Below are 72,089 nucleotides of genomic sequence, written 5' to 3' on the forward strand. Positions count from 1 at the left end.
GCCTTGACTTTCTAAAAATGTCCATTATACTTTTGGAAAGCAATAATTTTCCTTTCCTTTGCACCGTTAGTTTGACTGAGGTTATCTTTGTTAATTTGCTTCGTTGATGGACTTAGCTTCGTTAAAGGACTTAGCTTCTTTGATGGACTTAGCTTCGTTGAAGAACTTAGCTTCGTTGATGGACTTAGCTTCGTTGATGGACTTAGCTTCGTAATTCTCATGTTCAGCGGAGGTAAATGTATCGGAGGTGGGGTGTAAACTTTCATACTTAAACGCAACAACAATAATAAGAACTTGAATCACAACTAATAACAGTACTCAATCAATAAATCGAATCTGTAAACACAAGAGTATCACAATCAATAAAGAATCACAATAATCTGATCACAAGTAGATGATCAGAAAAACGAATTAGGGTTTTGAGAATGAGAGAATGCAGAGAGAATGAGAATGTCGAATGAGATGAATCGAATGTGTTGATTCAGCTGTAACCCTAATCACCAAAGCTTTATACTGACTTCTAAATGTTCATCTTTAGTCCCTCAACTATCAGCAAAGAGTCATTAGCATCTACAACTATAATCAGCAATCTTTAAGTTCTAAAAAGTGCATAAATGGTCCTTGTACTTCTTGAAACACAAAAGTGCTAAAAAAACACCACAAATTAGACAAGTACAAGATATAATTCAAAAATAAGTTTGTTAAACTTGTAATTTTAACAGCTTTCACATGTTTGGTTTAGGCTCCGGCTTTAAACGCAATATGTACCAATGCGTTATTAACTCATTTGTATGAAGCTCTAGTTTTGAGCTAAATATTTACGTGTTTTCATGGTCTATTAGACCATTTTTAACAATGATGAGCGTGATGGCGTATTGTTGAGTAGGTGTGGGGTACTTGACGGACGTGCTAGTAAACTGGTTAATAATGGGGTGACGTGTTGAGTGGCATGTTAGGTGATGTGTTAAAATTTGATTGAAAGTAGGGTGAAAAAAAGGATAAAAAATAATTAAAGTTGGATTTCACAAAGATAGAAAAGAAGAAAGGAAGAAAGTTGGATTGGCTTACGTGGTTGAGTGATCCTAGTTAGGGATGGCAATGGATGTTCCATCCATGGATATTCACCCGATTTGATCCATTTATAATGGATATGGATGATGTAAATGGACGATTAATGGATATGGATATGGATGATCTAAATATTTCGTGGATCGGATATGGATGACAATATGTCATCCATGGATATATCCATTAACACCCGAAATACATTTATATATTGATATGAACGTACTAACATATATTTATAAACATCTACATATCGATATACATATACATATAACATTCAAATTCTTAATTTATTAACAAAAATAAGGGTTATGATCGACACAATTATTAATTTGTTAATAACAACATTAAAGTAACACACTTATATTAGTTTAAACGTATATTTACTTATATTATAACGCATTTTGCTCAATTAAGTCAAAATCGGAGACAAATTACATCCAAACCTTAGTAAGAAACCAATAATATTAAGATTAAATATTTACATTTGTTATGCTCTATATAAAATTGTCAAAATTTTCGTTAGATTAACGTTTCATTTAATATCCAACGGATATCCATTAACCCACTTAATCCAACGGATATGGATATGGATGGTTGAACAAAAATTAAATGAATATTGATAGTGCTCCAAACGAACATATATTTAGTCGCAATATCATCCCAATATGTAAAGTTTTTAGTTGTAATTGTTCTATTTTAAGTTGTAATCGTTTATATTAAATAAGTGCGAAGACAAAAGGCGAAAACGAAGATTTAAAGACGTAAACGTCCAAAAAGCTCAAATGTACAAGATACAATCCAAGTGGTTCAATTTATTGATAAGAAAAATCTAAAAATGACAAGAGTACAAGTTGCGAAACGCAAAGTACAAGATATTAAATTATACGAAAGGACGTTCGAAAATCCGGAACCGGGACCTGAGCCAACTATCAACGCCCGACTCAACGGACCAAAAATTACAAGTCTACTATGCACAAGAATATAATATAATATATATATAATTATATAAATTATATATATATATTATATATATTTATTAATTATGTCGACAAGCAAGTGGCCAAACAAATGTGAGCTGGATCCAGTGGCCATGCGATCGCATGGCCTGGATGCCTATAACTCATGCGATCGCATGGCCTGAAAAGTCAGGCCAGATCCTATAAATAGCCAGCTTATTCGACGAGTTAAACACAAAAAAAAAAATATATCACTCCCTTTGTTTAAGTATTATATATATATATATATATATATATATATATATATATATATATATATATATATATATATATATATATATATATATATATATAGTATAGGTTAGTTTTATATTAGATTAGTTTGGGTTATGTAAAGGTTATTTTACGGGTTTTGAAGTCGAAGCTCTATCCATGTAACATTACGCGATAAATAATCAATGTAAGCTATGTTCTCCTTTTTAAATTAATGTCTCGTACTTAAGTTATTATTATGCTTATTTGAGCCAAAGTAATCGTGATGTTGGGCTAAATATTAAGATGGGGTAATTGGGTTTTGTACCATAATTGGGGTTTGGACAAAAGAACGACACTTGTGGAAATTAGACTATGGGCTATTAATGGGCTTTATATTAAATTAACGATACCTCGTTAATTTAATATAAAGGTTATAATTTGACGTATCTATATATAACCACATACGCTTAATCGGATACGATGGGCGGGATATTTATAAATACGAATTATTGTTCATTTGACCGGACACGGGGATGGATTAATAGTCAATGGACTCATTAAAATAGGGGTGGATTACATTCAAGGGTAATTGGTGTAATTGTTAACAAAGTATTAAAACCTTGGATTACACACAGTCGATAGCCTGGTATATTCATTAAACAAAGTATTAAGACCTTGTTACAGTTCGAATCCCCAATTAGTTGGAATATTTGACTTCGGGTATAAGGTTAAATTTGCCAAGCATTTTATAATTATGACCGATGAACTATTATGGACAAAAACCAGATAGGTTTCAATTACATCCAGGACAAAAGACAAATAACCCAGGGTAATAAATTAAAATCAAAACGTCAAAAATCATGATTACGGAAGTTTAAATAAGCATAATTATTTTATTTTATATTATATCGTACCTTTAATTATCGTCATTTATATTTTGCATTAGGTTTTAATTGTGACTTAAGATATAAAACCGACAAACCAGTCATTAAACGGTAAACCCCCTTTTATAATAATAAATATTATTATATATAATTATATATATTTGTACAAATATAGTTATATAAAAATATAGTGTAACCGTCTACCTGTGGAACGAACCGGACTTACTAAAAACTATACTACTCTACGATTAGGTACACTGCCTATAGTGTTGTAGCAAGATTTAGGTATATCCCATCTGTAAATAAATAATTAAAACTTGTGTAGTTTTTAATAGTATTTTGCAATAAAAATATAACTATTTTGTATACACCTCTACGCACATCAAATATGGATGTGAATATGGCATCACCCGATCCATATCCGATCCATATTGGATCCATTGCCACCTAGTGTCTATTTACATATTTTGTAGCTTCGCTCTCTTGTATTTTGATCGGTTTGCCTTCCTCGCAAACTGCAGAATCGTGTTTTTAGTGTGATATTCATTTGACTTTGGGCTTATTCTGTGGCCCATGATACATTCAGTAAAAATATTGTTGATGATTAATAATAGTTGCCTTTCTTTTCAAAATTATAAAATAATTTAATTTTTTTTAACCAATTAGAAAACTGCACCCTATATTTTGTTTCCGTGCTCCTTACACGCTAGCACGCCAGCTAGCACAGTAGCACACCATGATTACTAGATCTCTCTCTATGGTCTCACCATCGTTCGTTATCAGCCCACCTGACATTCATTATAATCTTAACACTATAAACACCAACTCATTATAGGGTTCATTATACATCCTTCACCATCAATTTAACGAACCCATTATGCAAATATTGGTTCCCACCTGCTCCCCACTCCTCTTTTTAATCAAAAACCCCTCAAGCCTAATGTACAAATTTTGATCAATGATGTACAACACCCTTTATTGGTAGTCTGATGTGTAATATATATATATATATATATATATATATATATATATATATATATATATATATATATATATATATATATATATATAATACTCGTAATTAATTTGTGTTAGTTAAAATAAATAAAAAAGAAAATAATTACTGACGTGACAGTTAAGAGGAAGATGATTTTAGTCATGATATGCAGTGTTTAGTTCTATGATATTATGGGTTAGTTATAGGATATTATTGTTGATGTGATGGTGATGTAGAAGGTTAAGAGGATGAATAGTTTAGTTACGATAAGGAGTGACTTTAAGCGTATGCGTGTTAGTTAGCACGGAGCACGCCATAATTAATACGGAGTAATATCTTTTTTTATTTATTTTTTTTTTTTTTCAGTTGACAGTTCACACTCACTCAAATTCTATGTCTAGAAACACCTACAAGCAGACGAAGAGAGAAAGAAAATGGGGGATGGAAAAGGTTCATCGCTAGTTCATCTACTTGTTATCATCTTATGTTTGATTGCTTTTGGTTTCGCCGTTGCTGCTGAACGACGTCGTAGTACTGTACTTACTCACTTTCTCTCCATTCTATTTAATATCTTTAATTACCTTTGTTGTTAGTTAGGGTTTATTGTTTGATTCTGTTTCTCACATGTTATATATTCAATATACCTCTATATCTATATCTATATTTATTACATTACAGTATATATTATTTTATATCATTCAATTAAGTATGTTAGAAATATACATTATTCGTGTTTATACAAATGATATACTCTAGATTTATGTTATTTTTCATTTGCTCATTGATTAAATTACTGAGCATTATTAACTTCAACAAATACTTGTGTTCACTTAACTAATTTTAATATTAACTTAGCTGATTTTTCTCCTATGCAATAATAAGATCCGTTTCAAAAAATCAGTTTATATTTAGATATTTAGATGCATATGGCGTCTACTCAAATCAAGTGCATTTGGAATTGATTGCTCCAAATTAGCTCTTACAGTTTTTATTTATACTTGAGTTGTTATATAGTCCTTCATCAATGACTAATTTCACAATTTTGCATGCTGCAAGTTCATCTGGTTGGGATACAAACCTAGTGCCATTATAGTTGAATACTTGTGTGTTTTCCCTAATGAAATTTTTGTGTTTGAGGACAGGGAACTGTTCGTACAGATGACAAAACAAATGCTACTTACTGTGTATATGATTCTGATGTTGCAACTGGATACGGAGTTGGTGCCTTTTTATTTCTGCTTACGGGTGAATCGTTGGTAATGGGTGTCACCAAGTGCATGTGTTTTGGAAGGCCTTTAGCACCTGGCGGGAATCGAGCGTGGACCATCATTTATTTCATATTTTCAGTGTAAGATTTTCAATTTACGTTAGTTCCTTTAAACTGAAACAATACAAATTCATGATCAAAATCTTTATGTTCTCTTTCAAATGGTATTTCCACACTATAACATATCTGGTTTTGGTTTCAATAAGTAAAAGAAAGATAGCTTCCAACATCATTATTGCAAGTTTTTTCTATAATGTGTTATCAAGTTGAACTGAAATATGTGTTCATGTGACCTCAAATGTTTCACTTAGAAAGAGGTACACCTAATCTATAACGACCGAGGGAAAAATGATTTATAAATTATGCAGTTATTTTTTTGTTAATTAGTATACAAGGCTATATGCATCTTCGTTGTGGATCATATTACTTGATATAGAATAGAAAGAAGATATAACTCACGGAATGTCGATTGCCTAGAAATTAGTTTCTATTTAGTGGAACAATTATTCTTGGCTTTTCATTACAATGTAATAGTATAGTTTGCAGAAGTGTATGGTTTCAAGATAGATATGGTACATTTGGTGGGCTGGAAAGGTTGTGTGTACTTGGGTAGTGGGTTGAAAATACGTATTCGATAACTGGTTATAATTTGTAAGTTTTTAGTAGCTCCTGGTGGGCCTGCAAACATACATTATGTTTCTTTTTTCATTTCATTTTGCTATTTTTCTTGTCAAAACAATAAAGGCAATATCATAAGGAAAAAGTTCATATTACTACCACCATCATATAATTCTTTGAATGGACTGATTTAGGATGTTGTATGCACACACAATTCTCTTTAGGTGACTGTTAACTCATTTAACCTCTCACATTGTCAAAGATGAATCGTGTCAGGTGAAACACATTTTTTACATTGCCTAATGTAATTAGTTAAAATTGCAACTTCATGTTTTGTACAAGTTACAGGAAACATAGTTTGACATTCGTTATATCTGAAGCATTTTTATACATTTTTGCTACAAGTTCTATGATGGTTCAATACTAATTATCATTTTTTAATATGCAGGCTGAGTTTTCTGGTTGCAGAAGCTTGTTTAATTGCAGGCGCAAAGAAGAACGCGTATCATACAAAATACAAGGGTATGACTGAAAGCTTTTCATGTGACACTATAAGGAAAGGTGTTTTTGTTGCAGGGGCAGTGTTTGTCGTGTTGACCATGGTTCTGAACATGTATTACTACATGTACTTCACCAAGGCTACAACCCAACCCGCTCACAAAACCAATCGTTCTTCTTCCACTATTGGTATGACTGGTTACGTATAGACCTTATTTTATAAGGCGAGTTGAGTTTTCAGTACTTTTAAAAGATGTACATTTTTTAGTATATGTGGTTGCAAATGATTTATCCTATATGAAATTTGGTTCTAAAGTGAACAGAATTTGGACCCATGTTATGATCACAGAACCTAATGAAGGGGTGCAAACTGTTATATTCAAAAGTTTGAAACTTTGTTGCAAGTAATATATATGTGATCTTGTTCGTCGACATCAACACTACATGTTGGACAAATGATAGTATCAATGTCAATACCATGAAGAGATAAGATGGTTCGGTATGCAGTACAAGAGAAGCCTCCAGAAAAAAATGTCTATTTTGATCGGCAAAGCTTTAGACCATGTAGTTCCAATCAAGAGACATGGCAATAACCGGTGTTGCAAAAGTCGGCCGACTAGGCCGACGCGTCGTTTTTTAGGCATGGCCGATGCGTCGTTGCTAAAAAGTCAGTCAAAGGTAAAAAGTCGGTCAAAGTCGGAAAAAGTCGGTCAAAGTCGGCCAAAGTCGGTCAAAGTCAGTCAAAGTCGGTCAATTTTTTATATTTTTTTGTAATATTGTTAATAATTGTTAATTTTTCATGTTTATTGTAAATATAAAATATATTTTAAGATTCGATCTATATAATATTATATATGAATATATATATATATTTATTTAATAAAACTATTTTAAAAAGTCAATATTAGTCAACGCCCGTTGCGTCCTCGTTGCATCCGACGCATCGTTTTTTAGGCATAGCCGATGCGTCCCTGACTCACGTCTTTTACAACCTTGATAATAACACTTCACCAAAATTAGATCTGTTTTTATTTTTTTTAAACGATCTGGTACCCTTGACTGTGAACCGATCGCTATCTTCAACCTCCCATCTCCAAGAATCGGGTTGATCAGTGAACAAAGTGTGTCGAACTAAGTCTTTGAGAACAGGAAGATTAGACATTTACACAAAACCGAAGGTGGTCTGACCCATGCCCATAATAATTTCAACCCGTTAAATCGGTTCCGAATGCAACAATTAGGACTAGATTCTACTCGAAACAATCTGTTAAAAGTTGAGGCTAAGGGTGAAGAGCCAATCTAAGCATTATTCTAAAACTGTGTATTGTAACCATCACCTATTGTTTTTCGAATAGCATTCTGAGGTAATTCACCATTTGACTTTGAGAGAAGAAACATTAATAATATTACATCCGAGCAAATATTGTTACTATTTATCAATAGTAACTTCTTTGTCTTTTTGTAGTTTTTTTCTTTTTTTTTGCATTTTGCTTTTCCATCCCAAGCTATTTTCGTCTTTGTTCCAACAACTCTAACCGCCATACATCCGACAACACAGCTTTTAGAACCTACGTAAATAACTTTTATACCTAAAAAAACCTCATAAACCCACCCCAAACTTTGAACGCAAATACTTTCATTTTTCTAGCGAAATAAAAAGACATCACCTACACAAATTAACTCGCAGCATATTTTGAACGTACAATTTTTACCAGCAATCGGTCTGAAGCGCACTGCCACACGCCACACACATAGGTCATCGGAAATTTCTCCCGCCACTATTTCTGAGTTTTTCCAGGTAGTATAGATGTGTTCTTCAGTGGGAACAAAAGATATCAGCGACGGAAAAAGGAAAGAAAGAAGAAAAGTCCGGACGTTCGGAGGATACCAGAAGCCGGAACGACGCCGAAAAATCAGGTTTTAGCGAGACACATGAGAGAAGGCACAGTCAACAAAAATGTAGAGACTCATAGAAACAAATATTCAGAAGATATTGTAAATGGTTACCTGAGAAGAAGACCGGAGACCAGAGAATCAAATGGAAAAGGCAAAATGAGATGGGTAGATTTTCAAGTAACAGAGGAATAGAGAAGGGAGCACGTGATGACTTTTTTTTAATACTAGCTACATAGATATAGTCCTTACTCCAATTAAAGACTTGGAGTCATTAATAAAATATTCCTTTAATGTGTAACACAAATTACATTACAATTACAATTATAAATTACATCAAAATTGGGTCATTCTTTTCTAACTTGAATTTTCAAACCTTATTAAATCATTCTTCTAATTTATACGGAGTAATTTTTATTACGTGTATTAAAATTTACTTACGTGTTATATAGTAATTATTTATAACAATTAATTTGATACATCTAAAAAAATATTACACAACATAATTTGGACAGCTCAGAATAATTAATTTGTTACAACTCATATAGTAATATGTGACAATATGTTTCTTTTCAATTTTATTAGATGTTTAATATGTTAAAACGAATTATTGTCTTATAGATTACGTTAACTGCTTTGCTTTAATATATCATTATTACAATATATAATTGAATGCTACAAAAAAGTTTTACGTAAATGAGGGGTGGCCGCCGCAACGCGCGGCTGACCACCCTGCTTGTTATATACAATGGCACACCAAATTCCTTTTGTATTGCATCTACTGTTATCAAATACCCATATCTTCACCATCTATAGACTCGATATTTTGAACCCATGTTGCATTAGAAGAATTGATAGCTCGCCAATACCACTTAGTGAGTTGCAAGGTTAAAGAATCTAGGCTCTCAATACCTAGCTCTCCTTTATCATGCGAAGCAGGAATGTACCATTTCAACCAACCTAATTTACAATTATTCTCATCACTACCTAAAAAAAAATTAGTACTCATCCTTTCCGGTGAGTTAATGACAGTCTTAGGTGTACGACATAATGAGAAGAAATAAATAACCATACTTCCGAGCAGGGGCGGAGCCATGAATCTTAATGAATGCGGTCACAAAATATAACCCAAATGAGTCACAAAAAATTTATAAAGTAGGGATTAAATTAAAGTTTAATTACAAAGGGTCATTGATCTAGCGATATCGAGGTGATCCTTTGACTTAGAGGTCATGAGTTCAAGTCCTGGGATGAACATTATGTATATATTCGTGTTAAAAATCGTGTTCGGTGTGTGCATTTGCATGTCAACAAAATATATAATCATAATAAAGCAACCTCCATTCTAACAAAATATCCAGTATGATATTTATTTCATCAATAAATAACCATTGTAAATCACAGCTCACATGATCTGACTTATAGAAAACAATTTTTGAGCCATTGGGCTTCAGAAACAAAAGTATGGGGTCACATATAAAAAATACATGGGTCACATAGGGGTCAAATATCTAAAAATCAAAAAATTTACATTATATCAATGCTGGGATTTTGAGTTATTGGCCTAGTGAGTGGGGTCACAGGCCCCCACTGTCCAACATATGCCTCCGCCCCTGCTTCCGAGGACGAACTTAATGAGAGTTAGTCTACCTCAGATGGATAAAAGTTTAATGTTCCAGTTCGACTTTTTAGACTTGAACTTGTCGATCAAAGGGGTCCAGCTAGCAATACGATTCATATTCGCACCTATAGAAAACCCAAGAAAATTAAAAGGAAGAGATCCCTGTGCACATCCACTCGACAAGGCCATTTGCGCAACATGTGTGCTCAACACCAAAATGATTAGATTTTGAGAGATTGATCTTTAATTCCGAGTTAGAAAAAAATGTTTACGAAACGCAAATAACATGGCTAAGATCGTTTGTTTGCCTCTTAATTATCTCAATAAGGTTGCGCAACATGAATGATTCAACATTTTATACTAAATTGTTCAACATTCAGTTTAAATGATGTTGAAACCGTTCAACAATCTGTGCCAAACCATTTAAAGTTGAAATAATGTCTTAATCATTCATCACCTCCATTTCCTTTAATATTCATCTTACATTACATTCAAAATACTTGTTAAACAACTACATTCTTTTATTTATTCATTTAAAATGTTAATACATTAAATTAAATTTACTAACATTCATAGAATTTATTAAATAGATACCGTCATTCACTTTTACGTTTGATCAAAACCTTTGAATTATTCCTACTTTGAATCATGTCATATCATCATTCTATATTATTATAACGCATCATAAGACCACAACCAATGGTGGTATCTTTGTACCGTCATTTTTCAATATAAAATGGAGTTGTAATCACTTGCATCCATAAATTTGCTTGAAAACAAAGGGACCAATGAGAACGCGACATGTGGCGCGAAAATCACATGTGATTGGAAAAAAAAAAATCGAAAAAAAAAAATTTTTTTAATTTTTTTTCGAAAATTTTTTTTTTCAAATTTTTTTCCCCGAAATTTTTTTTTTTCGAAATTTTAAAAAAAAAATCATATGTGATTACGCATGTCAATCACATGTGATTGTAAACCCAATCACATGTGATTGTAAACTCAATCACATGTGATTATGCATGGCAAATCTAATCACATGTGATTGTACAATTCAATCACATGTGATTGTGCAGGTAAATCACATGTGATTGTAAAAAAAAAAATTAAAATTTTTTTTTTAAAAATTTCGAAAAAAATTTAAAATTTTTTTTTTCAAAAATTTTTTTTTTTAATTTTTTTTCAATTACATGTGATTTTCACGACACGTGTCGCGCTCTCATTGGTCCTTAAATCTCAACTTAATTTATGGACTCAAATGTAGGCATTTAAACGTCATTCACGTCTTTTTTAAAACAAAACTCCACTTCAGTCGTTCTACCAACAATGAGAGAAGGTGTATAAGTGGATTGTGGGGCCAAGAGTGTCAGGTCAACATCTATTACCATATTATCTAATAGACAAAACTAGTTATGGAGCCCTCGCTTCGCGCCGGGGTCTCCGTTTTGAATGCGAATTAAAAAAAAAAGTCTTAATATATTTTGTAAAAAAAATTTTTTTTTTCTCGACATCAAACATTGAAGTGTTGTTCCATTTGTGAAAGGTTTAGCGTTAAAGTTAGTTGATCTATTTTATAAAATATAATGTTTTTCGAAATCTTTTGATAGCATTGAAGGGTTGTTCCTTTTAAGAAAGTTGCTTCTTTTATCGTTGGAGGCAAAAAAAAAAAGTAGCACAGTAGTGGCCTATGTGGGTCCTACTGTTTGACCGTAGTCTACAAGTCGGTAAAGCATGGTGGGTGTTATTATTTAGTATTTTTGCTGTTAGTGATGAGATAAATAATAATTTAGAATATAAGTATAAAGTGGGGGGTTCGATTTGTATTTTAATGGAACTTAGGGGGTTAGATTTGTAAAACGTAAAAAATTAAATAGGACTATTCATAACAAGTAAGACAAATTTTGTCTATTAGTTATATTGGTAATTTATGAATAGTCACTAGGGGTATTTTCGTCTTTTCTATCTTTTTTTTTTTACTTTTACCTAAATTTCATTACACCAACAAAGGGCCCCACACTTTTTTCACAAATTCAAATCGACCCCCCAAACAGGGGGTAAAGTGTCAAATAACCATTTTCATAAAAAAAATCTTAAATAAACTCCACTCAAATATTCAACGAGTCATATCTTCTCGCTCGCAACGAGTTAAATTTTTCCGACACCATCGTTAAACTCGAAATAATTTTAGGAACACAATGTCACCAACTATACGCAAAACAGACGCTTTTTAAAAAACGCTAAATATTTGGGGTACTTTTCATACACGTTGATTTTGCGTTAAAATTTAAAAGTCGACAATTTCATAGCGAAACACGGAGATGCATATATATTGTTAATTTAAAATAACATTTAAATCTTTCATGGGTTATACCTTTTAGTTCGATTCGAGTTGCGCTTCAACGGCATCATCGTTAGCCACGAAATAATTTTACAAACTAAACGCAATAAAATACATTGAAAACCGAACCTCCGGCGCGAAGCGAGGGTTCGAAAACTAGTTATATCTATTAAATTGGAGTTTATGCTGAGATCATGTTGTGCTTTTAAAGGTTGTAACTTATGCACGTAAAGGTTGTAATATGTCTTTGGATGATGTCATACAATTGTGTTAATTTAGATTAAATTAATACTGATTAAAAATATTTTAATTTTTTAAGTAAAATTTGTTAAAACTGTATTCTTGGAATTAAAAAAGCCCATGTCTCATCAATATCACGCGTGCTCTCAATATCTATGCAATTTCTCACTTATCATATCCTCTCAATTCAAATCATATTCATCTTTTTCCTTTGCCCATTACATCCAGTTGATTTCAAAATCACATATGGCACTACTTACTCTAACTAGACGATTTCTAGCAGAAACAATTCACCTTTTTCATCTACTTTTTTAAATTATCGATCTTCTTAGTTTCGTTATTCGTATATGAAGTTCAATCTTCTTATATTTGAATTTTTTGTTTGTATTTGTTAGATTTGTGCTTACCTTTGCTTTTTTGCTTCAAAAATACCAAAGGCGAAATTCGAAGCAAATAAGATGTTGATAATCGAAGGCAATTGGACAATGGAAATTTACGGTATTATACATGTACATACTCTTATTATTTTCTCCTTTTATTTCTGTTCCAGTGTTTATTATCCTATTATTGTTATTCGTTAAGGTAGTATAATACTCCGTATTTTGGTTTGGTGTTACTGCATTTTATTTTTGGTAATTATTTACTTCTTCTTTTACTTTTGAGATGTCATTCGGAAAATAGAAATTTGAAGAAATATAAAACCACCATTTTGATGAACTTCTATAGTTTGCCTTAGAGTTTTTAAGGTGGAAGAAATACAAGTACCACTTTGATGAAGTTATGCTTAGATTTGAATGTCCTCCAAGTGTTTGTTAAATTGTCATTGTTGATGTTTTTAGCTTATTGTATGTTTCGTCATTGATAATGGTTATATGTTGCTAATTTTCATCTATAATTATATAGAAATTTGAAGAAATACAACCACCATTATGATGAACTTCTATAGTTTTCCTTAGAGTTTTTAAGGTGGAAGAAATTCAAGTACCGCCTTGATGAAGTTATGCTTAGGTTTGAATGTCCTCCAAGTATTTGTTAAATTGTCATTATTAATGCTTTTAGCTTATTGTATGTTTCGTCATTGATAATGGTTATATGTTTGATGTTGCTAACTTTCATATGCAATTTTATAGGGATTTATGTACGATACTTTGGTTATAGAGGTTCTAGAGCTTTTTTTTTTAGTGCGAACATGTTTTTGGATGAGGTATCCTTTTTACTTAATAACTGAAACAACCACAATAACAGAAACCACCACATATGATCACTCTCATGTGAAAGAATCTCAATTATCAGATACATGTTTCTCTTTTTATTTATTGTATAGAATATTAGTAGTAACTTTTATTATAAAAAGTGTTCAATAATTCTTTTTGAAATCATGACGTTTTAGATGGATGTTTTCTATTTTTACATTTGTGATATTTTTAGATGGTTTTGCATGAACCTGTATGACTTTGTATAAGCTTTTTAGAAAAGCTTATAGTATTTCATTTAAGGAGGTGCTCATTCTCATGGTAACAATTATAAAGTATTTAGCATGATTAGTTGTTCGTTGTGAACCATATAAATGAAATTGTATATGTTTTGTCAGTGCAAAATTTTACTATGCTTTTGTTGCAGTTGAAACAAACGCAAAATTATGTTAAGGTAAGAAGGATTGACTTTTGCTAGATGTAAATTACTGTTTTGTGACAAGTTTCATTTATGATCAGTTGATCACCATGTGTTTTATTCAATGCTAAAAACAAGAAGGAGGATTTATATGTTTTTCTTAAGAAAACCCGTAATTTCACGGGTCACTAAACTAGTAAATATATTATTTGAGAGTCTTTTAATATTAGAGTTTATAATATTGATTTATTACTATTGGTATTTAATAATTTAGAATAAAAAATGAGTGGGTTCAATCTTTTTAAAGAATTATATGTTATTGTTGGTAGCATTTAGTCTTTTTTTCTTATAAAAAATGTTGATGTAGCGTTAACGTCGTCCAATATTTCTTAAGAAGCATTTAATGGTTGGGAGCAAGGTTGTAAAAGTCGCGAGTCGGGGACGCATCGGTCGAGATTTAAAAAGGACGCGTCGGCCGAGTCGGGGACGCATTGGGGACGCATCGGTCATTGACCAACGTTGACTTTATTGATAATTTCTTAAATATATATTTATATATGTATAAAATAGTTGACTCTGTACCATAAATTTCTTAAATAAGAACTTGAATTTAAATACAATCAAACTTCAAACTTAATTAATGTTACCGAGTACATAATCAGTAAGGACGCAGAGAAAAGAGCGGCCCAAAAAATGAAAACAAACCCTAATTTTAAAATATATCACATCTTGACGAAAATTTGAATGATTTTGACCGTTTTTGACCAACTTTGATCGTCTTTGACCGAACTTTTAACTTTGACCGTCTTTTGAGTCGTTTTCAGAAAAAACGGGACGGAGAACCCAAAAAAACGACGCATAGGCCGATGCGTCGGCCAAGTAGGCCGATGCGTCGGCCAAGTAGGCCGATGCGTCGGCCAAGTAGGCCAACTTTTACAACACTGGTTGGGAGTGATCTAAAATAGTTAAATATTAAATTATCAATATTTAAAGATTAATGCATATAAATCAAAGTACATACAAAATTGAAATAAAATGATATTATATATTCATGTATGTGAATATATGACATATATATATGACATGGAGCATAAATCATGCAAATAATTTGAATTTAACTATAAAGATAAATTCTATATATATTCATTTAAATAATTTATGAACAGTAGCAATCAAAATTGGCTGTCAATTTTGACTACTTTAAAAACCGAAATTATTATTGGATAAGTAATAAATGTGGTGACAACTTACTAAGGGTAATATTGGCGTAGTGGTTATTGGATTGTCTGTTAAACTAAAGGTCTGGGTTCAATACCCAACAACACCCTCTCTTTTTCTTTTTACTTTTAAAACCCAAATAACAAATGTGTTTTCTTTTTACTTTTAAAACCCAAATAACAAATGTGGTAATAGTAGAACAAAAGCAATATTAGGGGAGTCATCACGGGGTGATTATATCCTGTAAGACGTCATTAGAAAACTCAAAAAACAACTCATGATTAGTTAACCGCGCTTCGACCGCAGCGAAGCGTGACTAACCACAAAACTTGTTGTTATCATTTTGGTTTTGTATGTCAACAATACTACTTAATGACATAAGTATGTTGGAGTAGTAATTTACGACGGCTATGAAAATCGTTGGTATATTATAAGTGTACAAATATCAAGTACAACTCATTAAGTTTTTGTTAATGATGTCACCAGCGAATTCGCGATAATGGCACATATATTTTATATATGCGACATGCCCACTATATTTTTCGGTACCTGTTGGGTTCTTATAAAAAAAGAAAGGTTTAAAAGACCTAATTGACAAGTTTACATATATGCTTGCAACTCGCAGCCCGCAAATTTCACGACCCCCAGATGTAACATCCCGTCTTTTTCCGTTACCTTCCGTTATATAATTATAACATCTTCCGTTAATACGCGTTTTAAAATATCTCGTTTAGGTAATTCACGCACCCGCTTTTAAACTTGAGGGACTAAACTTTGCAAGATGCCAAATCCTTGACTAGGTCAACTAGTCAACCATGGCATCTCCACCATTCATTATCCACCTCCTTTTTCATTTTTCTTAATACTTTCACAATTTTCTCTCATACACCAATACAAAGAATCATCATGTATTTCCGATCTAGCAAGTGTTTCACAAAACAAATTACATATTGGGAATCCTTGCATCTTCCTCTTCGATTCCATACCGATTTCATCGCATTTGAGTAACTTTCTAAAAACACTAGATTTTGTGTTGTTGATAATTTTGACTTATAAAAGTGTTAATTAGTGTCTATGGCTCAAGTCTAACATGAATATATGATTTATATGCTTGTTCTCGTCATTTTGATGTAACTAGCTTAAACTTGAAATAGGGTGTTTGATTTTGAGATTCGATTCCTTAAATGTTGTTAGATGTTAAAAGTGCATGTATTAAATGTGTTCCTAGCATCACTAGCTTCAATTTGGTATGTAGGTTGGCATGGATTAGCTTCATAAACATAATTGTTAAATTTGTGATTTTGAGTTAGGGTTTGATAGAAGTAAAATGGAATTTAAACGCATTGAATGCTTTGCAAGGTTAGTTGTAAGTGCATATTAGCATTGTATGCATGATTACCTACGAAACGGCGTATTATATGTATGCATTTAATTCCCGAATCATAAATGTGCATTTATGAACTTAAAAGCATTAATGGTGAACATTTAATGAGCTTTCAACTTGGTTTTGTATATTGTAAATGATGTTTTGATTGATGAAATGTGCTTAGTTGTACTCCTCGTTAAATTACTTTTCCAACGATGTATGGCATGCGTTTTGAATGTTTTCGGTCCATGAGTTATGTTAAATTGAGTTTTGGTTCGAGACTTAACAAAAATACTGCAACCAGCATTTTTCCAGGAATGCGCGCCGCGCACCCTTTTGCACGCCGCGCAAATGTGAAGCTTCAGATGCTTACCCCTTTAGACAAATTCCTGACCTGATTCCACGATTTATTGCGCGCCGCGTATACCTGCGCGCGCCGCGCACATTCCCTGGCCAAACTTTCTTTTTGTTTTATTTTTCATAAATTCTTTTCTCGCTTAACCGCAACTCCGATCATGCTCATATATGATTTCTCATCATGGAAAAATTGTCGGACACCCGACCCGACCCCGTTTACTTTGACTTTGACCAAGTTTGACATTTAGTCAAACTTAACCAAATACTTATGCAATCATCCTAACATGCTTTTACATTTGGATCATGCATGAAACTTGGCAACGTGATTCACATGCTATATGTAATCGAGTCGTAACGAGCCATATGACTAATTGAACAACTTTGACCCATCGTGTTTATCGTTATTGATGCAACCTACTTCTTTAGGTCAAGACTAGCAATTGTCATTGCACACGTTTACTTGTGAAGTACTTTATTACTCGTGCACTCAAGGTGAGCTCATAGTCCCACCTTTACTCTTTTAAACTTACATTTGGGATGAGAAAACATAAACGTTTCATTTTACAAAGTGAACACAAGTACGAAAACAAACATTCTACATACGAGTTAGAACAAAATCCTCAATTCGATTATCATTAATTACACTTGCCGGGTGTAAGCGAGAACTTATGTTCTATGGCCGTATGGGTTTGACAAACCCTCATTCGGACGGTTCGCTACCGTTATTCGGATGAAATATATTTTCGAGAAACAGTGTATGTTCTAACACTATTGTGATGGGGTTCTATGGATGGAAAGTTAAGCCTTGATAATTGGGTGCTCGTGATAACAAATTTTAGAATGGTTTACTATTACTTCGATGTTATAAATCTTGTGGTTCATTTGTACTTACTTACTTACTTACATAAACCTATAATTTCACCAATGTTTTCGTTGACAGATTTCTATGTTTTTCTCAGGGCCTTGAACGTTTTGTGATTCATGCTTCCGCTCATTATTTTTGATACTTGCATTGGATGTCGAATATATATGCATACATGGAGCATCTTTTGGCTACTTTTAAATTGTGTCGCATATGTTTCATTTGTACTTATAACGTTATAACGTAACTTGTGGTTGAACTATTCTTGTAAACCTGAAACAATCTTTACATTTGAAATGAATGTGACATATTTTTGGTCAAACGTTATTTTAAAGACTTATGACCACGTAACGGGACCTAAGTAGATGGCGTCGTCAATGACGATTTTGTCGGGTCGCTACAGATGGTATCAGAGCGTTGGTTATAGTGATTTAGAGTTCCTTGGTGTCAACCCAGAGTCATAGGGTACATTAGTGAGTCTAGACTACAACCGGCATATAGACTTGAAGTAGGAATTACTTGACTACTTGTACATTTATACTCGAACTCTTCTATTCATATCTAACTTTTATTCCATCTTAATCTCACGTTGTCTAATTTGATTGACACGCCACCTTGACTTAGTGAAATAATGTCGAATGCACATATGAATTAGGGTAATATAATTGCCGGGATTATATTACGGTGACTCATATGAACGTTCCGACATTATGACATAAGGAATTTAAGGCGAGTCAAGAAAAATTTTCTCTTTATCCTCATTCCATATCACGGTTAGTATTATTGAGAATACTAATCAACGATATTCTTGTGTTTTGAAGGAACAATGCCTCCTCGCCGTGTACCACGCCATGAAACACCCAAACAAGCTCTACAACGAATGATAGCCACCGTCGTTGATGCGGCCATGGCCGGTCACTCATCCAACAACAATAACAATAACAACAACCACAACAACAACAACAACAACAACAACAACAACAACAACAATGGAGCCGGTAATTCAAACGAGGGATGCTCCTATAAAGCTTTCATGGGGTGCAAAGCTCACACCTTCGATGGAACCGGGGGACCGGTTGTGCTCACCCGATGGTTTGAGCAAACGGAAGCCGTCTTTAGCATAAGCGGTTGTCGGGACCAAGACAAGGTCAAGTACTCCACTCACACTTTCGCCGGTGTCGCGCTCACTTGGTGGAACACCTATGTACAATCGGTGGGTACCGATGAAGCCCACGCCCTCTCTTGGGCCGATTTAAGGGAAAAGATGATCATCGAATATTTCCCTCGTGAAGAAACCCGAAGGCTCGAACAAGAGCTAAGAACTTTAAAAGCGGTCGGAAACGATCTCAAGGCCTATAATCAACGATTTTTTGAACTAGCCTTGATGTGCCCAAACCTTGTGAACCCCGAGTCATTAAGGGTTGAACTTTACATGGATGGTCTTCCAAAGACCATCAAACACGGAGTAATGTCATCCAAGCCCACTAATCATCAAGAAGCTTTGAACATGGCCCGCAAATTGATAAAAACGGTGGACGAAATTGTAGTGCCGGCACCTAAAGGCGAGGATAAGTCGGGTAGCAACAAAAGAAAATGGAAAGCTCCCCAATCAAGTAACAACAACCTTGCCAAGAAGCCTTTCACCTCCGACGACAAGAAAGGTTATGCCGGAAACCTACCTCTTTTCAACAAATGCAACAAGCATCACTTTGGTGAATGTCGCAAGCTAATTTGCCATATGTGCCAAGGAATTGGTCATAAGGCCAACGAATGTAAAAGTGCTACCCCCGTCTCTCGAAAGGGGCCCAATACGCCAAAGACGGTCACTTGTTACGAATGTGGCCAAACGGGTCATTATAGAAATGCATGCCAAAGAAGAAAGATAACCCCAATACGCGCGACCGAGCTTTCAACATTAACACCGAGGAAGCCCGAGATGACAATGAACAAGTCACAGGTACGTTTCTTCTCAACAATTCTTATGTCTCTTGCTTATTTGATTCGGGTGCCGATAAGAGTTTTGTTTCCAAGACTTTGACTCATTCTTTTAGCACTCCACCACTCCCACTAGATACTACTTATACCATTGAAGTGGCCAACGAGAAACTATTGAGTGCCGACAAATTCTATCAGGGGTGTACGTTAAACTTAATGGGTAAAGAGTTTGAAATTGACTTGATACCTATAGAACTAGGGAGCTTTGATGTAATCATTGGTATGGATTGGCTAGCCAAAATGAAATCCCATATTCTTTGCGATCTTAAAGCGATTCAAATTCCTATCGAGAATGGTGAACCCTTGATTGTCTATGGCGATAAGAGTTGCACCGGACTCAACCTCGTCTCGTGCCTTAAAGTTGAAAAATACCTTCGTAAAGGTTGTTTCGCGATTCTAGCCCATGTTAAGAAAGTCGAGATCGACGAGAAGCATATCGATGATGTGCCAATTGTTAGTGACTTTTCTGATGTATTTCCCGACGAATTGTCGGGTCTTTCACCTCATCGACCGGTAGAATTTCAAATCGATCTTATTCTGGGAGCCGCACCCGTAGCACGTGCACCGTATAGACTTGCTCCATCCAAAATGCAAGAATTGCAAAGTCAAATCCAAGAACTACTTGACCGTGGTTTTATCCAACCTAGCCATTCACCATGGGATGCTCCGATTTTGTTTGTTAAGAAGAAAGATGGATCCCTACGAATGTGCATTGATTATCGTGAACTAAACAAATTGACGGTTAAGAACCGATATCCTCTTCCGCGCATCGAAGACCTCTTTGATCAACTACAAGGGTCTTGTGTATATTCAAAAATCGATCTCCGCTCGGGTTATCATCAATTAAGGGTTAAGGGGGAAGATGTCTCCAAAACCGCTTTCCGGACTCGTTATGGTAGTTATGAATTTCTTGTAATGCCATTTGGTCTCACTAACACACCGGCGGTGTTCATGGATCTTATGAACCGCGTGTGCAAACCATACCTCGACAAATTCGTTATCGTGTTCATCGATGATATTTTGGTCTATTCTAAAAGTGGAGAAGAGCACGAACAACATCTCCGACTTGTGCTTGAACTCTTGAGACAAGAACGACTCTATGCCAAATTCTCCAAGTGTGAATTTTGGTTGAAGGAAGTTCAATTTCTTGGTCATGTTGTAAGTGATCAAGGTATTAAAGTCGATCCCGCAAAAATCGAAGCCATTAGTAAATGGGATACTCTTACTACTCCTACTCACATTCGTCAATTTTTGGGTCTCGCCGGATACTATCGTAGATTCATCAAAGATTTCTCCTTGGTTGCTCGTCCTATAACCGCGTTAACTCACAAGGGAAAGAAATTTGTTTGGGCAACCGAACAAGAGTCCGCATTTCAAATCTTAAAGACAAAGCTAACCACCGCTCCTATCTTGTCACTCCCCGAAGGCAATGATGATTTTGTTGTATATTGCGATGCCTCGAAACATGGTTTTGGGTGTGTATTGATGCAACGAAAGAAATTCATTGCTTATGCCTCTCGACAATTGAAAATTCATGAACGGAACTATACGACACATGATCTCGAACTCGGAGCCGTTGTCTTTACACTTAAAATGTGAAGACACTATCTTTATGGAACCAAGAGTACTATCTTCACCGATCACAAAAGCCTCCAACACATCTTCGACCAAAAGCAACTAAACATGAGACAACGCTGGTGGATTGAAACTTTAAACGATTATGATTGTGAGCTTCGTTACCATCCCGGGAAGGCAAATGTAGTAGCCGATGCCTTAATTCGAAAAGAAAAAGCAGTGCCTCTTCGTGTTTGAGCTTTAAACATCACCATCCACACCAATCTCAATAGTCAAATTCGTGTAGCCCAAGACGAGGCTCTCAAGGATGAAAACATCTCTTTCGAACACTTGAACGTCCTCACCTCTCGATTCGAAGTTAAGGAGACCGGACTTCGATATTTCGTCGGAAGAATTTGGGTGCCTAGTTATGGGGACTTACGAAGCCTTATTTTAGATGAAGCCCATAAGTTAAGATATTCGATTCACCCCGGTGCCAATAAGATGTACCAAGACCTTAAGGAACAATATTGGTGGCCGGACATTAAAAGGGACGTTGCTACTTATGTTGGAAGGTGCCTAACTTGCTCCAAAGTCAAAGCTGAACATCAAAGACCATCCGGACTACTTCAACAACCCGAAATCCCGCAATGGAAGAGGGAAAGAATAACGATGGACTTTATCACCAAACTACCGAGAACGGCGAGCGGTTATGATACCATTTAGGTTATTATTGACCGTCTTACCAAATCCGCACACTTCCTAGCCATGAAGGAAACCGACAACATGGAAAAACTTGCACAACTTTACATTAAAGAGATCGTAGTCCGTCACGGTGTGCCTTTATCGATTATTTCCGACCGAGATGGCCGTTTTGTTTCTAGATTTTGGCGTACCTTACAAGAAGCTTTGGGGACACGTTTAGACATGAGCACCGCATATCATCAAAAAACCGATGGACAAAGCGAACGCACAATTCAAACCTTGGAAGACATGCTATGAGCTTCTGTTATCAATTTCGGAAAAGCTTGGGACAAGCACTTGCCTCTCTTACAACAATAGTTACCACGCGAGTATCAACGCCGCACCTTTCGAAGCTTTGTATGGCCGAAAATGTCGTTCACCTCTTTGTTGGGCCGAAGTAAGCAACACACAAATCGCCGGACCCGAACTCATTCATGAAACAACCGAGAAGATCGTTCAAATCCGAGATAGGCTTAGGACGGCCCGTAGTCGTCAAAAGAGCTATACCGTCAAAAGACGCAACGACCTCGAATTCCAAGTCGGTGATCGCGTAATGTTAAAAGTCGCACCTTGGAAAGGAGTAATCCGTTTCAGAAAACACGGGAAGTTAAATCCGCGGTATATTGGTCCTTTCGAAATCTTGGAGCGTGTTGGAACCGTTGCTTATCGTTTAGATCTTCCGCCTCAACTGTGAAATGTCCCGTTCTTATTGATTAAAAACGTTCCATATTAATTGATTTCGTTGCGAGGTTTTGACCTCTATATGAGACGTTTTTCAAAGACTGCATTCATTTTTAAAACAAACCATAACCTTTATTTCATAGATAAAGGTTTTAAAAAGCTTTACGTAGATTATCAAATAATGATAATGTAAATTATCCTGTTTACACACGACCATTACATAGTGGTTTACAATACAAATATGTTACAACAAAATAAGTTTCTTGAATGCAGTTTTTACACAATATCATACAAGCAAGAACTCCAAATCTCGTCCTTATTTAAGTATGCGATAGCGGAAGCTCTTAATAATCACCTAAGAATAAACATGCTTAAAACGTCAACAAAAATGTTGGTGAGTTATAGGTTTAACCTATATATATCAAATCATAATAATAGACCACAAGATTTCATATTTCAATACACATCCCATACATAGAGATAAAAATCATTCATATGGTGAACACCTGGTAACCGACATTAACAAGATGCATATATAAGAATATCCCCATCATTCCGGGACACCCTTCGGATATGATATAAATTTCGAAGTACTAAAGCATCCGGTACTTTGGATGGGGTTTGTTAGGCCCAATAGATCTATCTTTAGGATTCGCGTCAATTAGGGTGTCTGTTCCCTAATTCTTAGATTACCAGACTTAATAAAAAGGGGCATATTCGATTTCGATAATTCAACCATAGAATGTAGTTTCACGTACTTGTGTCTATTTTGTAAATCATTTATAAAACCTGCATGCATTCTCATCCCAAAAATATTAGATTTTAAAAGTGGGACTATAACTCACTTTCACAGATTTTTACTTCGTCGAGAAGTAAGACTTGGCCACTGGTTGATTCACGAACCTATAACAATATATACATATATATCAAAGTATGTACAAAATATATTTACAACACTTTTAATATATTTTGATGTTTTAAGTTTATTAAGTCAGCTGTCCTCGTTAGTAACCTACAACTAGTTGTCCACAGTTAGATGTACAGAAATAAATCGATAAATATTATCTTGAATCAATCCACGACCCAGTGTATACGTATCTCAGTATTGATCACAACTCAAACTATATATATTTTAGAATCAACCTCAACCCTGTATAGCTAACTCCAACATTCACATATAGAGTGTATATGGTTGTTCCGAAATATATATAGATGTGTCGACATGATAGGTCAAAACATTGTATACGTGTCTATGGTATCTCAAGATTACATAATATATAATACAAGTTGATTAAGTTATGGTTGGAATAGATTTGTTACCAATTTTCACGTAGCTAAAATGAGAAAAATTATCCAATCTTGTTTTACCCATAACTTCTTCATTTTAAATCCGTTTTGAGTGAATCAAATTGCTATGGTTTCATATTGAACTCTATTTTATGAATCCAAATAGAAAAAGTATAGGTTTATAGCCGGAAAAATAAGTTACAAGTCGTTTTTGTAAAGGTAGTCATTTCAGTCGAAAGAACGACGTCTAGATGACCATTTTAGAAAACATACTTCCACTTTGAGTTTAACCATAGTTTTTGGATATAGTTTCATGTTCATAATAAAAATCATTTTCTCAAAATAACAACTTTTAAATCAAAGTTTATCATAGTTTTTAATTAACTAACCCAAAACAGCCCGCGGTGTTACTACGACGGCGTAAATTCGGTTTTACGGTGTTTTTCGTGTTTCCAGGTTTTAAATCATTAAGTTAGCATATCATATAGATATTGAACATGTGTTTAGTTGATTTTAAAAGTCAAGTTAGAAGGATTAACTTTTATTTGCGAACAAGTTTAGAATTAACTAAACTATGTTCTAGTGATTACAAGTTTAAACCTTCGAATAAGATAGCTTTATATGTATGAATCGAATGATGTTATGAACATCATTACTACCTTAAGTTCCTTGGATAAACCTACTGGAAAAGAGAAAAATGGATCTAGCTTCAACGGATCCTTGGATGGCTCGAAGTTCTTGAAGCAGAATCATGACACGAAAACAAGTTCAAGTAAGATCATCACTTGAAATAAGATTGTTATAGTTATAGAAATTGAACCAAAGTTTGAATATGATTATTACCTTGTATTAGAATGATAACCTACTGTAAGAAACAAAGATTTCTTGAGGTTGGATGATCACCTTACAAGATTGGAAGTGAGCTAGCAAACTTGAAAGTATTCTTGATTTTATGTAACTAGAACTTGTAGAATATATGAAGAACACTTAGAACTTGAAGATAGAACTTGAGAGAGATCAATTAGATGAAGAAAATTGAAGAATGAAAGTGTTTGTAGGTGTTTTTAGTCGTTGGTGTATGGATTAGATATAAAGGATATGTAATTTTGTTTTCATGTAAATAAGTCATGAATGATTACTCATATTTTTGTAATTTTATGAGATATTTCATGCTAGTTGCCAAATGATGGTTCCCACATGTGTTAGGTGACTCACATGGGCTGCTAAGAGCTGATCATTGGAGTGTATATACTATATACCAATAGTACATACATCTAAAAGCTGTGTATTGTTCGAGTACGAATACGGGTGCATACGAGTAGAATTGTTGATGAAACTGAACGAGGATGTAATTGTAAGAATTTTTGTTAAGTAGAAGTATTTTGATAAGTGTATTGAAGTCTTTCAAAAGTGTATAAATACATATTAAAACACTACATGTATATACATTTTAACTGAGTCGTTAAGTCATCGTTAGTCGTTACATGTAAGTGTTGTTTTGAAACCTTTAGGTTAACGATCTTGTTAAATGTTGTTAACCCAATGTTTATAATATCAAATGAGATTTTAAATTATTATATTATCATGATATTATCATGTATGAATATCTCTTAATATGATATATATACATTAAATGTCTTTACAACGATAATCGTTACATATACGTCTCGTTTAAAAATCATTAAGTTAGTAGTCTTGTTTTTACATATGTAGTTCATTGTTAATATACTTAATGATATGTTTACTTATCATAGTATCATGTTAAATATATATATATATATCCATATATATGTCATCATATAGTTTTTACAAGTTTTAACGTTCGTGAATCACCGGTCAACTTGGGTGGTCAATTGTCTATATGAAACATATTTCAATTAATCAAGTCTTAACAAGTTTGATTGCTTAACATGTTGGAAACATTTAATCATGTAAATATCAATCTCAATTAATATATATAAACATGGAAAAGTTCGGGTCACTACAGTACCTACCCGTTAAATAAATTTCGTCCCGAAATTTTAAGCTGTTGAAGGTGTTGACGAATCTTCTGGAAATAGATGCGGGTATTTCTTCTTCATCTGATCTTCACGCTCCCTGGTGAACTCGGGTCCTCTACGAGCATTTCATCGAACCTTAACAATTGGTATCTTGTTTTGCTTAAGTCTTTTAACCTCACGATCCATTATTTCGACGGGTTCTTCGATGAATTGAAGTTTTTCGTTGATTTGGATTTCATCTAACGGAATAGTGAGATCTTCTTTAGCAAAACATTTCTTTAAATTCGAGACGTGGAAAGTGTTATGTACAGCCGCGAGTTGTTGACGTAACTCAAGTCGGTAAGCTACTGGTCCGACACGATCAATAATCTTGAATGGTCCAATATACCTTGGATTTAATTTCTCTCATTTACCAAATCGAACAACGCCTTTCCAAGGTGCAACTTTAAGCATGACCATCTCTCCAATTTCAAATTCTATATCTTTTCTTTTAATGTCAGCGTAGCTCTTTTTTCGACTTTGGGTGGTTTTCAACCGTTGTTGAATTTGGATGATCTTCTCGGTAGTTTCTTGTATAATCTCCGGACCCGTAATCTGTCTATCCCCCACTTCACTCCAACAAATCGAAGACCTGCACTTTCTACCATAAAGTGCTTCAAACGGCGCCATCTCAATGCTTGAATGGTAGCTGTTGTTGTAGGAAAATTCTGCTAACGGTAGATGTCGATCCCAACTGTTTCCGAAATCAATAACACATGCTCGTAGCATGTCTTCAAGCGTTTGTATCGTTCTTTTGCTCTGAACATCAGTTTGTGGATGATAGGCAGTACTCATGTCTAGACGAGTTCCTAATGCTTGCTGTAATGTCTGCCAGAATCTTGAAATAAATCTGCCATCCCTATCAAAGATAATAGAGATTGGTATTCCATGTCTGGAGACGACTTTCTTCAAATACAGTTGTGCTAACTTCTCCATCTTGTCATCTTCTCTTATTGGCAGGAAGTGTGCTGATTTGGTGAGACGATCAACTATTACCCAAATAGTATCAAAACCACTTGCAGTCCTTGGCAATTTAGTGATGAAATCCATGGTAATGTTTTCCCATTTCCATTCCGGGATTTTGGGTTGCTGAAGTAGACCTGATGGTTTCTGATGCTCAGCTTTGACCTTAGAACACGTCAAACATTCTCCTACGTATTTAGCAACATCGGCTTTCATACCCGGCCACCAAAAATATTTCTTGAGATCCTTGTACATCTTCCCCATTCCAGGATGTATTGAGTATCTGGTTTTATGAGCTTCTCTAAGTACCATTTCTCTCATATCTCCAAATTTTTGTATCCAAATCCTTTTAGCCCTATACCGGGTTCCGTCTTCCCGAATATTAAGATGCTTCTCCGATCCTTTGGGTATTTCATCCTTTAAATTTCTCTTTTTTAAAACTCCTTGTTGCGCCTCCTTTATTTGAGTAGTAAGGTTATTATGAATCATTATATTCATAGATTTTACTCGAATGGGTTCTCTGTCCTTCCTGCTCAAGGCATCGGCTACCACATTTGCCTTCCCCGGGTGGTAACGAATCTCAAAGTCGTAATCATTCATTAATTCAATCCACCTACGTTGCCTCATATTCAGTTTTTTCTGATTAAATATGTGTTGAAGACTTTTGTGGTCGGTATATATAATACTTTTGACCCCATATAAGTAGTGCCTCCAAGTCTTTAATGCAAAAACAACCGCGCCTAATTCCAAATCATGCGTCGTATAATTTTGTTCGTGAATCTTCAATTGTCTAGACGCATAAGCAATCCCCTTCGTTCGTTGCATTAATACACAACCGAGACCTTGCTTTGATGCGTCACAATAAATCACAAAATCATCATTCCCTTCAGGCAATGACAATATAGGTGCCGTAGTTAGCTTTTCTTCAATAACTGAAACGCTTTCTCTTGTTCATCATTCCATTCAAATTTCTTCCCTTTATGCGTTAATGCAGTCAAGGGTTTTGCTATTCTGGAAAAGTCTTGGATGAACCTTCCGTAGTAACCAGCTAGTCCTAAAAACTGGCGTATGTGTTTCGGAGTTTTCGGGGTTTCCCACTTTTCAACAGTTTCTATCTTTGCCGGATCTACCTTAATACCTTCTTTGTTCACTATGTGACCGAGGAATTGAACTTCTTCCAACCAAAATGCACACTTTGAAAACTTAGCGTACAATTCTTCCTTCCTCAATACTTCTAACACCTTTCTCAAATGTTCACCGTGTTCTTGGTCATTCTTTGAGTAAATAAGTATGTCATCAATGAAAACAATGACAAACTTGTCAAGGTATGGTCCATACACTCGGTTCATAAGGTCCATGAACACAGCTGGTGCATTATTTAAACCAAACGGCATGACCATAAACTCGTAATGACCGTAACGTGTTCTGAAAGCAGTCTTTGGAATATCATCTTCTTTCACCCGCATTTGATGATACCCTGAACGTAAGTCAATCTTTGAATAAACAGACGAGCCTTGTAGTTGATCAAATAAGTCGTCAATTCTCGGTAGTGGGTAGCGGTTCTTGATGGTAAGTTTGTTCAACTCTCGGTAGTCGATACACAACCTGAATGTACCATCTTTCTTCTTGACAAACAAAACAGGAGCTCCCCACGGTGATGTGCTTGGTCGAATGAAACCACGCTCTAAAAGTTCTTGTAATTGGCTTTGCAGTTCTTTCATCTCGCTGGGTGCGAGTCTGTAAGGAGCACGAGCTATTGGTGCAGCTCCTGGTACAAGATCTATTTGAAATTCAACAGATCGATGTGGGGGTAATCCCGGTAATTCTTTCGGAAATACATCGGGAAATTCTTTTGCAATGGGAACATCATTAATGCTCTTTTCTTCAGTTTGTACTTTCTCGACGTGTGCTAGAACAGCATAGCAACCTTTTCTTATTAGTTTTTGTGCCTTCAAATTACTAATAAGATGTAGCTTCGTGTTGCCCTTTTCTCCGTACACCATTAAGGGTTTTTCTTTTTCTCGTATAATGCGAATTGCATTTTTGTAACAAACGATCTCTGCTTTCACTTCTTTCAACCAGTCCATACCGATTATCACATCAAAACTCCCTAACTCTACTGGTATCAAATCAATCTTAAATGTTTCGCTAACCAGTTTAATTTCTCGATTCCGACATATATTATCTGCTGAAATTAATTTACCATTTGCTAATTCGAGTAAAAATTTACTATCCAAAGGCGTCAATGGACAACTTAATTTAGCACAAAAATCTCTACTCATATATCTTCTATCCGCACCCGAATCAAATAAAACATAAGCAGATTTATTGTCAATAAGAAACGTACCCGTAACAAGCTCTGGGTCTTCCTGTGCCTCTGCCGCATTAATATTGAAAACTCTTCCGCGGCCTTATCCATTCGTGTTCTCCTGGTTCGGGCAATTTCTAATAATGTGGCCCGGTTTTCCACATTTATAACAAACTACATTGGCATAACTTGCTCCGACACTACTTGCTCCGCCATTACTCGTTCCGACACCATTTGTTCCTTTCGTTCTATTAACCCCTGGTCCGTAGACCTCACACTTCGCCGCGCTATGACCATTTCTTTTACACTTATTGCAAAATTTGGTGCAGAACCCCGAGTGATACTTTTCACACCTTTGGCATAGCTGCTTCTGATTGTTGTTGTTGTTGCGGTTATTATTGTTGTTGGGATGATTGTTGTAGTTGCTGTTGTTGTTGTTGTTGTTGTTGGGCCGTTTGTTGTAGTTGCGATTGATGTTGCGATTGTTGGGATAATTGTTGCGATTATTGTTGTAATTACTGTTGTTGTTGTATTGGTGATTCTTATCACTGTTTTCCTCCCACTTTCTTTTGACTTGCTTCACATTGGCCTCTTCAGCAGTCTGTTCTTTAATTCTTTCTTCAATCTGGTTCACTAGTTTGTGAGCCATTCTACATGCCTGTTGTATGGAGGTGGGCTCGTGTGAACTTATATCTTCTTGGATTCTTTCCGGTAATCCTTTCACAAACGCGTCGATCTTCTCTTCCTCATCTTCGAATGCTCCCGAACACAATAGGCACAATTCTGTGAATCATCTTTCGTACGTGGTAATATCAAATCCTTGGGTTCGTAACCCTCTAAGTTCTGTCTTGAGCTTATTGACCTCGGTTCTGGGACGGTACTTCTCGTTCATCAAGTGCTTGAATGCTGACCACAGTAGTGCGTACGCATCGTCTTGTCCCACTTGCTCTAGATAGGTATTCCACCATGTTAACGCAGAACCTGTGAAGGTATGCGTAGCGTACTTCACATTGTCCTCTTCAGTACACTTACTTATGGCAAACACCGATTCGACCTTCTCAGTCCACCGTTTCAATCCGATCGGTCCTTCGGTTCCATCAAATTCCAAAGGTTTGCAGGCAGTGAATTCTTTGTAGGTGCATCCTACACGATTTCCTGTACTGCTAGATCCAAGGTTATTGTTGGTATGTAGTGCAGCCTGTACTGCGGCTATGTTTGAAGCTAGAAAAGTACGGAATTCCTCTTCATTCATATTCACGGTGTGTCGAGTAGTCGGTGCCATTTCCTTCAAAATAGTCAAATGGAACAAGTTAATCATACAGAATATTAAGAGTAGTTAATAGTATTTCGTAGCATAATATGAACTCATTTATAAAAGCTTTTTCTTCATATTAGCGTTTTATAAGTTTAAATTCGGGTAGTACCTACCCGTTAAGTTCATACTTAGTAGCTAATATACAATTCAACTACTACAATTCTATATGAAAAAACTGATTATAATAATATTTCGCGTTCAAACTTTTACACAACATTTTACAAACTTATAATACCGCTTATTTTACATATAGCATGAAATATAGCACACAATAAATTTGATACAAGATGGTTGTGAAGATAATTCTAGCAAGTACACAAGTCGTTCAGCAAAGGCAATAAAGACACGTAATTCTGGTTTTACTAGGATTACTTCCCATCCTTGATCTTGTGGAACATAACCGTTATGGCCGTTGATAAGATAGCGTGTTGTAACGTCGTCAAAGGGACGAGGGTTACGTAATGTCCAACAGTCCCGTAACAATCTAAAAACCTCATTTCTTACCCCAATTACCGACTCTGTCACTTGTGAAAACGTTTTGTTTAATAGTTGTAGCTCGATGTTCTTGTTCTCACTTTGGTGAGAAGCGAACATTACTAATCCGTAAGCATAACATGCTTCTTTATGTTGCATGTTAGCCGCTTTTTCTAAATCACGAAGTCCAATATTCGGATATATTGAGTCAAAATAATTTCTTAACCCATTGCGTAAAATAGCATTTGGGTTCCCCGCAATATATGCGTCAAAGTAAACACATCGTAACTTATGGATTTCCCAATGTGATATCCCCCATCTTTCGAACGAAAGCCTTTTATAAACCAAGGCATTCTTGGAACGTTCTTCGAATGTCTTACAAACTGATCTCGCCTTAAATAGTTGTGCCGAAGAATTCTGACCGACTCTAGACAAGATTTCATCAATCATGTCTCCTGGTAGGTCTCTTAAAATATTGGGTTGTCTACCCATTTTGTGTTTTTATACTGTAAAATAGACAAGAGTTAGATTCATAAAAAAAAATACTTATTAATACAAGCAATTTTTACATATATCATAAAGCATAAGCACACTATATTACATATATTACACCACACGAATACAACTATCTTATTCCGACTCGCTTGTTTCTTCTTCTTCTTCGGTTTTGGTTCGTTTTGCCAAGTTTCTAGGGATATATGATGTTCCCCTAATACGAGCCGTCGTTTTCCACATTGGTTTAGAAAAACCTGGTGGTTTAGAGGTTCCCGGGTCATTGTTACAACTTAAGGACTTCGGGGGTTGACGATACATATAAAGTTCATCGGGGTTGGAATTAGATTTCTCTATTTTTATGCCCTTTCCCTTATTATTTTCTTTTGCCTTTTTAAATTCAGTTGGGGTAATTTCTATAACATCATCGGAATTCTCGTCGGAATCCGATTCATCGGAGAATTGGTAATCCTCCCAATATTTTGCTTCCTTGGCGGAAACACCATTGACCATAATTAACCTTGGTCGGTTGGTTGAGGATTTTATTTTACTTAACCGTTTTATTATTTCCCCCACCGGTTCTATTTCTTCATCCGGTTCCGATTCTTCTTCCAGTTCCGATTCTTCTTCCGGTTCCGACTCTTCTTCCGGTTCCTCTTCGGGAACTTGTGAATCAGTTCACAAATCATTCCAATTTACATTTGACTCTTCATTATTATTAGGTGAGTCAATGAGACTTGTTCTAGAGGTAGACATCTATCACATAATATCAAACGCGTTAAGAGATTAATATATCACATAATATTCACATGTTAAAAATATATAGTTTTCAACAAAATTTGTTAAGCAATCATTTTTCAAGTAAACACGGTCGAAGTCCAGACTCACTAATGCATCCTAACAAACTCGATAAGACACACTAATGCAAAATTCTGGTTCCCTAAGACCAACGCTCGGATACCAACTGAAATATCCCGTTCTTATTGATTAAAAACGTTCCATATTAATTGATTTCGTTGCGAGGTTTTGACCTCTATATGAGACGTTTTTCAAAGACTGCATTCATTTTTAAAACAAACCATAACCTTTATTTCATAGATAAAGGTTTTAAAAAGCTTTACGTAGATTATCAAATAATGATAATCTAAAATACCCTGTTTACACACGACCATTACATAATGGTTTACAATACAAATATGTTACAACAAAATAAGTTTCTTGAATGCAGTTTTTACACAATATCATACAAGCATGGACTCCAAATCTCGTCCTTATTTAAGTATGCGACAGCGGAAGCTCTTAATAATCACCTGAGAATAAACATGCTTAAAACGTCAACAAAAATGTTGGTGAGTTATAGGTTTAACCTATATATATCAAATCATAATAATAGACCACAAGATTTCATATTTCAATACACATCCCATACATAGAGATAAAAATCATTCATATGGTGAACACCTGGTAACCGACATTAACAAGATGCATATATAAGAATATCCCCATCATTCTGGGACACCCTTCGGATATGATATAAATTTCGAAGTACTAAAGCATCCGGTACTTTGGATGGGGTTTGTTAGGCCCAATAGATCTATCTTTAGGATTCGCGTCAATTAGGGTGTCTGTTCCCTAATTCTTAGATTACCAGACTTAATAAAAAGGGGCATATTCGATTTCGATAATTCAACCATAGAATGTAGTTTCACGTACTTGTGTCTATTTTGTAAATCATTTATAAAACCTGCATGTATTCTCATCCCAAAAATATTAGATTTTAAAAGTGGGACTATAACTCACTTTCACAGATTTTTACTTCGTCGGGAAGTAAGACTTGGCCACTGGTTGATTCACGAACCTATAACAATATATACATATATATCAAAGTATGTTCAAAATATATTTACAACACTTTTAATATATTTTGATGTTTTAAGTTTATTAAGTCAGCTGTCCTCGTTAGTAACCTACAACTAGTTGTCCACAGTTAGATGTACAGAAATAAATCGATAAATATTATCTTGAATCAATCCACGACCCAGTGTATACGTATCTCAGTATTGATCACAACTCAAACTATATATATTTTGGAATCAACCTCAACCCTGTATAGCTAACTCCAACATTCACATATAGAGTGTTTATGGTTGTTCCGAAATATATATAGATGTGTCGACATGATAGGTCGAAATATTGTATACGTGTCTATGGTATCTCAAGATTACATAATATACAATACAAGTTGATTAAGTTATGGTTGGAATAGATTTGTTACCAATTTTCACGTAGCTAAAATGAGAAAAATTATCCAATCTTGTTTTACCCATAACTTCTTCATTTTAAATCCGTTTTGAGTGAATCAAATTGCTATGGTTTCATATTGAACTCTATTTTATGAATCTAAATAGAAAAAGTATAGGTTTATAGTCAAAAAAATAGGTTACAAGTCATTTTTGTAAAGGTAGTCATTTCAGTCGAAAGAACGACGTCTAGATGACCATTTTAGAAAACATACTTCCACTTTGAGTTTAACCATAGTTTTTGGATATAGTTTCATGTTCATAATAAAAATCATTTTCTCAGAATAACAACTTTTAAATCAAAGTTTATCATAGTTTTTAATTAACTAACCCAAAACAGCCCGCGGTGTTACTACGACGGCGTAAATTCGGTTTTACTGTGTTTTTCGTGTTTCCAGGTTTTAAATTATTAAGTTAGCATATCATATAGATATAGAACATGTGTTTAGTTGATTTTAAAAGTCAAGTTAGAAGGATTAACTTTTATTTGCGAACAAGTTTAGAATTAACTAAACTATGTTCTAGTGATTACAAGTTTAAACCTTCGAATAAGATAGCTTTATATGTATGAATCGAATGATGTTATGAACATCATTAATACATTAAGTTCCTTGGATAAATCTACTGGAAAAGAGAAAAATGGATCTAGCTTCAACGGATCCTTGGATGGCTCGAAGTTCTTGAAGCAGAATCATGACACGAAAACAAGTTCAAGTAAGATCATCACTTGAAATAAGATTGTTATAGTTATAGAAATTGAACCAAAGTTTGAATATGATTATTACCTTGTATTAGAATGATAACATACTGTAAGAAACAAAGATTTCTTGAGGTTGGATGATCACCTTACAAGATTGGAAGTGAGCTAGCAAACTTGAAAGTATTCTTGATTTTATGTAACTAGAACTTGTAGAATATATGAAGAACACTTAGAACTTGAAGATAGAACTTGAGAGAGATCAATTAGATGAAGAAAATTGAAGAATGAAAGTGTTTGTAGGTGTTTTTGGTCGTTGGTGTATGGATTAGATATAAAGGATATGTAATTTTGTTTTCATGTAAATAAGTCATGAATGATTACTCATATTTTTGTAATTTTATGAGATATTTCAAGCTAGTTGCCAAATGATGGTTCCTACATGTGTTAGGTGACTCACATGGGCTGCTAAGAGCTGATCATTGGAGTGTATATACCAATAGTACATACATCTAAAAGCTGTGTATTGTACGAGTACGAATACGGGTGCATACGAGTAGAATTGTTGATGAAACTGAACGAGGATGTAATTGTAAGCATTTTTGTTAAGTAGAAGTATTTTGATAAGTGTATCGAAGTCTTTCAAAAGTGTATAAATACATATTAAAACACTACATGTATATACATTTTAACTGAGTCGTTAAGTCATCGTTAGTCGTTACATGTAAGTGTTGTTTTGAAACCTTTAGGTTAACGATCTTGTTAAATGTTGTTAACCCAATGTTTATAATATCAAATGAGATTTTAAATTATTATATTATCATGATATTATCATGTATGAATATCTCTTAATATGATATATATACATTAAATGTCTTTACAACGATAATCGTTACATATATGTCTCGTTTAAAAATCATTAAGTTAGTAGTCTTGTTTTTACATATGTAGTTCATTGTTAATATACTTAATGATATGTTTACTTATCATAGTATCATGTTAACTATATATATATATATATATCCATATATATGTCATCATATAGTTTTTACAAGTTTTAACGTTCGTGAATCACCGGTCAACTTGGGTGGTCAATTGTCTATATGAAACATATTTCAATTAATCAAGTCTTAACAAGTTTGATTGCTTAACATGTTGGAAACATTTAATCATGTAAATATCAATCTCAATTAATATATATAAACATGGAAAAGTTCAGGTCACTACAAACTGAGCTCCGTTCATCCTACTTTTCATGTATCCAACTTGAAAAAGTGCCTTGCTGAACCCGATATCGTTATCCCTCTCGAGGAGCTTACTATTGATGACAAACTTCATTTTGTGGAGGAACCGGTTGAAATTGTGGACACCTCCGTCAAGACGCTAAAACAAAGTAGAATCCCGATCGTTAAGGTTCGTTGGAATGCCAAAAGGGGACCCGAGTTTACTTGGGAAAGGAAAGATCAAACGCAAAAGAAGTACCCTCATTTATTCGCGAATTTGGATACGCAAGATCTCGAGGAAGAAACAACGACTACTACGCCTACTTAAATTTCGGGACGAAATTTCTTTTAAGGAGTAGGTAATGTAACATCCCGTATTTTTCCGTTACCTTTCGTTATATAATTATAACATCTTCCGTTAATACGCGTTTTAAAATATCTCGTTTAGGTAATTCACGCACCCGCTTTTAAACTTGAGGGACTAAACTTGCCAAGATGCCAAAGCCTTGACTAGGTCAACTAGTCAACCATGGCATCTCCACCATTCATTATCCACCTCCTTTTTCATTTTTCTTAATATTTTCACCATTTTCTCTCAAACTCCCAATACAAAGAATCATCATCTATTTCCGATCTAGCAAGTGTTTCACAAATCAAATTACATATTGGGAATCCTTGCATCTTCCTCTTCGATTCCATACCGATTTCATCGCATTTGGGTAACTTTATAAAAATACTAGATTTTGTGCTCTTGATAATTTTGACTTATAAAAGTGTTAATTAGTGTCTATGGCTCAAGTCTAACATGAATATATGATTTATATGCTTGTTCTCGTCATTTTGATGTAACTAGCTTAAACTTGAAATGGGTGTGTTTGATTTTGAGATTCGATTGCTTAAATGTTGTTAGATGTTAAAAGTGCATGTATTAAATGTGTTCCTAGCATCACTAGCTTCAATTTGGTATGTAGGTTGGCATGGATTAGCTTCATAAACATAATTGTTAAATTTGTGATTTTGAGTTAGGGTTTGATAGAAGTAAAATGGAATTTAAACGCATTGAATGCTTTGCAAGGTTAGTTGTAAGTGCATATTAGCATTGTATGCATGATTACCTACGAAACGGCGTATTATATATATATGCATTTAATTCCCGAATCATAAATGTGCATTTATGAACTTAAAAGCATTAATGGTGAACATTTAATGAGCTTTCAACTTGGTTTTGTATATTGTAAATGATGTTTTGATTGATGAAATATGTTTAGTTATACTCCTCGTTGAATTACCTTTTCAACGATATAATGCATACGTTTTGAATGTTTTCGGTCCATGAGTTATGTTAAATTAAGTTTTGGTTCGAGACTTAACAAAAATACTGTAACCAGCATTTTTCCAGAAATGCGCGCGGCGCACCCTTTTGCGCGCTGCGCAAATGTGAAGTTTCAGATGCTTACCCCTTTAGACAAATTCCTGACCTGATTCCACGCTTTAGTGCGCGCCGCACATACCTGCGCGCGCCGCGCACATTCCCTGGCCAAACTTTTTTTTGTTTTATTTTTCATAAATTCTTTTCTCGCTTAACCGCAACTCCGATTAACATGAAATTTGGATAACATGCTCATATATGATTTCTCATCATGGGAAAATTGTCGGACACCCGACCTGGCCCCGTTGACTTTGACTTTGACTAAGTTTGACCTTTAGTCAAACTTAACCAAATACTTATGCAATCATCCTAACATGATTTTACATTTGGATCATGCATGAAACTTGGCAACGCGATTCACATGCTATATGTAATCGAGTCGTAACGAGCCATATGACTAATTGAACAACTTTGACCCATCGTGTTTACCGTTATTGATACAACCTACTTGTTTAGGTCAAGACTAGCAATTGTCCTTGCACACGTTTACTTGTGAAGTACTTTATTACTCATGCACTCAAGGTGAGATCATAGTCCCACCTTTACTCTTTTAAACTTACATTTGGGATGAGAAAACATAAACGTTTCATTTTACAAAGTGAACACAAGTACGAAAACAAACATTCTACATACGAGTTAGAACAAAATCCTCAATTCGATTATCATTAATTACACTTGTCGGGTGTAAGCGAGAACTTATGTTGTATGGCCATATGGGTTTGACAAACCCTCATTCGGACGGTTCGCTACCGTTATTTGGATGAAATATATTTTCGAGAAACAATGTATGTTCTAACACTATTGTGATGGGGTTCTATGGATGGAAAGTTAAGCCTTGATAATTGGGTGCTCGTGATAACAAATTTTAGAATGGTTTACTATTACTTCGATGTTATAAATCTTGTGGTTCATTTGTACTTACTTACTTACTTACTTACTTACTTACTTACTTAAACCTATAATTTCACCAACATTTTCGTTGACAGATTTCTATGTTTTTTCTCAGGTCCTTGAACGTTTTGTGATTCATGCTTCCGCTCATTATTTTTGATACTTGCATTGGATGTCGAGTATATATGCATACATGGAGCGTCTTTTGGCTAATTTTAAATTGTATCGCATATGTTTCATTTGTACTTATAACGTTATAATGTAACTTGTGGTTGAACTATTCTTGTAAACCTGAAATAATCTTTACATTTGAAATGAATGCGACATATTTTTGGTCAAACGTTATTTTAAAGACTTATGACCACGTAACGGGACCTAAGTAGACGGCGCCGTCAATGACGATTTTGTCGGGTCGCTACACCACAGTCATTTCACGATATTTAGTTATTAAATATCATTTGATAAGTACTATTTATGTCCCACAAAAAGTGTCCATATTATTATTTATATTTGTTCTAAATTAAATGCCCCTTACTCATAATAACAATAAAAAGTAACTGAAATTACAATTATACTTTTTTATATATATGAAGATTTACATTTAGTAATTTTTTTTTCTCACCTACTTTATTAAAGAAGCTAATTAATTCATATAAAATGTTAAATGAACGACAATAGAAATTTCAACAGCAAATCATAAAAATTAAATATTTTTTGTTAAAATATACTTTTTTGATATTGGAACTAAATTATCGATATTATTAAATATTTTAAAACTAGTGAAATGACCTGTGGAATCTCGGATTTGTTTAAATGAAACAGTTTAACGATGTGTTTTATGTATTAAGTGAACGTAAATGCTGAAGTCATTTAGTTTAATGACCCGTGGAACCACATATTCCAACTAAGAAATTTGTCATTGTTTTTACAAACATATTGACGAAACGTGATTTATAGTATCCGTAGCCTATCAATTAAGAGAAATTAACAACAATAAAAAAAATCCAGTCAGCTAAAGATATATAAAGATAACTAATAGTGATCACATAATGTATTCTCACCTTATAATAGCTTTATACCGTTGAGGATTAGATGATTAGCATGTATTGATTATGGTAGTTAATATCATAGTACATAGCTCGGAGAAGAAAAAAAAAGCAAGCATGAATAATAGCCGCTAAAAAAATTAGGGCATAAATACGTATCACATTAAGGTTGAATAAATGAGTAAATATGATAAGTTTATATGTTTAAAATGAGCTCATATGATATAATCATATTTAAGTGGGTAAATATGTTATTATTAAAGTTAAGAAGAGTACATATGATAAAAACCATAAATAAATAATAAAATATTTAATTAATGTTAATGACATCATAAAGATTGCTTAGATTTTTTTCTTTTTATTTTTAATTTTTTGTTAACAAAGGAAATAGCCTAATAATAACATCATCATTATAAGATTTTAATAGAAACTATAGATAGATAGATATAGATATTAAAGCTAAATTAAATGTTGATATTGGAACTAAATTATCGATATTTACAACGTTGTGAAATATTGTAGCTAAACCCATGAAAATGTTTAATTACTCATTTCGTTCCAAAATATAAATCATATTTGTCAAAAAAATTGTGCATTACTAAAATAACAATAGAAATTCACTAATGTTTCAATAGTGCCCTTTTCTATTATTGAAGATATTAACTTTAGTACGACAACTAGTTAATATACATATACATATACATTCTATATAAAATCAATGGTATAATTAGTTTTCACAATTAAAACAGCTTATAAAATACGGGTAAATCGAACAATCTACTGACCTTAAATCCAACAAAAACTGATAGTAACTCTTAAAATCAACAAAAAGTTAAACCCCATAATTTTTTGGAACAGATGTAGTATTAAATTTAATATTATTATATAACTAACGAATATTAAAGATCGAATTTTAACCAATTTGTAACTATATATATTTTAAATCATATACCATATATCATTCATATTATACTAATGATTTCGTAACCTCTTGAGTGAGAGACAACTATTACCTAACCTCCGTCCCAATTAGATAGTTCTGTTTTTTCATTTTGAGATGTCCCAAATTAATAGTCCACTTCCATAAATAGAAAGGAAAGAGGATATTTGATTAGTGGATCTGGAGAGAGAAAATATTTCATTGGTGGATAAATGAAGTTAGTGGGATTTCCTAAAACTGTGTACCATTTTGTCTGTGGACTATTAAATTGGGACGGAGCTATCATACTAAAGATTCCATAACCTTCTGAGTGAGAGACAACTATTACCTAAAGATCTTGATCTAAAGTTGAAATTGAACCTAGAAAATATCAATATGTCTATGATGGGGCTTGAACCCCAATCTCTTTGGTTGAAAGCTCATTGAATACTACTAAGCTATGCTTGATGATTGATTATTATGTTTTTATCATAAATATATTAGATAAATACTGGAATTAAAAGTGTTTTACCAGTTAAATATAGACGTTATTTAAGTGTGATTCCATAGGTTCAAAATGCAACAATGAAAAAGTAGATCACCTTTTAGTGTAACAAAAAGTAATAATTATTTTCCTTTTCTGCCTATTTATCTCCTTAATTAGTTGTTAAGTTCATAAGTTATTAAATAATATGACATACTAAACAACTAAGTAATCCACCGATGATAAAGGGTCTTGCGTGGTCTAAGTTGGAGTACTTTCTCCTTAACTTATAAAATGATTAATGGCACAAAAAACATTAACTTTTTATAATACAATAATTAAATCTTGACTAGTTATCTATGATTTGTTTTGTCGTTAATTCTGTTTCTATACCAAATAGGTCCCATTATTTGCATGAAAAACGTAACCATAAAATAAAAAAATATTGCTGTCTAAACACCTTCCTACCAAACTAGAGACATATAGTGATACATGTGAATAAGTGTCGAAGTAAAACAAAGAGTGTGCCAATAACAACACAAGGTCATCATTTATCATATCACCATATACTCCGTATTTATATACATTGTTGAATAAAACAGCATAAAGATAAACCACTTTATGTGTGTTTTCAATGTCATATTCCGGCAACAAACGGAAAGTTTACTTAGTGGTAATGTTAATTTTGTTTTTGTCAATACTACAAATTTGGGTTTTGAGTGATCATTGTAGTATAAGAACATGGACACCGTTGCAGCCTCCTTCACCACCACCACCACCGCCACAAGATTCAGATGATGAAGATGTTAAAAGATCGAAGCTTCATCGAAAGTTCTTTAATGGAAGATATCAACACAATAAAAGCTTTCAAGAAAACAAAAGGATTGTGCCTAGTTGTCCAGACCCTCTTCATAATTAACAAGTGTACGTTAATTAGAGATGGCTTTCTTTTTATGATTTAAATTAGTGATTAATAGTCCAAAATACCCACGTTTTTCCCTCTATGTTTGGGCATGTATTAGGGCTAAACCGTGGATATTTTGATACTATCTACTACGGAGTACAAAAATGGTCCTTCATTTGTTTGTTGTTTCCTTAAAAAGATCAAGAAAATGGCCGATCTTGATTCATTATGTACATGACATGTTTGAGATTAATTTTGAAGTTTCTTTGGCCAACACTTCTAATTTCAAATTAGTTATTATTATGTTGTTAGTTAGTACACTACGAGATTATTGTCGATACAAAACTCCCGAGACAAATTATGAAATCGTAATGCTCGATTTAATCTTGAATCAAGATATATCGTCTACCATGGATGCAATAGTGTCATATACAATTATTTTTCATTGAGATTAATTATATGTGACATTTTACATAATAAATTAATAGTTAAACTTAGTGGAGTACTAAAGCGGTAGGAAGTCTACGCGTTACAGCGAAATAATATTATCTTGAAAAAAGAAATAATAAGTTAATGTTGTAAATTTAGTAGTTAAATATGGATGGTAATTAGTCAAATATGGATAGCAAAATTTGTACTATATATATGTGCATAATGTAAGTTACAAAAACACACATATGCATTAAATACATCACACCTCTCTTCAACCTCTTTCTCTCCTATATCTTCTACAACACATCTCTCTTTTATTGGTTCTTTCAATTTGAATATATTGAACCAGGCCACTAAAGGTAGTTATAAGCCTACTGAAATATAACACGTTATCAGCACGAAGTGCTCAGTATAATCAAGGTTTATCTAAGCAAGCACACGTCACTAATCAAGGTAAGAAATTATCTAACTTTTATTAACTTCACTAACATTTATATTTATGTTATTTAAGTTATATATGGTCGGTTATACCGCCTGAATTATATTTCTGTAATCTAACTTTTATTAACTTCACTAACATTTATATTTATGTTATTTAAGTTATATATGGTCGGTTATACCGCCTGAATTATATTTCTGTAATATAACTTTTATTAACTTCACTAACATTTATATTTATGTTATTTAAGTTATATATGGTCGGTTATACCGCCTGAATTATATTTCTGTAATCTAACTTTCATTAACTTCACTAACATTTATATTTATGTTATTTAAGTTATATATGGTCGGTTATACCGCCTGAATTATATTTTCTGTAATCTAACTCTTATTAACTTTACTAACATTTATATTTATGTTAATAAGACCTCATGATTGTACGCAATACGTCATTTGACAACACGGTACTTTATGTACGCAACACGTCATTTGACAACACGGTACCATGGGTCGAGATTAATTCCGATCAATACGAATACGATGGGGTCTTTATATGTTATCTAACATTTATGATTACTTATGCAATTAATCATTATTTATTTCATGCATACTAATGTTTATTCTTAAAAGTAAATCTTAAAAGTTAAAATAAGAAAAAATAGTTTGTATTTTTATTAAAAGTAAATCTTAAAAGTTAAAATAAGAAAAAGTAGTTTGTATTTTTATTAAAAGTAAATCTTAAAAGTTAAAATAAGAAAAAGTAGTTTGTATTTTTATTAAAAGTAAATCTTAAAAGTTAAAATAAGAAAGGTAGTTTGTATTTTTATTAAAAGTAAATCTTAAAAGTTAAAATAAGAAAAATAGTTTGTATTTTTATTAAAAGTAAATCTTAAAAGTTAAAATAAGAAAAAGTAGTTTGTATTTTTATTAAAAGTAAATCTTAAAAGTTAAAATAAGAAAAGTAGTTTGTATTTTTATTAAAAGTAAATCTTAAAAGTTAAAATAAGAAAAGTAGTTTGTATTTTTATTAAAAGTAAATCTTAAAAGTTAAAATAAGAAAAAGTAGTTTGTATTTTTATTAAAAGTAAATCTTAAAAGTTAAAATAAGAAGAAAAAAAATCTTGTCCTTTATATTACTCATACGCGTTTTGATATAGTGACTTTATTCGTTAACGTCAACTAACGACGTTACAACGGTCATATATACATAACGGTTGTTAACGTCAACTGACGACGTTACAACAACTATATTTTTCAAATATAAAATAAACATCTCCGTTTTCACATTTTCACAAATCAATCTTCATTTTTCAGATTACTACTCTCAAAAAGTTTTTGTAAAAATGATTCACACAAGGATGATTTTTCCTATTGTATTGGTCATATTAACTATCATCAGTGTTGCTAATATACCATCGGGTGAACCTATATTCTATCCTGCCCTTGTGGTTTTATTATTTGTAATCATACCATTATTCTGTTGTTTGCTACTTATGAATTTAAAATGATTCTAATTTCATTTTATTATTTGTCTATGAATAGAAGTTGATTATGATTATGATTTATGTTATTCATTTTTTTGATAATAGAAAATGTCGAATTTGAAAAGGCTTAAATTTGCTCATTTAGAACAAGTGGGAACAACTACTTAACATGGGTTATGAATGTAGAAAAACATCTCGAATCAAACGGTATTTTAGAAACCCTGAATGAAAATAACAATTATTCCGAACAAGAGAAAGCAATAGTAAGTATTTTTCTTAGCAAACATATTGACGAGTCCTTAGAATCTACATATTATATGATCGAAAATCCAAGTGTATTATGGAAAATACTCAAAGATAGATACGATATTAATTATCAAAAAAAAAAAAAAAAATAACGGTGATCCATGAAAGAATAAAATTAAAGATATTAGTAGACGCTCTTATAAGAATTCCGGAGATTCTTATTAATGATCTGGTAACGTGGATCATCAGTCTAGTATTTCTTGAATACATGAACATCTTGTTTAGCTCTACAAATAAGTCCCAAAAGAAAAGAAACGAGAGTGAATCTGTTGACAAATCTTGATTAAATTAACCCTGAGCTACCTTGAGACTTGAATGGTTTGAATTTTCTAAGATGCCTAGTTTTTTTTATGTATCACTCATAAATAAACGGTTTTAGACCATAACGCATATGTTTTATTAAGTGTTATCTTTTATGTACTTCAGATTATAACTTGTTTGCAGGTAATATAATTTGATTATCTTGCTGAAATATAACTCATTATTTGCTTATCTTATTTGAAGTTTTAGTATGAATCCTGCAGAAATACAACATCAATTAAATGGTAAAGACCTATGTATTGCAGATAGTAGTAACATACACACTATGATCAAATCTAAGAAATATTTCATTGATTTAAATCAAATGAAGGAATTATAAATACTATATCAGCTCTTGCAAACTTGATATAAGAAACGAAAAAGGCAAAATTTCATATTACCAAATGGTACGAATTTTTTGGTAAACAATGTCTTGTTTTCTCCCAAATCAAAGAGAAATTTGCTAAGTTTCTCTGATATATATCATAATGGATATGATTATCAGTCAATGATAATCGAAAATGAGAAATATCTATGTAGCACCGAAAAGCGCATAGGATTAAAAGTGCATATGATAAAAAGCGCATATGATTAAAAGCGCAGCGCATATGATTAAAAGCGCATATGATAAAAAGCGCATATGATGAAAAGCGCAGCGCATATGATTAAAAGCGCATATGATGAAAAGCGCATCGCATATAATTAAAAGCGCATATAATGAAAAGTGCATATGACGAAAAGCGCAGCACATATGATTAAAAGCGCATATGGTGAAAATGATATATGATGAAAAGCACATATGGTGATTAATGAAAAACACATATAGTGATTAATGAAAAGCACATATAGTGATTAACGAAAAACACATATGGTGATTAATGAAAATCACATATGGCGATTAATGAAAAGCACATTGAGAAATAATCACCAATGTTTCTTGAAAGAATTCAAGGGTATATATATGGACCAATTCATCCATCATGTGGACCTTTTTTCTAATAGACGCATCTAACGCATGGTCTCATGTTTGTGTGTTATCAAGCCATAATATGGCATTTGCAAAGTTTCTTGCACAAATTATTAAATTAAGAACACATTATTCTGATTACACCATTAAAAGGATGAGACTTGATAATGCTGGTAAGTTAACTCTCAAGCTTTTAATGATTATTATATGTCTACAAGGATTGTTGTTGAACATCCAGTTGCTCATGTGCATACACAAAATTGGTTTAGCTGAATCAATAGATAAACGCTTACAGCTAATAACTAGACAATTAGAAATGAGTACAAAACTCTCAATATTTATATGGGGACATGTAAATTTACATGATGTGACATTAATTCGCATTAAATCAAGTGCAAGTTATAAATATTCTCCATTACCAACTTAATTTTGGTGGAGACCAAATATTTTTCATCTTAGAACATTTGGTTGTGCAGTGTATTTTTAATTGAACAACCACAACAAATGGTTCCTCAAAGAAGGATTGAAATATATGTTAGATATGAAACATCTTCAATCATAAGATATATTGAACCCATGACGGGTGATGTTTTTACAGCAAGTTTTATCGATTGTCACTTTAATGAAACATTGTTCCCTATATTAGGGGGAGAAATGAAATATAAATAAAATGATGTTTCATGGTGTGAACATCAATTAAGGAATATTGATCATCGCACAAAAGAATGCGAAAAGAAAGTTCAAATATAATGCATATGCAAGAACTTGCAAATTAATTACTTTATGCATTTAAAGATACAAAAAATAAGTGACTAAATCATATATACCAGCAGTAAATGCTTCAGCTAGAATTGAAATTACAAAAGCTGGCAATAATGTCACTCATGAGTCTTTGCTACGGCAGAAACGTGGGAGACCAATTGGTTCCAAAGATAAAAATCCTCGAAAAAGAAAATCAGCTGATAATGAGGTAAAAGAAAGTGTTCAACAAGAACCACAAATCAATACTCCTTCTGCAGATGATATTGATAAATGTAAATACATAAATTGCAATAAATTATGCAATATTATGAAACTGAAATGAAATGAAAAATCTTGATGAGATATTTTCATATAATGTTACAATGACATCATGAATAAAGATGATGATCTGGAACCAAAATCTGTCATTGAATATCAAAATAGATGTGATTGAACTCAACGAAAAGGAGCAATACGAGCTGAATTAGAATCGCTCAATAAAAGAAAAGTTTTTGGATCAATCGTTATCACTTTTAAAGATGTGAAACAATGGGATACAAATGAATTTTTATCCGAAAAGAAATGTGCAAATGAAGTTACAAGGCAAAACTAGACTTGTAACTCAAGATTTCCCACAAAGACCAGAAATGAATTAGGAGAAAAACTTATCCTCCTATAATGAATATAATTACTTATTAGATACTTAATCAACCTGGTAGTTATTTAAATGCATCTCATGGATGTTGTTACTACTTATCTGTATGGATCACTTAATAGTGATATATATATGAATATACTTGAAGGGTTAAGGTATCATAAGCATCTAATGCAAAACCCAAGGGAATATATTCCATTAAATCACAAAGATTTCTAAATGGGTTTATACAATCGGGACGTATGTGATATAATCGATTAAATTACTACTTGATAAGAAAAGGGTATACATATAAACTTATTTGCACGTGTGTTTTATAAAAACAATGTTCGGATATGTGATCTGTTTATATCAATTATCTTAAATAAAGAAATCTATGAAGCCATTCAACTTCTAAAGAAAGATTTTAAAATAAAAAAAAATTATGTATTACGTTGATTTACATATTAAGCATATAACTAATGACTTACTTATACATCAAACAACTTATACCGAAAAGATTTTAAAATATTTTAATATGGACAAGACAAAAACCATTAAATACTCATATGGTTGTTAGATCTTAATATTGATACTAATCCATTTCATCCTCTAGAAGATCATGAAGATCTTCTTGGTTCAGAAGTTCCATATTTTAGTGCAATTGGGGCTCTTATGTATCTTACAAATTATACAAGATCTGACATTTCTTTTGCAGTTAATTTGTTGACAAGGTTCAGCTCAGCCCCTATCAAAAGACATTGGAATGGGATCAAACAAATAGTTTGATACCTTCGGGGAACTACTGATTTATAATTATTTTATTCTAACAACTCGAAACAAGATTTGTTTGGTTATACAGATGCAGATTATTTATCTGATCTACATAAAGCTAAATCTCAAACTGGATATGTATTCCTAAATGGAGGCACCGCAATATCATGACGTTCTCAAAACAAACACTTGTTGCAACATCATCAAATCATGCCGAAGTGATTGCATTACATGAAGCTACTCGGGAATGATTTTAGTTAAGATCAATGATACAAATCATTATTGATTCTTGTGGACTAGAACGCTATAAAAGCCCAACAACTATCTATGAAGATAATACAGCTTACATAGTACAAATGAAAGAAGAGTATCAAAAATGACAGAACAAAACATAAATGCTGACGAGGCGCTAAAGCTATAAACGGTCTTAACGGTCATAAGTTTGATGGAAAAGAATGGTATATTGGTAAGGCTCGGAAAAAGACTGAAAGGGAATAGGAATTGAAACAACAGTTTGAGCAAACCATGAAGGAGACTGTAGACAAATCACAAGGGTCAAACTTGTACATAAAAGATTTAGATGATACAGTTTCAGATGAAAACCTCAGATTCTTCTCATATACTCAAGATCTCGTAAAAGACAACCAGATTAAAATGAGATACGTTCAATCAACAACTCTGCTGATCTTTATACCAAAGCACTGTCAATCGCTGTTTTCAAAACATACGTTCACAATATTGGCATGAGGCAAGTTCAAAAGATGTGACGACTCAGCGTTGTCTACTTGAGGGGGAGTCAACTCTATGCTGCACTCTTTTTCCCTTAACTAAAGTTTTATCCCACTGGGTTTTCTTTAGCAAGGTTTTTAACGAGGCAGTATTAATTGCTCTTTAAAAAAATTACCATCCAAGGGGGAGTGTTGTAAATTTAGTAGTTAAATATGGATGGTAATTAGTCAAATATGGATAGCAAAATTTGTACTATATATATGTGCATAATGTAAGTTACAAAAACACACATATGCATTAAATACATCACACCTCTCTTCAACCTCTTTCTCTCCTATATCTTCTACAACACATCTCTCTTTTATTGGTTCTTTCAATTTGAATATATTGAACCAGGCCACTAAAGGTAGTTATAAGCCTACTGAAATATAACAGTTAATTGGTTTTAAATAAAATAGAATTATTAGTGACATCACCATGACGTCATCAACCAATGCACTGTTCGTTTGACTGTCAGCCAAGCAAATATTGCGATGTCATTTTGCCCTTTAGTATACAACAACAACAACAATACACAATCCCACACTTGTAGGGTATGGGGGAGGTGAGACGTAGACAATCCTTCCTCTACCCTAGGACAAAGAGAAGTCATTTCACCACCCCGAGTGAAACACTCACAAGAGTAGAGAAAGTCCTTCCTCTCTATGTTTGACGGATAAAGAGATTGCTTGCAACAGACATCCGGCCAAAAAAAAAAAAAATGCCAACGCCATGAAAATGGTGGGACAAATTTCCATGGGTTTTAAAATGTTGCCTGGAATTCGATTTAGGCTCTAAGCGACAGTCAAGTCGCCAATAAGTAGACGCTTGCTGATGGCTCCCGAAACAGCGCCGTATAAAAAAAAAAAAAAACGTACCTTAGAGTGTACTGCGGAACACATGACGAATAAAGTAAAGCTGCACTAAATGAGAAATAAACATATATGTCCACAAACAAATAAAATCACATCATAGCAAGCCAGTCTATAAAAATAAACATACAAACATACATAAAACCGTATCTACTCAAACCTACATAAACATACAAACGTACATTTATAGATATCCACCTACACGCATAGATACGGGAAAACCTACATACGCATACATAGATATAAAACATACAAACATACGAATATACATACCAACATACGGATATACATACAAACATACGAATATACATACAGCCAAACATATAACAATACATACATATAAACATACAAACGCACATAAATACAATCATAGGCAAGCAGAAATGCAAAACAAGCGTACATACATACAAACATACATAAACCTGCGCACAAACTTAAATACATACATACAAACACGAACATCCATACATACACATTGAAACCCACATGACCAAACTTACACCATCTATGCATGGGTCTAGGAAAAAAAAAAAAAAAAAAAAAAGCATACAAAAAAAACAACAAACCAGCAAAGAGCAAAGAACATAGTGAAAGAAGACACCCACACAGACCCACAAAACCACAAACACACAAACAAAACCAAACAACCTACTCATCTATTCTAATTCTAGTCCTCCACGCAACCCTATCAGAGGTCATGTCCTCGGTCAATAAGAGCTCCTTCAAGTCTATCTTTATCCTATCTTCCCACCTACGCGTAGGTCTACCCCTTCTTCGTACGCCGTCAACCGTAAGCGTCTCGACCCTCCTAACAGGGGCAGTAGGAGGTCGTCTTCTCACATGCCCAAACCATCGAAGTCGTTCTTCTCTAAGCTTGTCGATGATGCTTCTAACTTTCAGGTTCTCCCTAAAAACACTATTAGGAATCATATCTAACATGGTTTTACCACATGTCCACCTAAGCATCCTCATCTCTGCCACCTCCATCCTCCTCTCTTGTGCTTTCGTCATAGGCCAACACTCTGATCCGTATAACATGGCAGGTCTAATTGCCACCTTGAAGGATTTCCCTTTCAGCTTAAGGGGGATCTTCTTGTCGCATAAGACTCCAGTCGCTGCTCTCCACTTCACCCACCCTACCTTAATTCGGTGTGACACGCCTTCATCTATCCTCCCCGATTTGTGGAGCACCGAGCCCAGGTATCTAAACGAAATTTGTGGATGCAAGATCTGGTCTCCAATATAGATGTTCACTCCATCACTTTGTTCATCAACATTCCTATCAAAATCGCAACTAAGATATTATGTCTTTTGTCTACTAATGTACAGACCATTACTTTCTTAGGCCACCCTCCATTGCTCCAGTCTTCTATTAAGCTCCTCCTTAGAGTCCAAAACGAGCACAATATCATCGGCAAAAATCAGGCACCAAGGGATGCACTCTTGTATCCCTCGAGAAAGTTCATCAAGGATCAAAGCGAAAAGGAAAGGACTAAGGGCCGATCCCTGGTGCAGGCCTACTTCTATTGGGAAAACTTCAGTATTTCCCACCGGTGTTCGAACACAAGACTTCGCCCCTTCGTATATATCCCTAATAACATTAATATACCTACTCGAGATACTTCTACTGAAATGTCCCGTTCTTATTGATTAAAAACGTTCCATATTAATTGATTTCGTTGCGAGGTTTTGACCTCTATATGAGACGTTTTTCAAAGACTGCATTCATTTTAAAACAAACCATAACCTTTATTTCATAAATAAAGGTTTAAAAAGCTTTACGTAGATTATCAAATAATGATAATCTAAAATATCCTGTTTACACACGACCATTACATAATGGTTTACAATACAAATATGTTACATCGAAATCAGTTTCTTGAATGCAGTTTTTACACAATATCATACAAACATGGACTCCAAATCTTGTCCTTATTTTAGTATGCAACAGCGGAAGCTCTTAGTATTCACCTGAGAATAAACATGCTTTAAACGTCAACAAAAATGTTGGTGAGTTATAGGTTTAACCTATATATATCAAATCGTAACAATAGACAAGATTTCATATTTCAATACACATCCCATACATAGAGATAAAAATCATTCATATGGTGAACACCTGGTAACCGACATTAACAAGATGCATATATAAGAATATCCCCATCATTCCGGGACACCCTTCGGATATGATATAAATTTCGAAGTACTAAAGCATCCGGTACTTTGGATGGGGTTTGTTAGGCCCAATAGATCTATCTTTAGGATTTGCGTCAATTAGGGTGTCTGTTCCCTAATTCTTAGATTACCAGACTTAATAAAAAGGGGCATATTCGATTTCGATAATTCAACCATAGAATGTAGTTTCACGTACTTGTGTCTATTTTGCAAATCATTTATAAAACCTGCATGTATTCTCATCCCAAAAATATTAGATTTTAAAAGTGGGACTATAACTCACTTTCACAAATTTTTACTTCTTCGGGAAGTAAGACTTGGCCACTGGTTGATTCACGAACCTATAACAATATATACATATATATCAAAGTATGTTCGAAATATATTTACAACACTTTTAATATATTTTGATGTTTTAAGTTTATTAAGTCAGCTGTCCTCGTTAGTAACCTACAACTAGTTGTCCACAGTCAGATGTACAAAAATAAATCGATAAATATTATCTTGAATCAATCCACGACCCAGTGTATACGTATCTCAGTATTGATCACAACTCAAACTATATATATTTTGGAATCAACCTCAACCCTGTATAGCTAACTCCAACATTCACATATAGAGTGTCTATGGTTGTTCCGAAATATATATAGATGTGTCGACATGATAGGTCGAAACATTGTATACGTGTCTATGGTATCTCAAGATTACATAATATACAATACAAGTTGATTAAGTTATGGTTGGAATAGATTTGTTACCAATTTTCACGTAGCAAAAATGAGAAAAATTATCCAATCTTGTTTTACCCATAACTTCTTCATTTTAAATCCGTTTTGAGTGAATCAAATTGCTATGGTTTCATATTGAACTCTATTTTATGAATCTAAACAGAAAAAGTATAGGTTTATAGTCGAAAAAATAAGTTACAAGCCGTTTTTGTAAAGGTAGTCATTTCAGTCGAAAGAACGACGTCTAGATAACCATTTTAGAAAACATACTTCCACTTTGAGTTTAACTATAGTTTTTGGATATAGTTTCATGTTCATAATAAAAATCATTTTCCCAGAATAACAACTTTTAAATCAAAGTTTATCATATTTTTTAATTAACTAACCCAAAACAGCCCGCGGTGTTACTACGACGGCGTAAATCCGGTTTTACGGTGTTTTTCGTGTTTCCAGGTTTTAAATCATTAAGTTAGCATATCATATAGATATAGAACATGTGTTTAGTTGATTTTAAAAGTCAAGTTAGAAGGATTAACTTTTATTTGCGAACACGTTTAGAATTAACTAAACTATGTTCTAGTGATTACAAGTTTAAACCTTCGAATAAGATAGCTTTATATGTATGAATCGAATGATGTTATGAACATCATTACTACCTCAAGTTCCTTGGATAAACCTACTGGAAATGAGAAAAATAGATCTAGCTTCAAAGGATCCTTGGATGGCTTGAAAGTTCTTGAAGCAGAATCATGACACGAAAACAATTTCAAGTAAGATTTCCACTCGAAATAAGATTGTTATAGTTATAGAAATTGAATTAAAGTTTGAATATGATTATTACCTTGTATTAGAAAGATAACCTAATGTAAGTAACAAAGGTTTCTTGATCTTGGATGATTACTTGGAATGGATTTAGAAAACTTGGAAGTAAACTTGCAATCTTGGAAGTATTCTTGATTTTATGAAACTGGAACTTTTGGAATTTATGAAGAACACTTAGAACTTGAAGATAGAACTTGAGAGAGATCAATTAGATGAAGAAAATTGAAGAATGAAAGTGTTTGTAGGTGTTTTTGGTCGTTGGTGTATGGATTAGATATAAAGGATATGTAATTTTGTTTTCATGTAAATAAGTCATGAATGATTACTCATATTTTTGTAATTTTATGAGATATTTCATGCTAGTTGCCAAATGATGGTTCCCGCATGTGTTAGGTGACTCACATGGGCTGCTAAGAGCTGATCATTGGAGTGTATATACCAATAGTACATACATCTAAAAGCTGTGTATTGTACGAGTACGAATACGGGTGCATACGAGTAGAATTGTTGATGAAACTGAACGAGGATGTAATTGTAAGAATTTTTGTTAAGTAGAAGTATTTTGATAAGTGTCTTGAAGTCTTTTAAAAGTGTATGAATACATATTAAAACACTACATGTATATACATTTTAACTGAGTCGTTAAGTCATCGTTAGTCGTTACATGTAAATGTTGTTTTGAAACCTTTAGGTTAACGATCTTGTTGAATGTTGTTAAACCATTGTTTATTATAACAAATGAGATGTTAAATTGTTATATTATCATGATATTATGATATATAATATATCTTAGTATGATGTATATACAGTTAAATGTCGTTACAACGATAATCGTTACATATATGTCTCGTTTCGAAATCATTAAGTTAGTAGTCCTATTTTTACATATGTATTTCATTGTTAATACACTTAATAATATATTTACTTATCATTTAACATAATTAACCAAGTGTATCAGTATCTTAATATAATTCATATGTACCTAGTAAAACGTTGTTATAACGATAATCGTTATATATATCGTTTTCGAGTTTCTTAAATTAATAGTCTCATTTTTATGTATATAACTCATTGTTAAAATACCTAATGAGATACATACTTATAATAAAATCATGTTAACTATATATATAACCATATATATGTCATCGTATAGTTTTTACAAGTTTTAACGTTCGTGAATCACCGGTCAACTTGGGTGGTCAATTGTCTATATGAAACCTATTTCAATTAATCAAGTCTTAACAAGTTTGATTGCTTAACATGTTGAAAACACTTAATCATGTAATTAACAATTTCATTTAATATATATAAACATGGAAAAGTTCGGGTCACTACATCTACCCTTAAGGGTCTTCCAAATCAAGTTTCGTGGCACGCAATCGTAGGCATTTTCTAAGTCTAAGAAGTCCATCTCTAGGTTCTTTTGCTTTTCTCTATACTTCTCCATAAGGTTCCTAATAATATGGATTGCCTCTATCGAAGAGCGCTTTGGCATAAAACCAAATTGGTTCTCCGAAACATTGGTTTCGCGTCGAAGTCTAGTCTCAATCACTTTCTCCCAAAGCTTCATAGTATGACTAAGTAATTTTATGCCTCTATAGTTACCGCAACATTGAGCATCCCCCTTGTTCTTATAGATGGGAATAGTCTCACTCAGTCTCCATTCCATAGGCATTTTAGAGCTTCGAAACGCCTTGTTAAAAAGGCAAGTCAGCCACCTAACACCAGTGTCGCCCAGGCACCGCCACACCTCAATAGGGATCTGATCCGGTCCCACTGATTTATTTCTCCCCATCTTTTGTAGTGCCAATCTTACTTCCTCTTCGCTAATCCTCTCACAATTTATGTTGTTATGGGATTGTTCTATATCAGCGTCTTGTAAGTCCTCGTGGCGCTCTGGTCTTCCCCCTACAAAGAGAGATGAGAAATACTCTTCCCATCTTTTCCTAATTTCGTCTTCCTTAACTAAAGTTTGACCATCTTCATTTTTGATAAACTTGATGTTATCAAGATCCATACGTCTTCGCTCCCTAGCTTTGGCTATCTTGTAAATATCATTAGCTCCCTCTTTGGAGTCAAGTTTCTTATACAGATCTTCATATGCATTTTCTTTTGCTAGGGCTACAGCCTTCTTAGCTTCTCTTTTGGCTTCTTTATATCTCTCTACATCCCTAATTCTATCCGTCGGAGTCCCCTCCCCACCAGTGATGAGCTCCCTAAACCTTAATTGCTTAAGCGCAACTTTGCTTTGAACCTCGTCACTGAACCACCATAGTTGTTAATAATTCCCAAAATAGATAGAGTTTGAGAAGAGATGCATACTATGTGTGTTTGGATTTGCAATCTAAAAATTAACTTTGATTTTAATTTAATTATAATCAAATAGTGAGTAGTTACAAAACGTGTTATATTAATGATTTTTGACTATGATTATGCAGTTTGATGAGTAATAATCAAATAATTAATTATTATGTGTTTGGTAAATCAAATCAAATTATATAATAAATTAAATGAGTAATTAGTGGAATAAATAAGCAGGAATTGTGAATTGATTATCAAACTATGATAACATTATATGTTGCCGAATACAAAAAAAAAAACATGGGTAGAGAGAGAGAGGAGAGAGCTGCTAGAGAGAGAGTGAGAAACGATAGGGCGAGCACGGCAGGGCAACGGGGAGATTACAACGGTGACTATGGGTATCGATACAGGAGTCTAAGCGGAAACCATCTTACGTCGTACATGTTCTTCAACTTTCTGAATGATTGGGTGGTGTTGGATCTATGGAAGCTATTCAAGCCATTTGGGGCAGTCAGGGACGTCTATGTTGCTACAAAAAGACTTCGCAATGGACAACTCTTTGCTTTCGTGAGGTTTGCTGAGGTTAAGGATGAGAACGTGTTACTGAAATCCCTGGAATCTGTCAATATTAAAGGTGAACCCATTAAAGTGTTTAAAGCCACAGTACGGGGACCTAAGAAAGATGCAAATCCAGACTCCAAAGGGTTAGGTAACGGACCACAAATTAAGGAGAATAGGTTCAACGATGGAAGAAGGTTTAAGGATGTGGTATATGGGGAAGGATATGCGAGTGCTGGGGCTTACTGGAAGAGAAAAGAGGATGAAGGTGCAGGGTCGAAAGTGGATCTAAGAGAAACTCTTAATGAGAAAAAAAAGGCTAACATCCAAACTGATAATGAGATGAAGGAGAAGAAAAGGGTGGTTTTCATAGAGGGTGATAATGACAACAACGACCTACTTCAGAGGGCTATTAAATGTTATGTTAGAGAAAAGAAGATACTTAGAAACCTTCATAATATTTGCACGGAAGAAGGATTCAAAGACCTGCAGATTAAGACACTTGGTGGTTTAAGTATTATGATGGTGTTTAATTCAAGGGAGGTAGCTAATAATGTGGTAACTCAGGAAAACCATCCGTTAAGGAAGTGGATCAATAAGGTACAATTTTGGGATGAGGAATATTGGCCGGAGGGGCGTATGGCATGGTTGAAAATTTCTGGTGTTCCGGTTCATTGTTGGACGAAAAACACGTTCGCTCCGAATGGTGGGGAGTGGTGTATGAGTTGGATAATTGTCGTCTTCAGGGACACCAAAATCTGTCGTGTGGAAGGGTTTTCGTGAAATTGAATGATCCAGAGACCGTAAAAGATTCACTAAAACTTGTGTTTAGATCAAAAACCTACTTTGTCAATGTCCATGAAGAAAGGAAAATCTTTAGGGATCCGATTAGGGCAGGTGATGAGGAAGATGAAGAGACGAGTAGCGATCAAGAATATTCCAATTCTAGTTCTGATTTCATAGACTCGGATGATTACACTAGTGATGAGGACATGCGTGACCGTTACTCTGATGAGGAAGGCGATAATAACATGAGTACACCGGATGATGGGGATAATCTCGATAGCAAGGTCGGAGAAGGTGGTGAAGTCCCTAACGTTCCGGTTGGTAAACGTCCGGTAACAATGGATCACGCGCCGGTGGAAGACTTAGGGTCAGAATGCTTTGGGATCAAAACACTCTATGATGGGGTCGAGGAAGATGTGGCAGAATCGAAAAGCAATAATTACCCTAATTTGTCTCCCAAAAAGGTTGTAACTGACTTGTCGTATATCAAGGATACGTTTTGCAATAATGATGATGAGGGCACGCGTGCAGTTAATTGTAACCGTCCAGATAATTCAAGTAGGCATAATGGATCTGATGATATGGGCCTATTCAATGGTAGCGAAGGTGGGCTTAATAGTCCTAACTCCTCCACCGAGCCCAATATAGGGTGTAAGCTAAGTGGGCTCAAAAACATATCTACAGGAGTTGGGCTGGACAACATGAAGGCTCCGTCTAATAATTTGAATCAAGAGCCCGTCGAGTGCAACAGTGATGATCAAAACAATGCCAAGCGTCCCAATAAATCCAGATCTAAAAGCAATTACTGCAAAAGCAGATCCAAAAGTGAGGCGAATTCAGAGGAGGTTTCTTTATGTAATAATTGTTATTGGGAATCGTTGTGCAAACATAATGCATCCTCCAGATTCATGAGGTTCAAATCGATGGCGCGAAAGGGTGTAAACCTAAACCCAGGTACTCATCCTAATTGTAAAAATTGTGTGAAGTAATTGAAAGGCAGAAGGCATACTCGCAAGAAGGCTGGTGCTGATGGGAGAAATTCCTCCATTGATAGCGTTGAAATCAGAGAATACGGGGAGAGTATCGGGTTAAGGTGGCCAGACCTAAACCCACAGTAAGCCATCCCCTCTTTGTTTCTTTCGTTTACTTATTTTTCTGATGAAGATTTTGTCTTTTAATGTTCGTGGGCTTGGGGTTAAAGGGAAATTCGAGTGGGTTAAAAACATTTGTTTGAACGAGCATCCTGATGTTATCGCGTTGCAAGAAACAAGGTGTAAACAACTTGATGATCAATGGGTTTATTCATTGTGGGGTTCTAGTGATTTTGGTTATGTTCAAAAGAATGCGGTTGGGAAATCGGGGGGGGGGGGGGGGGGGTCTGCTGATTGTTTGGGATACTAGATGCTTTTAGGTTACAAATGTGATGGGTAATGAGTTCTTCCTAGCCATTAAGGGGTCTTGGATTGGTTCCGGTCTAGAGTCTACTATAGTAAACATTTACGGACCTCATGATGACGTGAAGAAGAGATTGATGTGGGAATCCCTTGAACGCTTAATGACTAATAGTGACGCGGCTTGGTTACTTTGTGGTGATTTCAACGAGGTAAGGGAAGAGTCGGATAGACTCAATTGCGTGTTTCATCAAAGGCGTGCTTCTCGTTTCAACGAGTTCATTACAAGTAACAATCTTATTGAAATCCCTTTAAATGGTAGAAAGTTTACGCGAATTAGTGATGACGGTATCAAATTTAGCAAGCTTGATAGGTTTTTTGTTTCTAATAAGTTTTTAAGCTTATGGGATGATCTTTCGGTTATCCCCTTGGAGAGAAGAGAGTCGGATCATTGCCCATTAGTTTTGCGAGAGAAGTTAATAGATTACGGACCTAAACCTTTTAAGGTGTTCAACGAATGGCTCAAGAAAGAGGGTGTGACGGGTATTGTCCAAAGTGCTTAGGATAAACCAATTAAGGGTATGAGAAAGGATTGTAGATTTAGGGATCGTCTTAAATGTGTGAAGGCTGCTCTTAAAAATTGGAGTCATAACGAGTTCGATAAACTGGATGAAGAAATCACAAATCTTAAAACAAAAGCTATCGACTTGGAAAAGGAAGCTGAATTGGGAGGTTTCAATGAGAGTAAACGGATAGTGTGGTTGGAAGCGAGAAAAAGTTGGTTAGAAAAAGAATCCATAAAGACTAATATGTTGAAACAAAAAGCTAGATGTCGGTGAATTTTAGAGGGCGACGAGAACTCAAAATTCTTTCACAACTCGATCAAAAGAAGGTATAATAAATGCAACATCAGGGGGTTATGTTTAAACGGGGTGTGGAACGATGATCCGCGTGACGTAAAGGCTGCTGTGTTTGGTCATTTTCAACAGATTTTTTCAGCTACAACTCCTCAGCGACCTTCTATGGTTAACTGGTTGGCATCTCCTGGGCCGTCGGATGTAATTGGGCCTGATGGGTTATATAAACTCTCAAATATGGAGGCGAATGAGTTGGAACTGCAATTCAATGAAATTGAAATATGGGAAGCTGTTAGGGACTGTGGGAGTAATAAAGCGCCGGGACCCGATGGGTTTAACATGTTCTTTTATAAAAAATTTTGGGATATCATCAAACGGGATCTAATTGAAGCGGTTAACTCGTTTTGGGAAAAAGGCAATATTTCCAAAGGTTGTAACGCGTCTTTTATCACCCTCGTCCCGAAAATCACGGACCCAACCTCGTTGAATGACTACCGGCCAATAAGTCTAATTGGAAGTTATTACAAAATTATTGCGAAGATACTTTCAAATAGACTTAAGAAGGTGGTCCCGAAATTAGTGGGGTACGAGCAGAGTGCTTTTGTCGAAGGGAGAAACATTCTTGATGGGGCTCTAATTGCTAACGAGACAGTTGATTATTTGAAAAGGAAGCGTCTCAAGAGTCTTATTTTCAAGGTGGATTTCGAGAAAGCTTTCGACAGTCTAAGTTGGGAGTTCCTGATGGAGGTTATGGAATTCATGGGTTTCGGTGGTAAGTGGAGAAGGTGGATATTTTCTTGCTTGAATTCCGCTTCTATCTCGGTCCTTGTTAACGGGTCCCCAACCGAGGAATTCTCCCTAGCAAGAGGGGTGCGCCAAGGCGATCCCCTCTCGCCTTTTCTATTCATTATTGCGGTGGAGGGTCTGAACGCCCTTGTGAAAAGAGCGGTCAGATGTAACATGTTCTCGGGCGTCGAAATTGGAAAAGATAATGTAGGTTTGTCGCACCTGCAATATGCGGACGATACTATTTTCATTGGAAGATGGAGCGAGAATAATATTCGTAACCTCATGAAACTCTTAAAGTGTTTCGAACTAACCTCGGGTCTAAAAGTAAATTATCGTAAGAGTAAGCTATTTGGCATTGGTATTGATAGGGTCGAGGTGGAAAATATGGCAACTTTGTTTGGGTGTAATATGGGATCATTGCCTTTTACTTATCTCGGTCTCCCGATTGGTGCTAAAATAAATAAGTTCGAATGTTGGAAACCGGTAATTGAGAAATTCGAGAAACGACTTGCGGATTGGAAGGCACGTTCGGTGTCATTTGGTGGACGCTTAACTCTTGTTAAATCGGTTCTAAATAGTCTCCCGTTGTATTTTTTCTCGCTCTTCCGTGCTCCGCCATGTGTGTTAAAAAAACTCGAGAGTGTAAGACGTCAATTTTTTTGGGGTGGGACGGGGAATGATTCTAAAATTGCTTGGGTCAAATGGGATTCTATTCTCTTACCTTATCGGGCGGGTGGGTTAAATTTGGGTTCATTAAAAAGTAAAAATTTGGCTCTAATTTGCAAGTGGTGGTGGAGGTTCAAAACCGAACCCACTTCCTTGTGGGTTAGAGTCATCTCGAGTATTTATGGAACCTCGGGTGGCTTTGATCTTAATAATGTTACACGTACGGCTTCGAGCACTTGGGCTAATATTGTGAAAGCAGGTGATGCGGTGGACTCTTTAGGCTTATCTTTCAGGGATTCTATTAGCAAATTGGTGGGAAACGGCTCAACAACTTCTTTCTGGAACGAAATTTGGCTTGGTGATATAGCATTGAAGAACAAGTTTGCGAGACTACATAGATTAGAAACCAACAAAGAGGTAGCGGTCTGTGATAGAGTAACATGGGATGGCACAAAGTGGGTGGGGACATGGGCCTGGTCCAGACCTCCTGTTAGGCGAGCGGCAAGCGAGTTGATCGAATTGAACGGCCTGATCTCAGCAGCTAATTTGGACATGTCACGAGCAGATTCATGGCGGTGGAGACTTGACAAAAGCGGCCTCTTCACTACTAGGAAGCTCTCCTCCTTAATTGATGACAAGTTGTTAAATGCAGGTACATCTTCGGTTGAAACATTGCGAAACAATCTTATACCAAAAAAGGTAGAAGTGTTTATTTGGAGAGCGAGGCAAAAACGGATTCCGGTTTTGACGGAGTTGGATAAGCGTGGTGTGGACCTCCATTCGGTGCGGTGTCAACTTTGCGATGAAGAATTAGAGACGGTGGACCACTCCCTCATTCATTGCAAGCATGTCTACGATGTTTGGGTAAAAGTGTTCGAGTGGTGGGGAATGAATTTGCCGTCTAATATTAGTGCGAATGATATTTTCCTTGGGACTCCAATTCCTTTGATATCAGATTTTGGTAATAAACTTTGGCAATCGGTCTTATGGTCGAGTGGATACCTCATTTGGAATAATCGGAACCAAAAGGTATTCAACAAAAAGGGCTGGACTACACCCGTGGCGTTGTGCGAAATTCAATCTAAATCTTATGAATGGGTTGCGAAAAGGTGCAAAGCGAGGAGTATTGATTGGCATTTGTGGCTTCACAATCCACGCTCTTTGTTAATATAATTGTTACTTAACAACTCGTTAATTAGATTTGCGAACTATGTATTTAGCGTTGCAAATGTAGTATAGATAGTCTTAAGTTAATTTGCGAAAATATGTAACATACCCAGGAACTTGTGCTGGGGACTGTTGTATGATTTATTGAGATATATATAAACATTCTGCTTTTAAAAAAAAAACATTATATGTTGCCAATGTGAATATAGGAGTTGTGTTAATTAGTATTTGAGGTGAGGAGGTTGAGATATAAGAGTCGTATCTCTTTATCTCGTAGTAGATTTTTAAGTTGGTAAAGACACACCTCTTGTTTCAGTCAAAATAAGTCCGAGGATTTTACGAAATTGGCTTTTGCCAACAGTGAACTATTAAGGATCGAGCGAAAAGCCTATCGCTTTTAAGTCGAATGTGGGAGATGAGCCGAAAGCCAATTATAACATTTGGATTCAAATCTGAATGAGCCTTCTGTCAATGATTCTGCTCATATGATCATGGACAAGAGCATGTCAAATGGTTACGGTGATTTGATAATGACGACGTCGTTATTATAAATTTATAATCAACCACTAAGAGATATTATGGGTAAGCGTTGAGATATACGTAGTATATGATAATATTCAAGAATGTGGGGAGTAACATCTATTCTTGTAATGTTGTTTTTATATACTTGAATTTAATAAATAGCTTAAGATCTTGTGGTTTTTGCACTTTCTCGAGAGGGTTTTTTTTTTTTTTTTTTTTTTTTTTTTAATGTACGTAAAACATTGTGTGTTTATCACATTCTTTAATTCATATGTGCTGACTATGAATATGATGATTATCGATCCTAACAAGAAGTATGTAAACGATGTCATCCCTAACAAGTAAATAAACTAGCATTTACTATGAATTATGAATTATATTAATTAAACGAATACCTATACCTATTGTTATATAAAACAGTATAAATAGTCAAGCTGTGATCCTTCACTTCCGACAGATTGCAATTTTGGATTCTACACCTTTTTTTCAAGCTAATAATAAAAGAAATGATGATAATTTTATAAACATCCCATGTGGCGTCATGTGTCTTTCTCTTGATTTCCAAAAAAATAAAACAGTAAGCAACTTTATAAATGGAATCATTTGTTTTTGATGACCAGAAGTTTTTGTCTTTATGGTCTAATGACTTTTAACTTTTGGAGAATATATTACTCCGTAGTCCGTAACTTTTTACTTACTTTTCAGATATTCAATTCGGTTGTTTACACTAAACTACAATATTACACCTGAATTAGATATGTATAATGATACAAATAATGGAAATGGTAATGTAAAAATCTAATAATGATAATATTATGAGTGTGTTTAGTTGGAGTATTATTCTTTTAAACAGCGGTTAGGAGTCTGTGACGGGGTTGAAACCCGATACCGGAACCCACTCATCCTATTATTTCTCTGGGCGAACCAGTACAGTCCTACCACTCCTCGGGATGAAATCCTCACGACGAATCTATACGGACAATGCGTGTGGTAGGACCCCCTCGGGTGAGGCTCAAACTCATAGACGTCTGAAACCTCCGAGTAGGCACAAAAGAAATATTTTTGCAGGACATGGAAGTCGAACCATTGATCTCCCTTATAGAAAGTCAGTTCATTACCAATGCACTAACACCTTGTAGTTAAGTGTGTTTAGTTATTGGGTATAAACGATAAGTTTCATTCTCAATTTGAATATGGTATATGATATATGATGATTATATGAAACGACTTCATTGATGTGTATTTTTAAAACTAACAAATTAGGCGTGTTACAAACACTAAAATGATGTGACTTTCAAAACCCATTACCATATCCGTGTAGTCATTCAATTATAATTAGGTGGTGATATTTTTACTAGATTTTTTTGATACATTGATCGGTGTCGAAGGGCCGATCGAAAATAACCTAATTACTCTACTTTAGATAGGGTAAGCAGGATTCGTTCCACGGGAAATAGTGATTAATGGCAAGCAATTTCAAGATTGATTTGTTTGTTTAACTAAGAGCTACCAAGATTAATCAACTAAATTAAAGCTTAAAACTTAAACTGAAGTGCAATTGAAAATATTGAAATGTAAACAATGAGATTAAAAGTCTTTATCCTTTCACAATCCCAATCTAGCATGCATTCATTCAAAAAAGTATTATGTTTACTAATGATAAGCATAATGATCCGTCTCAAAACAAATAAGCATCCCGGCTAGGATCTTACCCGGCACCGTCAGTCTCGGAAGAAGGTCCCTTTCTCAACAATCACCCGGCATCATCTCAGCAACTTTACCACGCCGAACGAACGGCTAGTCGGGAACGTCATACAAAAACCCATCCCGGATGGCATACACATAACCGGCATCATATAGCCAGTCATGATGATTATAACCGTGAAGAAATACTTGGAATAAATAGAAAGCAAAACCTTCCCGGTTAGACTGAGAGCTTCGTGATACCTTAGTCGGAACCGACACCTCTTCCCGGTTCAGTATTCCAATCAGACATAAAGACACTTTACCGGGACAAGCACGCCGTCCCGGAGAAAGTGCACTGTCCCGGAACAGACACTTCATCCCGGAACGAATACTAGATCCCGGAACAAGCATACAAGCAACTTGCATGCCACGTCAGCCCACGAATCTAGGGAAGTTTGTTAGGATCTACTCGATTATTCCCATGAAAGGGACAGGTGCCACGTCACCCCTCAGGATTGGAAAAGTTCGTTACAACCATGAAAGGGACGTGTGCCACGTCATCATTCCCTCACACACATCTATAAATAAGCTAGCAAGATCATTTATTCAGATAACACTGGATGCATTAATGTTACTATGCCCAAATTAATTACGGTAGCATTACTCCAGTCGTTAACTCAATTCCGATCAATGCTCCGATCATCGTCGGAACTAATCCTCACTTTTAGTTATTAACTTATTCGATTCCGATCGAATAAGGTTAATCTAATCGATTGTTTTACGCCCTTGGAATCCAGATTTCAAATCGGGGTTTGCACAATTATTGGAGTTAAAACAATCGACTCACTCATTTCCCCAAATCAAGCACTCAAACCCGAAATCCATTCATACTAGTCGATTTTGGTTTGATCATTTACCAAGTATTGATCAACTCTCATAGACAAGATTTCTTAAGTTCATCAATTCTACTATCTTGGGATTGAACTATGCAACCTAGACAATATGTCTTTATCCTTAATATAATTAACACTAAGTTGGATCAAGAACACAATGTTAAATCACAATAATTGAACTTGCAATAACAAAATCATAGAACTTGCTTTGATCAATAATTGATTGGTTTTACAATATCATAATCTAAAAGACATAAGTATTAAAACATCATAAACCACATAAACTTGAATGAAATAATACATGTTTAATTGTTCATGGAAAGGATAAAGATAAGAAAACTAGCCAAACATGTTGGTGATGATGATCATGGTTGTTTCTTGAAGTTGCATGATGAACACCACTTGAATCCTAGCTTGAATCCTTGATTGATGATGATTTGTGATGTGTTTTGGTGTGTGACAGAATTAATAAATCGTATATCCCAACAACATGTACAACATATAAGTCCAAGAGTCCATCCTTTTCTAAAACCAATTGGTGATAGAGGGACTTCCCCTTTGACTTATATGCAATTGGTTTTAGAAAAGGATGGACTCTTTGACTTATATGTTGTACATGTTGTCAGAATATACGATTTATTAATTATGTCATGGTATCAGAGCTTAGGTAAGCGGTTTTACAAAGCGAGTCCGAGTCAGGCCCCCATGAGTGTGCCGCCGTCGCTACAAAGAGATTGAGTCAGGCCTTCTTCTTGCCGCCATCTCTACAACCGTTCCACGCCTCGATGTGAGGGGGCGTGTTGGGAAGTTATCCCACATCGGTCATGGACAAAAACAAATGTATGCATATAAGTCAAAGGGGAAGACCCTCTATCACCAATTGGTTTTAGAAAAGGATGGACTCTTGGACTTATATGTATACATTTGTTTTTGTCCATGACCGATGTGGGATAACATCCCAACAGTGTGTTTTTGGCTCTCAAAACTGATGAAAAAGGTATGGAATTCGTAGCCTAGGGTTTCCTTTATATAGGGATGAAGTAGGTTATTCCCCAAGCATGAAATCCCTCAAATCTGGCTCTAAATTCTATCCAAAAATACGTCCAGCCACAATTTGTGCTCACCGGGCGCAAATTACGCCCAGCCGCAAAAACCGGGCGCCTCCTTATGCCCGTTTCTGACCTGAACAAAATTCTTACCTCATGTCAGGCGCCACTTGCGCCCACCAGCCGCAAATTGCGATTGGGTCCCTTTTCCTCACTTTTTCGCGTTTTAAACCCCGTTTTCGCATTTTCATCTTGACTCGTTACCTGTTATGAAAACCTTATAAAATAGCTTTTTAAACCTCGAATGCACACGTAAAATTCATCTTTTAATATCAAACATGATCGGCATTTATGAACCGATCAACTCCCCCCCACTTATCATTGTTTGTCCTCAAACAATCTTCAACTTAAATCTTTAGCAAATGGTAAATCTTCAAAGGCATGCATAAAACCGCGAAGTCTTGAACTCCATATGAAACATAAATTCTCCATACATGGCTCCCACTTAACCAACTTTAACTTCTCGATTTGAATCATGATTATATGAACATTTCATCTCTAGCCAATACTTCAAAAATGTAACAAAACTTCAAACTTGGTGACCTTCAAATAAAACATAAGTCAAGTGAGAGCCATCCGCCATACGAATTAGATAAAAGAACCATATACCGTCAATTCCATTGTTTTAAAGGTTGGTGTGCCAGAGTGTCCGAAGACACCCTTTTTGGTTCTCCCAATGTTTTAGGATTACGGCACTCATCTCATGCCCCAACGACTCCTCCGGTGACTCTCGGAGCAGGGTGGACAATCGACGAAGGGTCGTGGAATTTAAGTCCCACGTGACTTATAATGAGAAATAATTTTTGTGGATTTAACCCCATCTAGCTCTATTTTATCGGTATTATACGCCTCAACAAGGCTCGCATGTAGGAATATTTATCCAGCCCCTATACTGGCTGTTTTATGGATTTGGCTCCATCGAGCTCTCGTTTTGTAGTTTTAGCCCCAAGCAAGGCTCTCGTTTAGGTATATTTATCCAGCCCCTAAACTGGCTGTTTTGCAACGAACTGCGGGTATAGCTAGTGTCATCTACAGCTAATCCTGGTTTTGGATAGTGACACAGAATAAGTCCAAGCACTAGCATTTGTTCCCGGTATCGAAACAAGATGTGAATGAACAGGAAACGACATTTTGTACTTTTTAATTCGTCAATTCATGGGTTATAACTACAAAGACTAAGCTTTGCGCGGGAAAATCCTGTTCTTGCTTTACATTGTAATCAATCATACGCTGGACAACTCACGGGATTTAACCTACCCGAGTTATTTTCGGTTTGTAACACATTTTGACTTTTTTTGAAATCACATTTTAATCACCAAAAAGTTTTGACTATGATGTTTCACAAAGTCAATTTCCATGTTAATACCCATAATATTCATTATTGCCACATGCCATTCCCGTTTATCTTTTCACAATCTTTTTGACAATCTCACACTTGGGTTGTGATGAAATTATGATTACAATTTTTTTCAATCGCAATAATCATAATGTTTTACTCATTTTAAGCTTCAAACCCAAATAATGTATCCCAAAAATTTTTAGTTTTTCCCTCTCCCCCACACTTACATCATGCTACGCCCACGTACGCATGTTTAGAATATTACAATACTTATGTGAAAAGAAAAGGAAAAATTTAACATATTACCGAGATACTCGCACGTTCACCATCCAATAGTAACCATTGCACACCATTTTGATTCATCATCACACATTCCATTTGATTACATTCATCCTTCCATTACAACTTATAAAAAGAAAAACAAAGAGAAAAGCGTAAATCCTAACTAGCCACTTCCGTAGGGCTCACGATTGCATTTAGCATATGCAACAAGCCTTTAAACCACCTGATTCCCTCGGGTGGATGAGTTTTGTCTCGTGAGAGCTTGCAGTGAACATACCCACAAAGTTCATTTAACTAAAAATAAATAAAAATAAAATAGAAACAAAGTAAAAATAAAATAAAGAAGACTTACAAACTCTCAACATAGTTTGTGCAGTTTTATTTCCGAGTCGCGCACACGACTCTTTCTTCACTTCAGCTAATTCCAGGACTGTAGAAGGTTCATCCTTCCCTCACTTTATGAGAACCTTCACTATCTCCAACTTTCCTCAACTTAGAATCCAACCACACATCATTCTCCTTAGCCACATGCATTAACTTAAACAATCTATCTTTTTCTTTAGAAGACAAGTTACACACAAGATGGTTACTCAAACTTTCATCTCCTCTACTTCTAGTATCGTGGACCTGTTTATGTAATTTTCTCATAGAACGATCGATCACCGGGTCATCCTTATCTTCCTCTACCTTATCATGCGTTCTCACATAAATACGTGGTGGATTTTCCTCGTCTCCCCCACACTTAGGCCCTTCAAAATCCTCTAAATTGGAAATCACCTCATAATCAACTCGAGAATTCACCTTTTCATTCTTATTCACTTTGATCTTTTGACCTCCAAACCGCTCAACGAGTTTTTCTACGGTTTTCTCCATTACTTTGACTACTTTTTCATCGTATTCTTCAGACTTTTCAAGTGTATCAACAGACACATTCCCAACACAATTCTCCATTTTGTTATCACTAGATACCTGCTCATTTAATTTTCTCATTGATGGTGGTCGAGAAGGCCTACTCATCTTCGGGGTTACCAAATGTTCATCCTCTTCACATTTTGAAACTTTTTCATCCACCCTAACAAAGGTGGATACTGCCATCACCATTTCTTTCATCGGTAATGAACAAGTGGTGCTAAATGATGAACTCAACTTGGTTTCAAGAACTTGACTCATATTATTTAATTTCCGCTCAAGATTTTGTATCGACTCTTATTGACTCATCAAAATTTCTGCATTAGTTCTTATTTGAGATTCCATTAATTCACTCGTCATACCCTCTTCAATAGATTTTCTTACCTCCTCTTTCTCTTTCACATCCGGTGCATACTTTTGAACCTGTTCATGGTTAGTATCCAACAAAAAATAATCCTGGACATCCGGTGTATGTAATGAATTAAAAATATTAATTCTTGATCTCTTATTACCAAAAGAAATGTCCATAACCCCGGTTCTACAATTGATAAGAGCATCAGTTGTGGCAAAAAATGGACGACCAAGAATGATCGTCGGTTGGGTCTCCTTAAAGGTAGTCTCAATGTCCATAACAATAAAATTTACCGGGTAATAAAAATCCTCAACTTTCACAATCACGTTTTCTAACATACCCCTTGGAGTTCTTATTGACCGGTCTGCAAGTTGGATGAGAATATCAGTTTGTTTTAAAGTTCCCAACTCGTACCGTTCAACTAGACTCGATGGAAGTATGTTAATACTGGACCGTAAGTCCAACAAAGCCTTTTTGACATTAACATTACCCACCGTAACTGAAATTAATGGTGTCCCCGGGTCCTTAAACTTAGGTGGAAGTGAACCTGAAATTACAGCACTCACTTTTTCAGTTAATTTTACCTTTTTGGGCAATGATGCGTTGAGTTTACGCTTTTGAACACACAAATCTTTTAAAAACTTAGCATATGCAGGAATTTGTTTGTTTGCATCAATAAGTGGAATATTTATTTTTACTTGTTTAAATATTTCCCACATATCATCCATTTTCGGTCCCTTTTTTCCATAAGGAAATTGGTTCGGGGACTCCAAAGCCTTGGGGAATGGAATGGTATTAGTTTCCATGTCCGGTTTCCCAAACTTTTCAACTATCGGTTTTTCAACATTTAACCCAACACCATTACCATATGTAACATCACTTTCCTCGTTTTCAACAATGTCATCATCCACATCAAAAACAATAGAAGACTTACCTGAACCACGCTTAGTCTTTAATTTCTCGGTTACCTCGACTTGGTTGTTATAAGTCTTTCCACTTCGCAAAGTTCCTACCATGTTTACACCATGACCTTTACCATTTTCTTTGTGATTTAGATTTAAAACCGTGTAACTTGAAATGGTGCCCGGTGCACGTGTTGCTTTGTCTTTCGCGACATTACCAATCTCTTTTGCCAATGCTCCAATGGATTTATTTTGTGACTCTACCACCTTTCTCATTTCTGTAATGAATGCATCGATCTTAATTTCCGAACTTGAAGGTTGATTCGGTGGTGGGTTACTTTGATTAGTGTTTTGGGTTTGATAGTTTTGATTGTGGTTTTGATTTTGGTATTGGTTATTGCTTGGGTACTGATTTTGGTATTGATTTGGCGCATTTAATGTGTTGTTATTATTCCAACTGAAGTTTTGATGATCCCTCCACCCTGAGTTGTAGGTGTTAGAATAAGGATCATACTTTCGCCCTTGGACCTTGTTCACTTGCTCTTCCATACCTGATGATATCCCCATTTTGCAACCGTGTACATAATGGGATTGATCTCCACAATTTGAGCACACGTCTTGAACCTGCACAAAATTAACACTACCACCCTGGTTCGGGTTGTTAAACATGGGAAGCAACATCTTTTTCTCATCTAATTCCTTTTCTAAATTTCTAGACGACCCTCCCGAAGTGTACACTTGGTTAACTTAGGAAGAATTGTGAGTTTTTCGTTCAATCGAAGCTTGAGTTTTTGAACCATTGCTCAATTGCTCGAAAAATGCCCACTCATCCTCACTACTTCGAGTCATAAACACATCACCACTAGCCGCTAATAGGAATTGTCTATTTTGTGAATCAAGACCATCGTAAAAAACTTTGACAAGTTCCCATTTCGGTATTTCATGGTGTGGGCACACCCTAAGTAATTCCTTGAGACGCTCGTACGCTTCATGAAAAAGTTCACCAGACAATTGCCTAAAAGATTTATTTGCGTACGCATGTCCGAGGTCTTACTTATCTGGTAAAACTTCTCTAAAAACCGTTTTTTCATTTCCACCCAAGTATTAATACTCCGGGCGGGTAAGGATAAAAACCATTGTTTCGCCTTGTCTTTTAATGAATAAGGAAATAAGCAAAGGCGTACCTCATCGTCAGTGAATCCGTTTATCTGATTAGTAGCACAAATTTCGTTGAACTCAGTAATGTGCTCATATGGTTCCTCATTAGCCATACCTCGGTAGGTAGGCAAAATAGTAATGAGTTGAGGTCCAACCTCAAATCGCTGGTTATTTCCCGCATTCGGAGTGGGAAAAACAATGGCTGAATGATCCTCATATTTACGCGGTTGGTAGTATGAATCTACTCCTCTTTCATCTTCAGCCATTACAATTGGTTGAACAAAAAATTCCTCCTCGTCTTCGGAATCTGATTTAGGAGAATTCAGTGGGACAATTGGATGTCACTCTGGTGGTGGTTGTGTTGATGCTGAAGCCACCGTCGACCTTTTTGATATCCTAGTATCTTTTCGATCAGCTTTTGTAGATTTCTGGAATTTCTGGATTTAAAGGCTCAAGATTCTGATCTCTCGGGCTCCGAGTTTGCATACACTAACCTGCACTTCAACAAAAACAAGAATACCTAGCGTAAAACTGACAAAAACAAAATAAAAGAAGACAATATTTTTGGATTTTTTTATGATTTTATAATTTTTATGGTTTTTCTAATTTAACAAGAAAGCAAATAAAATAAGATCTTGCAATCAAGCGCACACTTCCCCGCCAAAATTTGATCAGTGTCGAATGGCCGATCAAAAATAGGCTAATTACTCTACTTTAGATAGGGTAAGCAGGATTCATTCCACGGGAAATAGTGGTTAATGGAAAGCAATTTAAGGATTGGTTTGTTTGTTTAACTAAGAGCTACCAAGATTAATCAACTAAATTAAAGCTTAAAACTTAAACTGAAGTGCAATTGAAAGTTTTGAAATGTAAACAATGAGATTAAAAGTCTTTACCCTTTCACAATCCCAATCTAGCATGCATTCATTCAAACAAGTATTATGTTTACCAAGTATTGATCAAATCTCATAGACAATATTTCTTAAGTTCATCAATTCTATTATATTGGGATTGAATAATGCAACCTAGACAATATGTCTTTATCCTTAATCTAATTAACACTAAGTTGGATCAAGAACACAATGTTAAATCACAATAATTCAACTTGCAATAACAAAATCATAGAACGTGCATTGATCAATAATTGATTGGTTTTACAATATCATAATCTAAAAGACATAAGCATTAAA

The 72,089-nt window shown here is 34.7% G+C and overlaps 3 protein-coding genes across 3 annotated transcripts; 1 reads left to right on the forward strand and 2 right to left on the reverse strand.

Moving 5' to 3' along the window:
* The first annotated feature begins 4,553 nt into the window (after positions 1–4,553).
* Positions 4,554–8,631, forward strand: LOC139849728 (uncharacterized). The gene is made up of 4 exons (XM_071839354.1): positions 4,554–4,696; positions 5,303–5,508; positions 6,494–6,741; positions 8,342–8,631. The coding sequence occupies exons 1-4, from the start codon at positions 4,595–4,597 to the stop codon at positions 8,629–8,631; spliced, it is 846 nt and encodes a 281-aa protein (XP_071695455.1). The 5' UTR covers positions 4,554–4,594.
* A 592-nt stretch (positions 8,632–9,223) lies between these two features.
* On the reverse strand, positions 9,224–55,807 carry LOC139849729 (uncharacterized). Its single transcript, XM_071839355.1, has 3 exons — positions 55,797–55,807; positions 54,841–55,496; positions 9,224–9,396 (listed from the first exon to the last, which is right to left on the reverse strand). Exons 1-3 carry the CDS (start codon positions 55,805–55,807, stop codon positions 9,224–9,226), a joined length of 840 nt encoding a protein of 279 aa, XP_071695456.1.
* A 12,977-nt stretch (positions 55,808–68,784) lies between these two features.
* Positions 68,785–70,422, reverse strand: LOC139849730 (uncharacterized). The gene is made up of 2 exons (XM_071839357.1): positions 69,538–70,422; positions 68,785–69,423 (listed from the first exon to the last, which is right to left on the reverse strand). The coding sequence occupies exons 1-2, from the start codon at positions 70,420–70,422 to the stop codon at positions 68,785–68,787; spliced, it is 1,524 nt and encodes a 507-aa protein (XP_071695458.1).
* Between the last annotated feature and the right edge of the window lie 1,667 nt (positions 70,423–72,089).

The sequence above is a fragment of the Rutidosis leptorrhynchoides genome, chromosome 5 (assembly GCF_046630445.1).
Source record: "Rutidosis leptorrhynchoides isolate AG116_Rl617_1_P2 chromosome 5, CSIRO_AGI_Rlap_v1, whole genome shotgun sequence".
Classification (NCBI taxonomy): Eukaryota; Viridiplantae; Streptophyta; class Magnoliopsida; order Asterales; family Asteraceae; genus Rutidosis; species Rutidosis leptorrhynchoides.

Bases quoted from the DNA above. Each gene is read 5' to 3' on its own strand.
- LOC139849728 (XM_071839354.1), top strand. From the start codon at position 4,595: ATGGGGGATGGAAAAGGTTCATCGCTAGTTCATCTACTTGTTATCATC. The intron at 5,509-6,493 runs GTAAGATTTTCA...TTTAATATGCAG, and splicing joins ATTTATTTCATATTTTCAGT to GCTGAGTTTTCTGGTTGCAG. The intron at 6,742-8,341 runs GTTACGTATAGA...GAGTTTTTCCAG, and splicing joins TTCCACTATTGGTATGACTG to GTAGTATAGATGTGTTCTTC.
- LOC139849730 (XM_071839357.1), bottom strand. From the start codon at position 70,422: ATGTTGCTTCCCATGTTTAACAACCCGAACCAGGGTGGTAGTGTTAAT. The intron at 69,424-69,537 runs GTAAAAATAAAT...TTGCCCAAAAAG, and splicing joins TGTGGGAAATATTTAAACAA to GTAAAATTAACTGAAAAAGT.
- LOC139849729 (XM_071839355.1), bottom strand. The intron at 9,397-54,840 runs GTAACTATAGAG...ATTGTAAATTAG, and splicing joins GGGGGATGCTCAATGTTGCG to GTTGGTTGAAATGGTACATT.